The sequence below is a fragment of the Amblyomma maculatum genome, chromosome 6 (genome assembly GCF_055883805.1).
Source record: "Amblyomma maculatum isolate TAMU_Amacu chromosome 6, ASM5588380v1, whole genome shotgun sequence".
NCBI classification, from domain to species: domain Eukaryota; kingdom Metazoa; phylum Arthropoda; class Arachnida; order Ixodida; family Ixodidae; genus Amblyomma; species Amblyomma maculatum.
Window position 1 is genome coordinate 130,447,718 of NC_139349.1, and position 72,089 is coordinate 130,519,806.

The window sequence follows — 72,089 nt, forward strand, 5'->3', positions numbered from 1 at the left end:
ATTCAAAGTTTTAAAAGGCGGTATGTTCTAGCGTGGTGAAACCAGCTGACCGCCGTTGAGAGTCGCCTGGCCTAGTCTGTGGCAGTCTTGCGCTCGCCGTAGTTAACGAATCAGAAAAGGTTAGTTAGGTATCTGGATGCACAAAAAAAAAAAAAACATTTACGAAAATGAACAACGGACGAAAACCGCTTCCCCAATCCTTTGGCAATTTTTAACCTTTCTCGATAGCCCTTGGGAAGAGAAATCAAATAGAAAACTTTTTCTTTTGTATTATTATCAGCGAGCAGTTTTTTTCCTCGACCTTGCAATGCCGAAAAGCGCACGTCGGGTGCCGACCTTGAGAAGACATCGAAAGGCTATGAGTCGTAATCTTGAATCGGCTATGATTCGTAGTCTGTGGGTTTGAAAAAGGATGTGGTAAACTTGCTTTCACGCCAAATATTTGAGCACTGATGCAGAGGAGATTTTTATATGCTGTCTTCGTACGTTTGTAATCACTTGAACAATCTGCATTCGCATAAAATGAAGCGTTTTCCATCTTTTGGCGATGTTTATTGCCTCGGGACATAAAAAGAATGTTATGAAGGATGAAGTGTATGACCAAATAAATGAAAAATGCTGGCCTGATGAATGAAGTCGATGAGTGAACGATGACGCGGTCCCTGCGTCCAAGCGGCATATGACGACTGATTATGGGGGGAGAGGCCAGCTGCCACCAGATGTCGGATCCGCGTCGGCTTCAGCGTTGGACATTCCCACAGCAGGGAGTGAATATCGACTTCTGTATCTCTGGACTTGCAGATGGGACATCGAGGGTAGTGATACAAATCTCGAAATTGAGGCCACTTTCGAATCACTGCCGGGGCTAGGGCCACCCCAACTCGAATCCACCGAAGCGCCACCTCCTCTGAACGAACTAGAGCGCGGGGAGGCTTACCGTACACGGAGGTATGGGAACACGTGTACGACGTTGGAGGCGCACCTTTCTTGGTAAAAGTAGGGTAGCATTGTCCAATATTACCAGGTTTGACGATGACGAAGCTGAAGTAGAAAGGCAGGTCGCAGCATCCGCATGGCTTTGAGCACTTAAAATGTCACGCGGACTCTTTTCAATGCAAATTAGCTGCGGTATGCGTGTCGCTAGACTGTGTATTTTGGCAGATTGTGCTCCTACTGACGCATCTAAGTAGCCTTGTCACCTGGACGCCATTATTGCATTTGACAATGCGGCCGTGGGAAGCAGGGAAATGGCGGTCACGGAGCTAAGCACCTGTTGGACAGCAAGCAGTTCCGCTCAAAGAGAATATGGAGGTTCCAGTAATTTAAACGTTGATATCTTGTTCAGTGAAGACTTGCTAGGGCAGTAAACTGAAGTTGTTACTTCGCAGGCTTGGAGGCTGGCGTCGACATAAATTACGATGGAACCTGGCGGCAAGCGGGCGTCTAGTTCCATAATTCGATCGCGAAGTGACAACGCCGATTCCTGTATTCTCGGTTGTCGTAAATCAGTTTGCTCGTTATCACTCAGCCGTACAAAACGCCAAGGAGGAAGAACTGGCAGTGGCGATGGTAGGATTGAATGTGACGAATCATAAGCCCTCAGAGCGCACGTTGCGTGAGACAAGGTGGCTGTAAGCCGGCGAGTATCACATCGTTGCTGCACCAATTCATTGATTGTGTTCAGCTGTGCGTTTTCTTGAAACGTTATGATTAGTGTGATGCGAGGAAGGCAGAAGATGACCTTCATTGCTTCTCGATTTATAGCTTTAAGGCGATCTCATTATGCCGTTGTCAAATGCTGAAATTGGGCTTGATATGCAAGGCGCGGTTGCACAACTGCCCACATGAACTGATCGTACATCTGAGCGAGCACCACCCGTTTTCAGAGCAATGCGTCGAATCAGACCGAGAGTATGTGACGCCTGTTTTTTAGTGCGAGACTGCCATGAAGTTTCGGTTCCTGACTCATGAATTGTACAACCCCATATTTTTACTTTTGAACTTTCATAAAGTGTGGTTCCGGACAGATGTAGACGAATAGGTATTGCAGCTAGTTTACGGCGCCCCAGCGGTTGGCGACTGATATGAACGTAGTTTTACTGGCGGAAAGTTCAAGCCCAATGTAAGAAGCATATAAGTAGACGTAATATCTAAATCTTATTCCAGGGCAGCGGATTGAATCAGTAGGTCGCTGTGTGGGCTGTGTGGCTTTACACCGTGATATCATCAGCGTATATTAAGAATTTAACATCAGACATTTCATGTAACGGCCATGCAAGGAAGATAAATGCATATTAATAGGGTTATTCATTTTTTTTGGCAGATCGAACATGTTCCTAAAAAGTCGGGTAAAACCTCATTTTTCCCGGCTTCCGGAAGACCTGTGCCCACGAAACTTTTTAAAAACTCGTATGAAAGCACCAAAGCAAAAGCTATTCGAACGATACTTTCTGATAAAGAGGTTTTTTATGCGAAGGCAGTCTTACTGAGAGATGCACTCTAGTCACTTTTAGACATGCAAAAAACGCTTGAAAACGGAAAACTTCGGATGCCAACCATTGATCACATCCTATACGTCAAGCTACACCAGACTGTCATCGAGTTTTCTACGATGATAGTTAAACGCGATTGAGCAAAAGGTGTCACTTTTGAGGAGATGATGGTCACTTCCCTAGGAGTCCGGCTGCACGTGCGATGAGGGAGGGCTGGGTCCTGACCACTACGTAAGATCTGGAGCGTATGTTCCACTTCGAGTATGAAGAAGAGCCCTCGTCGATGTATCGGGATGGTCCAGGAGATTAAACAAAGTACCCGCAAAGGCGTCCCGCACTCGCCTGCCGCAAGGACTTAAAGTGGAGTACCCCCAGTCCGGGTGAAGTGCATTGAAGTCACCACTAAATAAAACTGGACATCCTGGGTATTGCTGCCTAACATTGAATAACGATCCTAGATTTATGCGGGAGGGAGAGCCACCACCAGATCTGAATTAGATTGACACAACTACAACAGGTGCCTTACTAAACCTGACTGCCACTTCAACTACCCCGATCCTGATACGGAGTACACCAGTTTTCCGGTGCAAAGCGAACTTGTGGAAACCGTTTGTCAACATACACAGCCACCTATCCCGGAGGGGTATCCGTGTGCACACGTCGATCTCTTATGGAAGGAGACGCGTATGTACTGAAACCAGGGATGGCTGGCAACACTTTGGTCTCCTTCAGTAGCAGGGCTCATACATGGAGCTTGTTCATGCGAAGACGAGATTTGAGCTCTTCGACCTTTGTGGAGAACCCTCTAAAGTCCCACTGAAGCACACCGCGATAACTTGTAGTTGAAATCTTGATTATGAGTCCAGGTGTCGCAAAGCACTTTTCAGGTTTGATAACTGAGCGACCATAAACCTCAGTAAGGACGTCGAAGAGTTATCAGGCAAGGCAGCAGAAGACTTGTGGTTATCACTGAACGACACAGAAGTATATGGGACATAATCGTTGGCGAGGCAGTATCGATAATGGCTGTCTGGGATTCCGTTACTCACCTACGACGAGCAAGCAGTTCACAATGTTCGCGGAGCTTGTAGACCATCGCTAAAGGCGTTCAATTTGATCGTCAACTGCCGTCACATCATCATGCCGAGATTCCAGCATGTTCTTCCCATTTGTACCATTTGTGATGACATTGTGCGCTCACTTTAGCGCTGTAATCATGTGGCGTAAAGATTACCGGTGGCTTGGTCTCAAATAGCTTGTGGCTATTCAAAGTCATCCTATTGGAAAGCCTCAATCTGTTGAATGTCTGAACCGGTGGTATAATAACATTTTGAGATTGTAGCGCCCCTCGATTCCGCGCTCTTACGGCAATCCACGGTACGGCGCTGGACAAAAAAGAAGAGGTTGGCACTAAGCGCCTCAGCGCGAGCAGCGCAATGAAGAAAAAACAGTTCGAGCCCGAACGCTGTCGGAGCTGGTTATTCCTCGTCTTAGCTCCGACATATATGATGCATCGGCATCGACCACGCAACTCCGCCCTCCTACATGGATTCCGCTGGCTCTTCCACTCCTCCTAAAGCCAGCGACCCGCCCCCGGACGCTCGGCATAATAGCGCTTCGTTGCCCGCGTTTCAATCAGTCAACCTGCCACAGTTTTGGTCCAACAGCCCTCGTGCCTGGTTACTCCAGGTTGTGGCGCACTTCGACTTGCAGCGTATCACCAGCCAGGAGACCAAGTTCCTCCATATTGTGTTCTCCCTGCCTCCTGACGTCACCGAGGAAATAGCGGACGTTATCGTCCAACCAGACTCGGCCCGACCTTTTGACACGTTAAAGGCGGCTACCGTTATCGCAAATCAGCGTCCGAGCTCAGTCGACTCCAGCAGCTCCTCAACGCTACAGAACTCGGTGATAGCCATCCTTCGCAGCTCCTTCGTTGTATGTGACAGCTGCTAGGAGACTCCCCCTCGAGGCCGGTCAGTTTACTGAGTGAGTTGTTTCTCCATTGCCTCTGCATCCCACAACGGATCTTTTTAGTTGCTTTCTGTTTCGTTAGAGAAGTTGGAGATGTGATCTCATGGTCATTAAACTTGTAAAGTCCGTACAAATAAGATACTGCTTCTTCTGGCATAGCTTCATCTGGTGTTGTAAAAGGACAGGGCCTATGCATATAGCCAGGCCGGAAACAGCTATAACAGTAGACAACACACGGTTTATATGGTCGATTGTGTATAATGCAGCCATAGTAGAATAGGCGAATTGGGGGAGTCAGAGGGCCTTGCAAGGTGACGATGCAAGAGTGCCCCTTTCCTATGCGATCGGCTTGGAGCACACAATACGTAGGGCAGTAAAGCTCACCCTGGAGTGCAGTCTGGTCCTCGTCAACGTCTACGTTGTAGACAATACGGTGTTGTAGGTCAGATCCATCAACAAGATAGACCTGTACCAGAACTGAGACTTCGCTTGTTACTGAAATACACTTGTGTTTGCAGACACTCAACAGCCGCCAAACTCCTGAACCACACAGCAATTGTATTCGACTTCTTCCTGGCCGTGAAGCAACAGAAATCCTTGGCTCCAAGACATGCGTCCAGAATCGCCCGAATAACTCTATTCGGAATCTCCGCAAGGCACTTGGTTGTCAGAGCCTTAATGGGCATTTTATTGTATGCCGATCCTGGTGTCAAAAATACTGGGTGATCAGTCGTTGTACAAGAACGCTTGCTTTGTGAACTGTTGTTTGGGGAGGAACATCCCAGGGCACTGTCTTCTGACGGACGCTTCTGAGCCCTGTGCTGTGCCGCCCGTCCAGATGGTAGCGCTGAAGACATGTCCACTGGCGTGCTCTGCTCCTCACGCACACTGGTGGGAGCTCATCACCAGGTGGAGGCTGGTTAGCCATTCCCGGCCTCCGCCCTGAAAAGAGATCACTCACTGCCTTATGTGCATTTTGAGACTGCAGGGTGCATGCTGCAACCTGTGGACGAGAAGCAGGAACCAGGAGTTGGATCCAGGCTAGGATATAAATAGTTGTGCGGTCGGTAATGCCGCCGTGATAGGCGGCGCCGACCAAGGCACCTCCATCAGCGTGCCACCGAAAGCACTAGGCCTAGTCTGGGAGAACAGTTTAGCTGCAGGAAGTATTTGATGAATTTCACAAAATGCTGTATACTCACATCAGAATGTGAAGTCTCTGTACACCACTGACAGATATTATATAGAGTTAATATTTCTTCTTTCGTGCTCCCTCGAATACCACTACCTTCTTTCGGATGTTTTTGTATTCTTAATCTGCGCTGTAAGCAGCTTTTTGCGTTTTTTAATTCGTATTCTCAACTGTTTGAATTTTTACGCTTTTCCATTTGCGCTCCAGTGCTGTTGTACAGTACTTCTTAAATGGTGTTTGTATTTTGTTTCAATCTTTTCTGTTCCTTTGATTTTGAACTAAGTATTATCAAAGTGCTTCATGTGTTCCCTCTATGTAATACCCTCCCCGGAGGGCTTTTAGCGTATTTGAACAAATAAATAAATAAATTCCACACAATCAGACGATCATGAGCGTTGGGAATTTTCTCGGGCCCCGAGAAGTCAGTTGTCTTGATGTAAGGATCGTATTTACGCGAATGGGAAGATTTTCACTCAAACATGAGCTGTCATATCAGCGAGGACCTGTTTTCCTTTTTAAAGCGGAAGCCCTTCTAGGTTCATGGTAATGTTCGTGCCGTTCGCTGGATGTGTTCGCCGGTAGCGCCCGCTCGTCAGGCGTATTCGCCGCATGATCATATGAAGCAAAAATTTGTCTCCACAGCATATCGAACCACAATCTCACCTATCCTCAGCCGTGCACAACCACTACTCGACGCTGTACTTATTTTTGTGTTAATATTGTGATTAAACAAACACCTTTATTTACATACATATGTACAAGACTACTACTAAACCAAAGCTTAAAACACAGATTGCTCAGCCTGTTAACATCGCATTGAAAACCCTGGAAAAGGAGTTCATTGAATGTGCTTAAGAATTGTATAAAGAATTCTGGCAAAAAGACGGCAGAGGAAGTTATATAGATATGTTAGCCTGAGATTTACGCCGCAAAGCATTTATGGGAGGAAGCCGGAAAGGAGGGAGTGGAAACTTTGCGAGGCTGCCGCCAATAGCACGTGCCCACATGAGTGCCATCCAAACCGATTGTCTCGAAGTTAATCGCAGCGCGGCAGCCTGTCACCACCGGCACAAGATCGTGGTGCTGAGCGGCAGCCCCACTGCAGTTCCTCCTGTAAGCTGTCGTCGGAGCCGAACAACTTGAGTGCGCTCGCGGTACACTCTGTTTTGCCCACAAGATGCCGCCACGCCAGTCTCTAGCCACGCCCGCAGTCCACCACATTCACACGCGCACGCCGGAGCGCACATAAGGCGGGTACTAGCACGGTCATCTCTGAGCCCTCGACACTCACAAGGAGCGTCCAGACACAAGAGACCTGACCACATAACGTCCAGACTCATGCAAAAAAATAAAACTGTGTACTTCTTCCCAGAAAATCAGCCCCATGTTACATTCCATGCAGACGTGTTCGGCGGTCTCCCACTTGCCACACAGAAGGCAGTTCGTTCCCCATGGTAGGAAGAAACCGCGATCTTCCTGACGAGCTTTCACTGACAGAACTCCTGTGTGGAAACGGAAGAAGTCCTTGCAGCCCGTTGGAAAAAACAGCCTGTTGATGCGCTTGAAAATACCAGTCTTGTCCAGCTCGTTTGGTCGTTTATACTGGCGTTTGAAGAAAGTGTGCCAGTAGGTCGCAGTAAATCTTGTTTCGATTTTATTGAAAGCAGGCATTCCCAACAGAAGAGTTTTGCAGCAGCGCCAGAGATTGTGCAACTTCTTTGTAGATTGCCGTGACTCTCATGCGTCAAAAAATTCCGAGATTACTGCTGAATCGGCAGTGGAGCAGTGCGAAATGCTGAGCGTTACTGCTGCACACGGTAGTACATCGCGCGCCCTTTATTGAACGAAACCTGCCTTCCGTTGAACGCATCAAAGCTCCCCGGCGTCTATAATTGGTTTACAGGAAAGGGAAGACGCAGTATATGTCACTCGTTCTACTATCTCCCTCACGGTAGACAGGCAGAATTATGATGTGCGCTTCATGACACCGAATACTGATAGCTAGCGGTTTTCGTCTGGGGTTCGGTTTGGGAGAAAGCAAGTTGTACAAATTTGTTTCGCTCGGTAAAAAAAAGGAGGACTTGGTTTGGCCCATTTATTTTTACTACAAATAGTATCCAGGTCCGTGTCCTTACGTAGCCAAACCGACCATTTTCTGCATACAGTTTTTCAAGATGGACTGAGCCAAGACTTAGCAGAATTTTTGGTGTCCTCTAGCAACTGTAAACACAGAAGACTGTGTTTTTTTGCGCGAGGTTGTGGCTTCCTTTAACATTTTAAAAATAAGATTCTCAGTGGAATAGCCAAGCGCTGTAACCCAAAAGCAACTGTATAAGGACCAGCTTGATGCAATGATGCCAGTGCCTTTGTTTGGTTTGTGGGGTTTAACGTCCCAGAGCAACTCAGGCTATGAGAGACGCCGTAGTGGAGGACTCCAAAACTTTCGACCACCTGGGGTTCTTTAACCTGCACTGACATCGCACAGCACACGGGCGCCTTGCTTTTCGCCTCCATCAAAAAGCGGCCGCCGATTCCGGGATTCGATCTCGCGTCCTTGGGAACAGTAGTCAAGCGCCGTAGCCACTGCGCCACCCAGTGGGGTCCAGTGCCTTTGTATCGATCCTTACATCTTTCACTGTGGAGGGGGAGGTAAGGATGTTTTAAAAAGAGTTAAAAAGATGCCAGTACAATCGTCAGCAAAACGTTTTTTCTTCCTATTACACGGTGGTACATTATCCGTTAAATGGTGGTTGATGGAAAAAGGTGTCTTTTTCCTGTGGTCGGTGGACTGCTTGATTTGCCATAAGCCGGAAACCATAGACCATATTTTTCCTGACTGCTGGGATGCAGTCTTTCTGTGGGATATCCTGCAGAGGACTTTAAAAAAGGACTTGCCAATTTCACCATATGGTATACGGTTCCTACCGGTCCATAATGAGGGGGGTGTGCCACACGACGTATTCATATTGTTCTGCCTCCAAAAAACGAGAATGGCTTTGAGACACGCAGATGTGGATGCTCGCTTTGTGAGGGACTATTTCATTCAAAGTGTCAACAACCTGTTTGCCATCTATAATGCCCAAAATGAGAAACCTGAATGGATGCCAGTTTTGAGCGAACTGGCTAACCTAAGGCGTCTTTGAAACTTTGTGAACCCTTACTTTTGCTAGAGCTCTTCGTGGTATTATACTTTAACTTTGCCCCACTGCAAATTTCACTGTTGACCGGAAATTATGAAAAAAAGCAGGCTTGGAGCAGTTGGTTAAAGCGCTCGGCTGGCGATCTGAAAGATAGAGGTTCGATTCCTGGTGGAGAAATGATATTTGTTTTCATGATGTTGCCATCAGGATGATTCAAAATAGAATCCCGCAGTATCCCTCGGAATATTGCCAAGAAGAGGAATACTTCTCGCGGACGCATGGACGGACACACTGTCCATTCATGAGCCACAAAAGGCTTGCTTGTGGCCAGCCACGGGGCCATGTGCGTTGAGCCAAAACGTTGAGTGGCCGCCCGATGGAAATTCCTTTCGGTCCCCGAAGAAAATAAAGCTTTGGACGAAAAGCTCAAGTTCTAAGTCCACTAGGCCCATTCTGTCTCCCTCGATGTACCAGAACAGGTTTTATTGCGAAAGCAATACTACTCTAGGTTTCGAGCCTTCAGCGTGGCGTGGCTGCACCCACGTGACGCTGTAACGTCACACCACGCGTGACACTAGGGTGAGGGCTGGGCTACCAACTCAAGTGGTCGGCGTAGCGCGGCCGCACTCCCGTGACGGTGTGACGTCCCACCCCACGTGACACTAGGGTGAGAGCCGGACTACCAACTCAAGCGTTCAGCGTAGCGCGTGACGTCACACCCCACGTGACACAAAAGAGAGAGATGGAATGGCAGGAGCTGCCAACTTGGGTCTCTCGTTTCACATGGGACGGTTATGTAAGAATCAGCCTGCTAGGACCCTGGCATTCACGTTACTCCTAGAGCCCAATAAGGCACGTTCATACGGCTTAGTTAAAGCGGGGCTTTATATGTGGGCTGAGGAAGAAGGAAAAAAAGAAGAACGCTCGGTGACCCGCCGCTAATGCTTTAGCTTTTTGTTCAACATAGCAAGGAGAGGACTTCCTTCTATATTAAACCGAATCCAAGACGTAAACTGTAGCATGTACGCGGACGACATAAATCTCTGGATAAATAGGGGAAGTGACGCAGATATAGAGTGGAAGCTGCAGACTGCCGCAGATGCGGTAGGCAAATACGCAGCCAACAGCGGCCTATATCATGCTCTCCGCAGAACTTAGAGCTCTTTATCTACAACCTAAAAAGCAAGAAAGAGAAAGAGGCAGACATAAAACTCAAAGTCGAAGATTCTCTTGTCCCCCAAGTAGATGAAATCAGCAAACCCTATTGATCGAAGAATGTCCATTATTTGGATACCTGCACACGAATCTGCCCCTGGCAACGAGGCTGCAAATAGCTCGCCCGAGCTCTTTACCACCTGGCGGCTGTGGAACAGCCCCACTGCAAGAGAATAAAAGATTGCATCGCAACATATCATGAAATTACCGATCACTATAAGCTAAATATAATGAGCTATCCCCCCCCCCCCCCCCATCGGACTCTCCAACAATGAGGCACGCATCTGGAGGCGTTTACAAGCTGCAAACTACATCTGTCCAGTTTGGGTCTTCCTGACACAGACGGGAGATGAAAACAATTCGAAATGCAAAAAATGTGGTCAAAAAGGCACTCTCAATCACATAATTTGGGAATGCGCTGATTCCTCAGGCGCCCCCTTAAACATAGATAGTAGAGAAGCGTGGGAAACTTGGCTTCGGAGCGGAAATCCCGACCATCCAGTAGCTAGCCATCCGCCTGGCGGCTGAGACCGTGAAAAAACGATGTAACTTCACTAGTCCTTAGTCCGCGGGATATTTCATGACCCGCGCCTCCGGCCTACGTGCCGGGACCAGCGAATAGGAGGCCCCTTTTCGATGGAACAATAAAGTTTTCATACATACATATCTCGATTTTGGAGGCAGCTGAGCGACGTCATAGCTGGCACGTGATTTCTGCTCAGTTAAAGGACAAACCCGCGCATACGGCGCACACGGGGAAGAAGCTATAGAGGGAAGTGTTTAAGAATGAGATTAACCTGACCGCCAGAGCAGCGGCTGTGTTTTGATGCTGACATGTCCACAGAAACACGTGCGGAAGATACTGCTTCTTTCCCTTCCTGTGAACCAATTTTTATTATTTAAACGAACGTCTGTGTGCTGTACGATGTCAGTGCACATTAAAAAAACCCACGTGGTCAAAATTACTCCGGAGTCCTTCAATACGGCACCCCTTTCCCTCTTTCCGCTTTTATTCCCACCTTCCTCCCTTCTTTTACAATGCGGTTCAGGTGTCCACAGAAAAAGTGCGACAGATGCTGCGTCTTGTCCTTCCTTCACGTTTATGACGTATGCCTCTGCAGCAGTCCTTCAGAGGGGTCAGGTTGACACTGTGTACTGTGATATGAGCAAAGCTTTCGACGTTGTTACTCACTCACTACTTCTTGAAAAACTTCTACTCTCTGGCGTTGAAGTCTCACTCGTAGCCCTCCTACGCAACTATCTCCTTGATCGCTTCTGCTTTGTCAGTGTCAATGGACAGACTTCTTTCGTTTACCCTGCAACGAGTGGAGTTCCTCAAGGTTCAGTACTAGGCCCGCTTCTCTTCTCCGTTTTTATTAATGATGTTTCCTCGGCGATAAAGAACTCCTCGTTTCTTCTTTATGCTGATGATATAAAAATATTCAAGGTAATACATTCTTTTCAAGATTGCGTGTTGTTGCAATCGGACATATCTGCTTTTTCTGATTGGTGTGCGATGAATCGACTTACCCTCAATTCTTCCAAAACTAGGGTTGTGTCCTTTACTCGTAAAACACATAGCTTTCTCTACCATTATTCTGTCAATTCTGTGCTGTTGGATAGGGTTGATGAAATTAATGACCTTGGTGTACTTTTTGACTGCACCCTCAGCTTCTCCTCTCACACTAAACGCATTGCTCAGCGGGCTATGCGCACACTCGGATTCGTTTGCAGACTTTCGAGAGAGTTCCATACTCCACTTCCGTTCCTAAAACTGTACCTGTCCATATGCCTCCCGGTCTCGGAGTATGCGTCGGTTGTTTGGAATGGCACTTGCAAATCGAACTTGGAAAAGGTTGACAGAGTACAAAAAAAATTTTTACGGATATTTCATTATCGCTTTCCTTTTGTAACTTCCCCCTCTCGCTCCACCAGGAGCGCCCAACTGAATCTTCCTTCCCTTCACTGCCGTCGTATCAGACTTGATATCATATTTCTGTACAAACTCCTTCATGGCCACATTATGTGCCCTCAGCTCTTAGAGTACATCCTACTGCGTGTTCCGCGAAAGAGCATGAGGGAATTCAGACCATTTCAGGTTTCTCCTCTTCATTCCCACTCCCCTCTGGACAGGATGCAGTGGTTATTTAACTCTTTTTGTCCTCACCTTGACATCTTCCAAAACTCGCTCTGTTCATTTACATTGGATGTTCGTAGCGTTGTATTCTAAATAGTACTTTATCACATATAACTCCCACTTTCTAGCCTTAAATTGTATTTACTTCACTTTTTGCTTTTTCTCCTGTTCAATGCTGTCTGTATCTTGAACTACTTTTTATCCGTTTCTTGCTTATATTTCAACTTTAAACTTTATATTCGAATCTTACTGTCCCTTGTTCAATTTTACTTCTTTATTGTATTATTCTGTATTTCTAGCCTGTGTTTTAAGTACCATGCACTTGTTGCGCCTGGAATGGTTGTTTATTTTATGTATATTTCTATATTACTATAATCAATGTCAGTCATCTGTTGTTTTTTTTTCCTCTTCTACCTACCGTTCTTTTTTTTTTTTTTTTCTTTATTTACTGGTGTGCTAAAAAATTCTCTCACTGTGTATATAAGTGATGATACTCATTGTTTGCTTAATTTCCGTGATACTTTTCGTCTCAGTTTCATTTCATGTATTATTTATTTCTTTTTTTTGTGTTCTCTCTGTGTGTGTAAACATGTTTGTGCTTTTTCAGTTTTTTTTTTTTTTTGTGCTGCAGCACAAAGACCACATGGTTGTTCCTGCGCACATTAAATAAAGATTGATTGATTGATTGATTGATTGATTGATTGATTATTATTATTATTATTAGTTTTTTTTTTTCTCGTGCTGTGCTCTACAATTCTCTGACTCTGTATATAAGACATGCTACTCATTGTTTTCTTTCTTTCCGTGACAGTGGCGTCCGTGTGCTGTGCGATGTCAGCGCACGTTAAAGATCCCCAGGTGGTCGAAATTTCCGGAGTCCTCCACTACGGCGTCTCTCATAGCCTCAGTCGCTTTGGGACGTTAAACCCCACAAACCAACCAACCACTTTTCGTCTGTTTCATTTCATGTGTTATTTGTTTCTTCTTTTGTGTTCTGTGTGTGTAAAACTTGTGTTTCATTTTTTTTTTGTGTGTGTGCTGCAACACGAAGACCACATGGTTGTTCCTGCGCACATTAAATAAAACTTGATTATTATTATTATTATTATTGTTATTATTATTAATCTCCTTGATCGCTCCTGCTTTGTCAGTGTCAATGAACAGACTTCCTTCGTTTATCCTACAACCAGTGGAGTTCCTCAAGGTTCTGTATTAGGCCCAATTCTCTTCTCCGTTTTTATTAATGAAGTTTCCTCCGTCATCACGTACTCCTCGTTTCTTCTTTATGCGGATGATATAAAAATATTCAAGGTTATACATTCTTTTCAAGATTGCTTGTTGTTGCAATCGAACATATCTGCTTTTTCTGATTGGTGCGCGAAAAATCGACTTACCCTCAATTCTTCCAAAACTAGGGTTGTCTCATTTACTCGTAAAACGCACAGCTTTCTCTACCATTATTCTGTGAATTCTGTGCTGTTGGACAAGGTTGATGAAGTTATTGACCTTGGTGTACTTTTTGACCGCACCATCAGCTTCTCCTCTCATACTAAACGCATTGCTCAACGGGCTATGCGGACACTCGGATTCGTCTGCAGACTTTCGAGAGAGTTCCGTGCTCCACTTCCATTCCTAAAGCTGTACCTGTCCATATGCTTGCTGCTTTTGGAGTACGCGTCGGTTGTTTGGAATGGCACTTGTAAAGCGAACTGGAACACGGTTGACAGAGTACAGCAAAAAAAGTTTACGGATATTTTGATATCGCTTTCCTTGCTCAGCTTCCTCCTCTCGCTTCACCAAGAGCACCCGACTGAATTTTTCTTGCCTTAACTGCTGTCATGTCAGAGTAGATATACTTTTTCTGTGCAAGCTCCTTCATGGCCACATTATGTGCCCTCAGCTCTTAGAGTGCACTTGTTGTGCCTGGAACGGTTGTTTATTTTATGTTTGTTTCTAATACTATAATTAATATCAGTTATTTGTTGGTGTTTTTCTCTCTCTATTGTTTCTTTTTTCTTCGTGATGCGCTCTACAATTCTCTGACTGTGTATATAAATGACGCTACTCATTGATTTCTTTCGTTTCGTGACATTTTCGTCTCAGTTTCATTTCATGTGTTATTTGTTTCTTCTTTTGTGTTCTATCTGTGTGAGTGTAAAACTTGTGTGTGCATTCTCATTTTTTGTGTATGTGTGTGCTGCAGCACGAAGACCACATGGTTGTTCCTGCGCACATTAAATAAAGATTGATTGACTGACTGATTATTAAAATTAGAGCGCACCGCCGTGTGAACCACCTGATCAGGGTGACATCTGTTTCCCTCGTAGGGCGCGCTACAGAAGTTTTGGAGGACAAGCTTCAAATCTACAAAAACAGAATTTCCTCAATAAGAAAAGTAAGAAATTTTATTAACCCGTTTAGTCAACGAGCGTTATAAATGGAGAACCATTATATCGCAAGTTTGTTTTCTTGCTTTAAAGAACATGAGCTTTGAAAGGCAGTTATTACAATTCTCCTTCTTCCTAAAAGATGCACAATTCATATCACATTGTCGGAGGTATGTTGTGCCAATGTATGATGTCGTAATCTTAGATGTATCAGTGCCATAGTACTATTTTATTGTCACAAGTTTTCTGTAAATGATCTTGTCTACTGCTGACCTTAAATATGTACGACTTTCTATCACGAACCTAATTCTAAACGATAACATAAAATGGCTTATACTATTTGAGGAGTTTTTATCGGAGTCCTTCAGTTGTACTCAAGCCAACTCAAGCCTGAGAGATTTCAGCCGTGTAAGAAAGAGGTTGGCACTAAATTCCTTTAATAATGTGTTTTATTGACATCCTTTTACTGTTAGCAAAGCATCTGTAAACAATGGGGGCTGCAAGAAGAGGCCACAAAAAGAATATGAGCACGGGAACGTGTTATCCAAACTTTCTGAAGAAACCTATAATAATTCGGCAGCGTCGTGAACACCTGACCACAAGAGCATTCAATCAATACTATTTACAAGGCGGGCCCTCTTCGTCAGATGTTCAATCGCACCGAATCAGTTCTCTGCTTGTAGCACATAGACTAAACATTACGGTACATTTTCTCGCCAAAGGCATTGTGCCCAACTAGCAACAGTTCGACTCGCAGAGCATTGGCTCACAACAAACGCGCGAAAAAATAAATTGATCTTTCTGAGTGTACATCACAAAGCGAAGCTTCAGTATTAAAATCAGCGTCCTAATAGCTAGTATGGGGGGACAAGAAGTTAGGCATGCTTCACAATGTGAAGATACACGTCTTATAATTACATATGCACATTCCGGTTAAAGGATATGATACAATGAAACAAAGCAATGATAGTATATATTATGTACAAGCGCTCACTGACCAAAAGAAAAACAGCAGATGAGCACACGCAAGAGAATTTTATGGCAACATAAAATTTTGGCCGATTGGAGCTGTGAGAGGAAGTTTTAGTTATGTATGCTCGCGGGAGTTCGTCAAAGGAGTAATTAGGAGAATGAGGCAAGCTGCTGCTTTCACTAGAGGACATATAACAGTGCAACATTTATTATAACTGTGGCGGCAAGTTATTTAAGAGCGGCTGGCGTCTGACGACTGTCACGTACCAAAGAAACGAACGAAGGTAACAAACGCAATGAAAGGGTGGCAGCTAGCCAAAAGGTGTATGAGTACGGGACACCCTATTGTCTCAACGGGCTCACGTTAAAAAGACATAGACAGTCCTACTAAAACAGGGCTAACGGTGCCCCTGCTTAACTCTGTCGTTAATTTATCTGATTAAGATTAATGCGTCAAGCGTCATTCTCTGGTGTATTCGCTGAACGTCGAGGGTTTCTTGGCCCGAGGCGTCTAGAAAGGTCGCGTAACAATATCCGAGTCTCCGGTCGACGATCCCGACTTGGAAGCCTGCGAGTACAACAGACAAGTGCAAGTGACAGTAAATAACGGTTTCAGAATACTATTGGAAACGCTTAAATGATATGTTTCCCTAGATTCGCCATGTACTCCACAAGTTGGAATCGCTATTACATGACACAATTATTACCCCCCCCCCTCCTCCTTCCTATTATCTTACCGCTAAGGAAGCCAACAATAACATGTACCTTTGGCACAGACTGATCGCTATTATTGCCCGCCATACTGGTGGCATTTCGCTGTTTTTGTTGTGACAATGGAACTCGTACATTAAAAAAAAAAATAATTCCATATTGTCACTGTGTCTGTCCTATATGTGCGCCTTTGACCGATTATTATTTAGCATGAATTACAATGCCACGCAACATCCATTGAGATTTTTTGCAGATTTGAGTGGTGCCTTATTGCTGGATATTTATTACGCTGCGCGTATTTTTTCTCCTCGTGCAAATAAAATAAAAGTCATATCCGGCGCTAAAATACGTTAACGTGAAGCCCAGGGAAAGAAGCATTCAGGAATGAGACGAGACTAGATTGCACTTTAAAGAACCTCTGGTGCTTGACATTTCCGGAGCCCTCCACTATGGCCTCCCTCGTAGCCTGAGTCGCTTTGGGTCGTTAAACACACACAAAAAAATGACAGAATTCGGCATTGCAGACCAATACGTTTTCACTTAATTAAAGCCAGACACCAAACTAAGATGCCGTTATGCTATGAACTCTTGTGTACCGCGAGGTTGAATAAGGTAAGATAGCAAAACTTGCTTTTAAGCAAACCACGCATAGACGCTATATCTGTATAGATACACATACACATACACATACACATGTATGTGTATACATGTTACACTAATCAAACCGCACGTGCATACAAAAGCTTTGAAAGAAGCGCAGCGCGGCGGCAAGTGGTAAGAAAGGAGGCAGTTGCTTGTTGGTCCCTTATCCCTTTTTGGTGCGCTGTTTGTTTTCATCAAGAATGTAGTACGTAACTCATTCCTTCATATTAATGTAGGTCCGATTGAGCTAATGGATTTTTATTATTGTATCTGAGTAGGATTAGGCTCTGTACTGAGATATTTAAATCCTGGAAGTGGCACTGTTCAATGTCAATGCGGATGCTGCAATGTTGCACTGATGTCGAGATATAGCTCACCAGCTAACACGCTCGGCTGTTCAAACCGTACTGTGATGATCGCGTTAAAATATAGGCGAAATGCAAATGTATCCGTTTACTGCACTGCGCGATCTCAGTGTACGTTATAGATCCTCAGGCAGTCGAAATTGTTCAGCAGCCCTCCACTACGGCACCTCTCCTCCTATCTCTCTTTCTTTCTTTTTTTTCTTTCTCTCTCTTTTTATTGCCACTTTTCCCCTTCCCTCACAGCCGGTTCAAATGTCCATGGAGATGTGTGCAGAAGCCGCGCCTTTCCTCACCTTTAAACCAATTTACATTTACGATTGACATCATAGATATATCAAGTCCTTTTAAATGATCACTTGAATTGTATGGTTTTATACCCCAGAACTCGAGGAAAAACTGCAAGGAGACTTATGTTTTATCTAGTGTTCCAAAGAAAAACTTAGAAGCTGCATATTCCTTCTTGCAAGCGGATAAAATGTCCGGCGCCCTTTTTCTAAGAACTGGGATAACTCGGTCTGTCCTGAAACACAATCTTCCCGATTGAATGGCCGCTCGACTCGCTCCCGCATTTCGTGCGATTGTAGGGCACGAAAGAAGCAGTTAAAGGCGAAATCGAAACGGTGCCTCAGGTTTGATAGGCCTCCTCTCAATGCACAAATGGAAAACAAGTGATTTACCCTCCGCCCTCTCGAGGCGTCGGCACGAAGACCCTGGATTGGACTAGCTGAAGGGGCGATGTCATTTCCGGAGTCATCAAAGCGGCTGTTTTCCTGAAACGAGAGATTGAGGCATCCTGCTTTGAAGAAAATGCGGCTCGCCGTTGCAAAGTAAACAAAGAGTGAGATGAAGGGATGTCAAAAAAAAAAAATCAAACCATAAAACATTATAGCGTTGGGATCTGAGGCGTTTGCGGCTGGCAGAGCGCTGGATTCTGTTTCAAGGTTTCTTGAAATGAAGAAAGATACGCAAGAAGCGCTATTCAGAATAGAACGGCAGTGCGAGTATCAGCCGGGGTCTCAATCTGCAGTCTCAAAACATAGCACTTTTTTGGCAAAGTAAGTTTTTGTAATCGCTTTGTGGGAACCTTATTTCAACGATGATAGCCGTTCAAGATAGCTTGCAACAGTGCAAGTTTGCAAGTTTTTTTTTGTGTGTGTAATAAATGAGGCACGATTTTCAGTGTAACTACCGCTCACAAAAATTGGCCGGTAATGCGAACCGCGTGTAATGCCCCAACTTTATATTAGCGTAGTAAAACCCAGCCTCTTTGTTCTGGTAAAAACTGAATTCCTAATAAAAGAACGACAGATATCCAGTTGAGGCAGGTATTTATGTAGAGCCGGCAATTTCTTTATTCCTGGTAAAACTCTGCTCCTAATAAAACGATTACAGGTATTCTAGTTATCGAGGCAGGTATTTCGTTACTATACGTAGATTTAGAAGTTTTAGTACAACCGCTAAGATAGGTTTCAAGAATTGCCTGTTTAAATACACACAATCGAGTATTTCTCTATTTTTAGCTCCTCCATTCAATTTCAAATTCAAATGCAAACCTTTATTTAGATCATCCAGATGTTAGGGGCGCAAAGCTCACATTGGAGCTTTCTTCATTAAAGTCCACACATTGCTAAAGAATAGAGTGTAGCGCAGCCAGTTCTCATTTCAGAGTCTCGAGATGGTGCCTCACCTCTTTTTCAATTATCGGCCTCCTTTTCTTAAAGTGTACTGTGTGCAGGTCATTGAAACCTGCCATAAGCTCTCGTGTATTGAATTACTGGGAACATCAGTTTATCTCCAAATGTCAACTAACCTTTCTCAAATGCGTATGATGTGAGCTTACTGCGTTTAGAAAAGGCTTACAGGTATCGGAATAAGCTGATGAGCAAGCTGATGCACCTTTTACAGACTTCTTAAACGGATTTGACTGTGCCACACCGCGAACAACACTAAATGACAAACCTGCACTTTCAGCTTGTGATTTTGTGATTTAAAGAATTCAGTTTGCTTATATCAATCAGTAAACGCGAATATACAAACTCTGCATAGTAGATGTGCTTCAAAGCGGCATGCTCACCGCTTCGCTTTTGTTTGTTGGCATTAAAGCCTTCCTTAGCCACGTATTGTATGTCATAATACACCTCGCTAATGGCTTTTCATTATATTGTAACTAGCTGGCAATGATGACCGAACCCAGAGCAACACTGATGCTGTGAAGACAACTAAATAAAAGTTTATTTTTTATTTTACCCCGCCGAGCATAGAATCACACATTACGAAGCTCTGTCTAATATTATTATGTCACATTTGAGGTACTTTGTAATCTACCTATTAATCAGGCAAGAAACTGACTATGCACCTGTCATTTATGACCTCAGTCCCATCTAAACCATGCATGTCATTGCAGTCCTATAAAGTTCTTTTTTTGTTCTTTTGTTATTGTTGTTGTCTTTATTGCTAAGAGAATTCCATAAATACAAGTACTCCCCCATCATAGAGTAGTAAGTACATCCTTAACATGCATCCTAAACGAGCTCATTTGTCCCTCGCAACGTTTAAAGACTGCATATACCTCCTTGGAGCGATCAGCGATACAAGGTGTTGGACCTTACATGTAATTGAAATTTGTTTTACCCTTTTGAATACCGGGCACTATTGGCGAGTGAAATAACCTGATGTGAACACCTATTTCTCAACAAACACGTGGGAACGTCGGAGAGGAAAGGCCAGTACCCGACAGACACAATATCGCTCGTGCGTCATTGTTTACTATTCAACGTCCCTTCGTGTTTGTTACGCTTTGAATGTTCGCGCTAACTACCTACTACACCGAACTCATTCGCGGAATAAATTAATAAATTACCCTTGCGCATCTGCAAGAAACCCCAAATAAGCACATTCCGCAAGCCCTTGATCAACAATGTCGACCGGCAGCATTTAACACCGTCAGCAATGTTTATCTCCGTACACGCTGGCTGTCTACTGTGTTCGCCTGCATGCACTAGTATTGTACTAAATCACTGGAACCTCAGCGTTTTAGTTAATTTTACGCACACCCGCTTATTCTCAGTCACTTGATGCATTTTTGTTTCTTCTGTTCAAGCGCTCATCTTTCCCAACAAAAAGCCCCCTTCTGGTGGACCCGCAAGGAGGATTATATGAAGCACCGTGATTTCTAACGCCTTTCTTTGGTTGACTTGTTTGCATTGTAGCGCAGATTACTTAGCAAAAAGCTTCGTCTCATGTCGTTTGTGCCTGCAATATACCAGGGAGGCACAGACACAGCTTTAGTGACAACGTGAGAAATTCCTCTCACATTTCTGCATTCTGGCATTATGCGTGCAAGTTACAAGCAGTACGCACACGTTAGGCTAACTTCCTATCCACGCAAACCAAAAAGAATGTAAAAGACGAAGTAGAGCCTGAAACGAAATCAGTTTTGTCAAAATCGGACATTTCTTTCTTTTTGTTTTCCTGCGAAATGAAGGTTTCGAGAGCATGCGTTCAGTTAGCATCGTTTGATATGGTAACTTTCTTCGCTCGTTTTGATATACCCCTTCTTCCGAATTTCTTTTCGAATGCTTCGAGCCTCAGACCCGTAAGCTCTGAAGTCGATTCCCAACTCCAGATGCTCTGCGAGTCAACAGATGACGTCAACAGAGGATTACCATAGATAGATATACAGCAAAAATACTAAATGGCAACGTGTTCTCGCGCCATCTGCTGCTCATCTTATCGTCATTTGCAGCAAGCAACTCCCCACACCAAGCATTCGCAATCCCTACGCTAGCAAAGCCGCCACTCCCTCCTCGACTTGTGCACCGTCTTCGTACCTACGTGACTCCGCACGCTGACAGAACACTAATGACATCTACAAGATTGAGAGCGACGAAGAAGAAGATTGAGGCGAAGAAGAAGAAGAAAGCACCAACTTCTGACGAGAACTCAGAGTTCGGCTTGGACGATTGCCAGGATGGCCCACGACCGGGCGAGGAGATCTAATTACCACCCAAATGGCTCAGTTTAGAGTTATAAAAGTATGTTGTTTGCCAAACAAACGAGTGACGTCCGCGGCCGAGATATCATGCATGTTCCATCGCAAATACGTTGTACTAATAACGATTTCCGATGAAAACACTTTTGGGGGACATTTAAGGTCCGACTTTAACGGTGTAACCCTGCAGTGTTAATGATACCCGTCAGAGGCACCTCTTGCTGATCCTCGTTCGCGCACAAGGACTTTCACTCACCTTCACCGACATTATTTATTTTATTCTTTATTCAATGACATACACTTTGTTACCAACTTGATAATTTGATCGCTACTCCATTGATAAGTTATGACAACGATAGCTTTTGTCACATACACTTGACCCATATGCGGCATTATTCTTCGTCTATACTGTGAGTGAAGTGGGTGTGCGAGCATTAAAACGCAGTTCTCTTTGCCTACTTTGCAAGACTCTCTCGCCATTCCTTATTTGCTTCGTTACAGTATTCTCCATTATGGAACGACTCTTGAAATGTTATTCTGAAGGATTCATGCGACAATCCCGCACAGCTCAAGGTATCATTTCGCCTAAAACAACTTTCCCACTCGGCGGAGCGGCCAACTTGGTATGGACGCATTTACAAAGTAGTCAGTCCTAAGAAACCGTTTCTCTGTTTCCTTTCGGTCATGCTCCCTCCTTGCAATTTATGTGAAAAGATATTTTCAAAAGATGCTCGAATGCCGTACTTCCCTATGACAGCCTGTCAAGTCCTCATTTTCTTGTACGCGATGGACGCAGTGCGCTCTGGAAGCCTGCATGCTGCATTTCAGGTGACATAGCGGCCTGAACATGTAAATCGAACACAAAAAACTAATCTCTTGCTGGAGTCTACAGTGCGAAGCGCGTAAAACGAAGCACATCTAAATCATTTTCAAAGAAAAAGCATTTTTTCGCCTCTCCTGTCTAAGTGGACTATAAGTTTGGCCTAATTACCTACCATTCGGAGCAACGCAGTTCGTATCCCCAAGAGTGACTGACCTAGATAGGTCACAAGCTTTCCGTGCCGCCACCCTCTTTCCTGCCGCTGCCTTTTTCCGAGTTTTCTTATTGTGTGACCCCGATTCGCAGGTCGAATAGTGTCCCTGTCATGCGGTCAGCTACCGGATCATTTAATAGTGCGATCTAAGATTATGGAAACTCGAATGCGCAGAAAAGATATGTCACTCGAATCAGAATATTTTCTTCTTCTGCCTAAACGTATAAGTCAGCCTGTACTCATAAGAGGTAATTGGACATGAACAACCCCATCGGTGAGGCACTGCCGACACTGCCTAAGGATCAGGCTAGGAATGAGCGCGGTGACTTTTCAGCGTCACCGCAAAGGATCACGAAAACGTCTAATACCGCTACTTCTTATCCCAGCTTTCTCCTCCGGCTTGCTTGCTAGCGCATGGCAACTCCGTTTATATCGCTTATTTTACTTATTTATGCTTAAACATCGCTTATGTTATTGTACTACTGGAAGACCAGCACGACACCTGACATTAATCTGCTTCCCAACGCCTTTTCGCAAAAAAAAAAAAAAAAAAAAAAAACGACCACATGATGCAAAATAGCCCGATGTTTTTTATGAGCATGCAGTAGAATGTGTTGAGATGCACTTGTGCCTGCAGCCCAGTGGCATGTATGTGTAATTTGCCAGTCAACTGGTAGAGTTTACATCACGTGAAGAAATTGCATTTATCGTCTGCTCAACCACACATTTCTGTACTTCACAGAGAGCAATGCGTTAAAATAGTGCAAACGCCCGTTAGACCGACTACCGCGATTATGCACAACAGCCAGCGCCCGTCAGCATATTAACCACGATAGAACGCTGTCAGCTTTAGAAACTGCCAATTTTTGCGCTCACGTCACGCACGCACAGATCTTACAATGACGCTACAGAATGAGCGATGTCATATCATACATGCATTAATGAATAAACGGTGAGAAAAAGATGTCAGTACACATGACTACTGCAATGCAGCAGACAGGCGCCTGAAGAAAATCGCAACTGGAAGCAAGCAGCTTGCAATTTTCGCGTGATTATTTCCATTGACTTAAGAAACGCACCTCCTCGATTGCAGCGGCGTCAATATTCCAAAATTACGCACGTGACCGAAACACAAGATTCTGCAGCAAATAATCCTAAAACAGAATGCTATTTTCAAACTAATATATATATTATGTGCTCATATCAGGATTATAGCCTCGTTAGTCAAATCTAGACATGGAAATACAGTGTTTTTTATCCGTGGGAAAGCAGAAAAGGCAGGCAACTAACAGACTCATCCTCACATAATTCAATCAATTCATTCAACTATTGAGCAAAAAAAACAACGTAAAAAAATTTCGCAGTTTGCCCTCTATTTATCTAAATGGTATTACATCTATATATAACATTTTTATTTTATAAACTTCCCGGCTTCTAAGTTGTTGTTTTTTTTTTCCTTTTAAGCTCTCCCCTTTTTGTTTTTGAAAAATATTCTTGATTTCCAATGCTGGTGAAGCAATGAGCACAAAATTTCAGATGGTGGATCACTAGCCCATTGCGCGTCGAGTGCATGACAATATTTTGGAGGAATAATCATTAACTTCCAGAGAACCCGGCCACTTTACTTGTTCCCAAATTCCCTCTAGCCAAAATATCAGCCTCTATTTTCGATATATCCGTTTTGCAGAACATATCTAGGATACCGATGTATTCGCTCGAGCCCGTCCCTTCTACAACTGCGATACATGTCGTCTTTTCTTGTGGCGGCATCGGAAATGTTTTTAAGCAAAAAATGCTTTTAGCGCGCACTGTTGGCGCGGCGGGGGGAGAACACGGCGCCGGACCAGAGAACATGAAGTCGAACCTAAACGGACTCTTGTTTTCGTGAGTCAGTGGGATCCCTAGTACTAGTATGTTGAGCGGCCGCTGAAGCAGCGCACTTGTCTAAAAGTGTCTTCCTAACCACGTGGCGGGCGAATCCAGCGCGCGGCGCGAAGGAGTCTGCGCTCTGTCCTGTGCCCTGAACGGCACGGCACACACGCATTCTTGGCGGATACAGGAGATCGAGGCGACAACGTTGCGTCACTTGCGGTCGTCTTAGTGGTAATCGACAAAGAATGCGCGTGCCAACCAAAACTACCGCATACATGGATGGGATGGATGGAATATAGGAGCGTCCCCTTTGAAACGGGGTGGTAGCAGTAGCTATCATGCTCATTTTTCTCCATATATCTTAATTATTGATTTAGAATTGTTAACTAAACCATCATTCTATTCATTAAATTTTGCTCCTACATTACTAACATTATGTCACTTCTCTGCTTTTAAGCCACCAATCTTCCAGCCGTTTTTTGCTAGTTTCCACCGCCGGTTTATTCACCCGGCCACTGTTATCTCTAAACCCCAGAGCTTCAGGAACAGTGATTGCGCCTGCATCAACTTCCGGATGGATACCATTGCATTCGAGTATAATATGGTCAATTGTTTCACTGGAGTTTCCACATACAGCACATGCGTCATCTCCATTGTTAAACTTCTTTTTGTAGCTGCGTGTTCTAAGGCACCCTGATCTAGCTTCAAAAAGTAGGGCACTGCCTCTTGAGTTAACAATTCCGATCTCGTGGCGCCATCTATCGGCCTGACTAATAACGACTCTAACCCGTGCCACCGCTTAACAGCGTTAGAAGAAAACAGCAAGGAATGTTCAGTGCGCCGTCCAACCCTCTATGCCGGTATAAACCACTTTCATCCTTGCATGTGCCGCCAGTTACAGGACAGACAGTAATCTCCATCTTTTAAATCGAAAGCCTTTATTGCCTCATCGTTGTCGTCAGCAAAAGTGTCACGCATTTGCGCTGGCTCTGATTGGTCGAGACGCGATGACGTCATGGAGGTCTCGAACAATCACAGAGCACCACCCCAGTATGCGTGAATGCGTGCCTTATATGGGCATATGACAAGCAATGCTCAATTACTAATAAAGACTAATAATTAATTATATATTAATGATTAATTTTCGTTATGTCGTTGTGGACGCGCTCACCTCGGCCAAGCCGCGCGAGGTACTGGGCACGGCGTCGTCCGGGGCGTCCGGCGGCCTTAGCCTCTTCACCGCAGGCCGGATGGTTGTCTCGTCGTACGACCGGCCTGCCTCCGAGATGGTGCTGCAAAATGAGATCATTATTACGTCAGTTTCATCGATGAGCTGTCCACCCGCCCGCTGCGGAATACTGTACGCAAGTCGTTTCTGAGGTTTATTGATAAAGAAGTGAGCCATATAGGAAAATGTCAAGTGCTCATCTTCATACCAGATTTTATCGGCTGAATTATGGTTGCGCAGCCTCCTGTATCTCTGGCACACAAATACAAGAACTTTGAAGGCGGGAACAAGGCAGAGCAAGCGACAATCGTACAAATATACTGTGCACTTAAAGATTACGCTGAAATATTGCAATCACGTTATTGGGGCTAATAGGAACTGGAGCTATTCGTTTTCTACGGAGAAACTGATAGCCAGACAGAAGGCAGTCGATGTGAAGTACTGTCTAGAATGTTTTTCCAAAATGGCCTTTGAATTTTTTTGTTCACGATTTTTATCGAGACTAATTCTTAGTCTTCCGAGTGATACCACTTAATAAGGAAGTGTCACTGACTGCGATACTCAAGGATTCGTGATTTCGACCTAGAGGTAGGATGAACAGTTGGGCGAGTTGGTACAATTGCATAGTGGGTGGAACAGCGTCTCTTCTTGTGTGTTTCGTCTCTTCGCGCTGTTCCACCCACTATGCAATTTCGACATAAATTTAAAATACTTCGAGAAATAAACACGGTATGTTGTGATTGATATGCAAGCCTGGAAGATAGATGCCTAAAATCTGGTTCGCTGATCTTGGTACTTCCAGCACTGCCGGGTTATCGCCTAAAGGTATGAAACATATAGTCTCATACAGTGATCTAAGAACTGTAGTTCAGAGAGCCTATAGACTTCATTCTGGGGTTTTCGAAAGCGTAGGCCTAGAGCTTACGGACGCTGTGCAATGTACCATAAATTGTCTAAATGGTTCCTCTTGGTCATGTTAGCTTAGTTAATAGTATCAATGGCTTTATAATCCCACTCAAATAAGTGGCGCATGTGTTTTGTCGCGCGCTGTAGGTCCCGCAGCTAGTGACACAGTAACCAGGCATTTTCTCTGATTTCGCGATTAGCAAAGAGACAAACACTCCTTTGTGCAGCTAGTCGACATGCAGATATGTTCTGGGAACTTTTCCTAATCACTGAGCCGTAAGTAAAACTGGGATTTGAGCGAAAATTGCTCCACCGCGATGGCCCAGTGATTAGTGAGCTCAGCTATTAATACCGAGTGTTTGCGTTAGAAGCCAGTCGCGGCGGTAGCGTTAGGGTGGAGACTAAACTCAAGGCGTCCGTATACTGTGCGATGCCAGTGCCCTCTAGAGAACAACTTGGTGGTCGTAATTATTTGGGGCGCTCCATTGCGGCGTGTCTCTTAGCCTGAGTCGGTTTGGCACGTTAAAATCCATACAAACTTAAACTGAACCGCATGAATGTTCATTTCCCCTGCGCTAATTTAGAGAAAACAAAGGAGACAATGAAAGCATACACCCACGAAAACTACCCACAGTGACCGCGCAATGACAAATGGATATGACGGTGATGCTGTTTCGTCTGTTCACTGTGACGAAGCGAATAAGTCTCATATTCGTCGTGTTTAGCTGATCATGCTCGGTACGAACCTGGCAAACGTCTCGATCAAAGAGGCAAAAATAAAACCAAAGAAATGAAGAACAGGGAGCAACGCTCGAGCTTCACCTCTTCTTGGTGAAAGTGTTTGTGCCGTAGGCGTCCTCGTTCTGCTGCGACTCCTGCGAGTCAGCGTCTGGCGAGGCCACCGAGCTCCGGAACTTGTCCACATCGCGGGAGAACGTGGACGGCTGCGAAGTGTCTTCGCCGTGTGCCCGCTGCTGTTGCTGTTGCTGCTTCTGCTGCAGCAGGTGCTGGCGCTCGGCGGCCCGCTTGGAGCTGTCCAGCCAGCGCGAGGTGCCGGGAGTGATGGGCGCCGGAGGCGGAGGTGGAGGGGGAGCCGGGGCGTCAGGCCGACGCTGCGCAGTCGTCGTAGCAGGTGGGCTGGCCTGTCGGCAGGTTAAAAAGCAATCAGCACCTCGTACTGGATCTCGATTGAAGCAGTTTTGACTTCGACAGCAAAACTCTACACTCGTTTTGAGATTTGCCCAGACGAAAACGATACCAGCAGTGGGTTTCACTACAAAGTTCAACTTGATAAAAATAATTTCCTACGCTAGCTGGCATTCTGCAGACACTCACAAGTACACGGCATTGTCGAATTGACTGCCAGTCATTGGACACTTACGTGGATTCACTAAGTCAAAATATATGAACCCAAAATTTTTCATAATGGCGCTCATGGACTGCCTGCGGTTTTCGTGTCCGCAGGTGTCAGATGTCGCACCTTTAGCAGTCTAAAATGAAAACATCTGTGTCTCAACTCCTGCCCTGCTAGACCTGTGTCCAACAATGTGGAACCAATGAATGAACAGGCCTAGCCTTGTGCAACAATCATTTTATTTTTCACTGGTCAGCGATCGAGCGAATTCGTTTATTTCCGGCTTCTCATAGCTGGTCGTTTTACTTAAGTTATTTGCATTTTTCGTGAGCATTAGTATACACTGGCACTAATATCTAAGAATTCACACTTCGCGGCTGCGTTTCGATGGAGGCGAAACGAAGTGGCGTCCGTGTGCTGTGCGATGTCAGCGCATGTTTAAAGATCCCCAGGTGGTCGAAATTACTCCGTAGCCCTCCACTACGGCTCCGCTTTCTCTCTTTCCACCTTCACTCACACCTTCATCCCTTTCCTTACGGCGTGGTTCAGCGGTCCACAGAGTAAGTGTGACAGATACAGCGCCTTTCCCTTTCTGTGAACCAATTATCATTATCATTATCACACTTTGAGTTGAATTGTTCAAGTGCTAGAAACACTGCCGCGGCGTTCCTGAATCTCCTTACAGTAGGCAGTAGTATCTGACACTGATCGTGTTTTGATAAGGCTATCGCATTTATCAAAGAAAATAAGGCTGTGCAAGCAAATGTTCCCGTAACGTGGAAATGAGAAGAAGGAAAATGTTCAAAAGAATTTACAGCCACTACTGATGTCATAACACGGATAACTATACTCAATGGCTTCGGTAACAGTCGACGTGGTGGATTTGTCAAGAACTGAATTGAATAGACACAGCAACTAGATGTGGTCCACATTTACCTCGTGCAGCACACACCAATGCCAGAAGGATATGCGCACATACCTTTTCTTGAACCACATAAAGAGAAAGGAACAAAATCTGTTTGGGCAGCTTGAGAGCGGAGCTGTGATATATGTATGCCTGCTATGCACCAACTGTACCCTTGTACATTTGGTGCATAGCATTTGGTGCATTCTATTAAGAAACTACGCCCTGAGAGAGGATGACAGTGACTTCATTAATTTATTGCAACGCTAACTTTTTGAGACAGTTAAAGTGCATCTCCTTCAGATTCTCGTAGTTGTTGCTGTTGGAAGGCCTCATCTCACCGCTATAGTTAGTGATACATTTTATCGGCAACGCGCAAGAATTTCAGACTTTTAATGTTTGCAGATCTCTACTTACCAATCTAACGTTAGATTTGTAAGTTAACGGTAAAAAAAAAAAAAAAGAAAACCGGCGTGAATTCGAGCTATAACGTGGCATACAGATGGTTCTCAAGTGCGAGCTTCCAGTTGTTCTTGATTAAAGCGAGATTCATTAAAAACTTGTTGCACGAGAAAATAGTAAGACGAAACAAAACCCATAAGAAAACAGAAACACAAAATGAGCTCACGCTTTGTGTTACGTCATAGTTCCTGTTCTTCTTCGTCAAACGGTACAATCGTTATATCACCATGAACCGTCAAATAGGCCCCACACTATCACTTCTAGCGTATGGAGAAAGGATACCTTCTTCTCGCTGGAGGCCGGACTAGACTTCTTGGAGCCTTTCTTTCTGGCTCCTAAGGATTCCTCTTTGGCGTGGCCACCCTTCCAGCGGTTGAACGTGTTGGTGTCGGGAAGAGAGGCGAAGCGACCTTCATCCGCGCTGTTATCCGCTTGCTGCCGCACCTGATTGAAGAAGAGACAATGAAAAAAAAAATGAAAGTAAGAAGGAAGGAGCGCTAGAAGGAAAGAAGCATGCGGAGGCAAAAAGAACGAATAGGCATTAGCACTAGAGTCGCTCGATGCAACTGTTGTACGTTTGCATGCAAGCGCACTTATGCTGATGTTACCACTGTCGGAAGACGGAAAAGAAAGGGCACGGGCCTTCTACTGGCGCTGTAGCTGAGCCCCCTCCGCTGCCTCGTGCGGATAGGAGAACATAGGAAGGAAGGAAGAAAGAAAGAAAGAAAGAAAGAAAGAAAGAAAGAAAGAAAGAAAGAAAGAAAGAAAGAAAGAAAGAAAGAAAGAAAGAAAGAAAGAAAGAAAGAAAGAAAGAAAGAAAGAAAGAAAGAAAGAAAGAAAGAAAGAAAGAAAGAAAGAAAGACGCAGACGCGCGTGGCAACAGCCGTTGTCCGCCACCGAAGCGGTGGTGGGTGCAATGACGGCTTACAACAAGTAGAACCACTGGTGGCAGGCTAGCCCCCGCCTCAAACGGCGACCTACCAGTCCCAGCCCCGTAGTGCCAGGAGAAACCACCCTCCTCTTGTAAGCGCATTTATTTGGTTTGGTTTGTGGCGTTTAACGTCCCAAAGCAACTCAGGCCATGAGTGACCCCGTGGTTGGAGAGCTGCGGAAATTTTCGGCCACCTGGGGCTTTTTAACATGCGCTGACATCGCACAGCACACGAGCGCCTTGCTTTTAGCCTCCATCAAAAAGCGGTCGTCGAAGCCGGGATTCGACCCCGCATCCTTGGGCACAGTAATAGAGGGCGCTAACCACTGCTCTACCACTGCGTGGCGCAAGCGCACTAAATATAGATCCAAAATTTTATATTCTTGTTCACCATTGCGCATCTTCCATTTCATCAAAGCTCACAAGGTTAACAAGGATAGCCTTTCCTCCTAACGAAGCGCTCATACATTGCGTCGCTACAACTATACAGTGCTGTCGTTTAAAGGAATGGCCAGTCCATATTTTCATCCAAAGGCTCTTGGACGTTTATTGCTTTCTAGATGAGGTCCCGCAGTGCAGCCATGAATGTGTTGCCGCATGTGTGAGGGAAAAACCTGGGGGAAGAGTTTGGCTGAAATCTGTCGTTTACTACCGCAGGAATGCTATGCCGTTTTTCAGGCAATATTCTAATTTTACTACTCGGGATTAGACGTACGCTCAATGATGACGGTACTATGTTTCTCTCGGAATGCTCAATACAAAGCGGGACAAATTCAAAGTGTCTAGCTATTGGTACTGTAACGCCTATCAAAATAATTCCTTCTCGAAATGAAAGACATGTCTTCTCGAAGCCTTGTGAGACGGAATGTTATCAGAATTTGCTGAACGGTGTAGGCGACTTATTGTGTTACCAACCACAACCGCCGTTATCAGCCATTAAGCCACTTCAAATGCATAAGCTGAAATCGGCACTTTGTTTTACTGCAAAAAAAAAAAATGTAAGGGTCTATCGAAAACATTTTTGCAATTCACAGAGAAATTCGCCAAAAAACAGCTGGACACCGCAGTTTTTTTTTTTTTTTCTTTGTCGACTGTGCCCTAAGACTTCATTTTGTGCATAAATACGCGGCGCTGTTTTTTAATTTTTTCTGGATATTAACCAAAAAGGGAAGGCAAGGATATTCTTTTCGACAATGTAAGTTCCTCGGCTACGTAACGAAAGGAAATATTCATAATCATTATTAAGCAGGTGTTTTTTTTTTTTCTTTTCTTACAGTCTTCAAACTTGTATTTCTAGAGTTGAGAAATGTAGTTACGTGCATTCTGAGCAGGCGCGTTTTAAAGCGAACGGATATGATGTACTTGAAAGAGCTTAGTGATTAGACGATCAAATAAATGAAGTCAAATGATTAGCTTCTATCTTTATTTTAAGGGGAATAAACACATTGCGAAATTGAAGTACGTCAGCACCAAAAAACAGCCTCGTTTTTAAATTTAAATTGCCAGTGTGTCTCAAGTATCCGGGTTTGAAATTTCAGTCGGTTTTAATGACATCCTTGAGGTAGAAATGAATCCAAATTCATGCCAAAATATACGTCATAAATTACGCAAACGGCAATTGTGTCTAGTACATCATAAATGTGATATACGTCCTTTTCTGGACACGAATTGCCGGAGAGCCAACTCAAGAAACCTTCAGACGTGTATGTTTGAAGTTCTATATTTCGAACCACATGTTAAAAGAATTTGTCTTTTAACATGGACCTTCGATTTCGCTCTAATATTGCCCCTTAACACTGAAAAAAATTTTGAAGCTAATTTTTTATTCTAATTTTTCAAGCTTTATCAAGTATCCTTGCTGAAGTAGCTGTCATAGTATTTAAATAGCAATTATTGAACAGCAAATAAATCACCGTGTCTAAACCCACTGCCTTACGTGTTGTAGTTATACAATTTGACAGATACCTGTTCCGTGGCAGATTACTCGTTCGAAAAAAATGAGTAGAAGTCATGACTTACACCAGTAAGTCAGCCGACTTACTGGTGTAATTTATTTCGCGTTTCCGTCTTTACGCACACGGCGATAGACCGTCATCGCATTTGACTGACTTGTTTTACTGCAGGAGAGACAGATGGCGAACGAAACCGGTGCAGCTCACAAAAACTCAATGTCGTGAAGGGCAAGTGTCAACATTCTCACGCTTTACCGTTGATGCAGGAGCGCGAACTACACGCATAAGCGGCTGGTCTGCCATGCCCCTGTAGCCAGCGGTCTGCGAAAGCGATGTTTGCCATTCCGATAAGCACAGATTGCTCTCATTAAATGTCCCCGTGCACGGTGTCTCGTCCGCAAAGGAAGTGTCCTGCGTCCATAGCGAGGCATACCAAGCACTTGGATCGCAATAATGTCAGCTCGCCCGGTAGCCCTCGCTCCCCACCTCTCTACTTGCGTCCTCACTCAGTGTTTGCAGAAGCCCTGTCCTCTCTCCCCCCATTCTTTCGCGGAGAATCTCGCACAGCGTTTACCTTCGCCCATCCATCGTAGATCATTGCCCCAGCCGGAACAATAGTGCGGATTGTTTTCGCTCTGGGCTGCTAGAGGCAGATAAATGAAACAGGCCGACAGGCATGCCCCTTACGTTTCCCGTGGATCCGTCGAGGACATAGAGGAGCTTGCTCTGCATGTTGCTCATGTCCGCCTGGTCCCGGCCAAGCGTGTCGATGGCTCCAGAACTGAGAGGCCTCCCCTGCAGTTCGCATATAGCACAGTTACAATTCGGGACCTGAATTCAACCCTTTAGCGCATAATTTGAGCCTGTGATAAGAAGCACAGAGTTATCATTGCAAATTTAACATAATGAATCAGCGAAACATACAGGAACACAAGAAAAGAAGTACACAGACAGCGCTGTTTCGTGTACTTCTCTTCTTGTGTTTCTGTGTCTTTCACTGTTTCAATATGTTAGATTCGCACTAAGTAGCCCAAATGGCGACCACTATCTTTGCGCACAATTTGAAGAATCGCTGTGAAGAAAATCGTGAAATAATGTTGCAAAGGCACTTTTAAGGGCTTCACACAACGTGTCATCTTAAGGTATACTACGGTGCGCCCAGCTTAACCTCGCTATGAAATGGATAGAATACTGCCCGCACCGGATATAACTTATACTAACGCACTATTAATATAAGGAATTAGTCGTTATAACACTCACACCGCTCCGTGTAAGAAATTTTTATTTCTCGAGAGCCTATGCTTTCATTTAGCTACACCACACATTTGCTTTTCTGACAACAGCTCCAAATCCAAAATCGCCGAACTATGCCTCATGGTGGCTACTAATCATTGCTTATATAGCGAAGGCTAACTTAAAATGTTAGAAACAAAAACCAAAGTTTCAATGATCTTCATTAACGACAAATGCAGCGTTGTTACTGAAAACATTAATGAAATTTTAGTAACATTTAGTCGTTATGCAGCCAATATAACGCGCTCAAACAGGAGCTGTTATTTTTTTACATTTCCAGGCAATTTGTAAGATGACAACACAGGTTATCTGGGGTAAGAAATCAATAAGTATAAAATGTCCTGTTATTCAGAAAGATGCACGATTATTCCGTTATGTAACCATGTAAATGGGAAGGAAAGGGTTAACTCACAGTTCACCAGCTTGCATGTTTTTGTGAGAGTTGGTTGGAAGAAGAGGGTCCGGATACCGGGTCCACGTAGGGGGTTAGGAGCCGCACACCAGCCAAAGATTGGGGTTCATGGTGGACTGGTCACTTACTGACGTCACACGCTCGTATTACACAGGCATGGTCAAAAGGAAAAGCAAGTGCCGAATAATCTGGTAAACCGCCGAGTTTCATAGGCTGTGCCACGCCCTAGATTAATGTTTAGGATTTCCTCCTACTGGCAGTGTTAAAAGCTCGTAAAACACATCTAACAGCTATCTGCAATTAACTCGATCACATATGCATTTGGAATGACGGGAACATTAGATCTAGAGGGTGCAGTGTGTCATATTATTTACAGCCAACACACATATTAAGCGTCTTTTCTGATCAAGCAAGCAGATTTCGGAATTTCGGATTCGTAAATTTGGCTTCTGACCTAAGTTTCGGTTAGTAAAGCCGGAGCGGAGCGCTGGGGATTCACACAGATCTCACAAAACTCGGCATCATTCCTAGCAATGAAGAGCGTAAAAAGAAAAAAAAAAAGAAGATCATTCAGCACTCGGCACTTGCGTTTCGTCTGACCAATGTCACACCTAAACCTAGATCACAATCCATCCCTGAACCAACGAAGACCAATACAGCTTGCTATTCAAGAACCGCACTGTGATTTGGCCAAGCCTATGCACCAAAAAAAGGTGCAGCTTATTAAAGACAAAAGGCAGCCCTTGTCACAGTCCAAATGCCCCAACCGGAAAACATTCCAGCATAAAAATGAAAAGGAGTTTTTATCCCAAAACTCTTGGCAGCAAGATTATTATATATTTTCGGCAATACAAAGCTTTACCTGCCCTGATAGAGCATATCCCAAAAGAACACCTCGTTGAAAGCTTTCGGGTTTGCGTGCTCGGTTTAAATGAGCCATTCAAAATGCCACCAGAAGGATAAAGACTCCTTATCCGTCCCCTTCCATACAACTCAATTAGTCCAAAAACCAAAAGTTAACCCAACACTTGCAGCCCCGCATGCAAAATGAAGCACTCTCCACCACTGACACCAGAAGAAAAGGATTAGGCATTGTCTCCTTTTATTTTCACAACAATAATATAAACATTGCAGAAAACAACACAAACTGTTAATAGACATCTATACAAGCATATCAAGTCACTCTTCATAACTTGCCATCATCGTATATTTAGTATCACTATGTCTGATCTGTTCCATCGTAAGCGCTGTCCACGACGAACCAAGTGGCGGAGATTGAAGGCATAGCTCATTACCAGCGATGGTGTTTGACCGTCTCAACGTTACCGACGAAAAAAAAGCGTGTTTGGTGACAAAAAAAGGAAAGCTGATTTGCAACCGCGTCTTTGCAGCTAATATAGCACGCTCGTCGTTTATTCTGCAATCAGGAAGATGACGATTGTGTTGTTTCCTTTTGGCAGCCAGGAAATAAATCAGACAAGAGTAGCCGAGTAAAGAAAGAGGGTCTAGAGGAAAAACTAGGAGAGACCAGAGCGGAAACAGAAAAAAACTTTGAGGTACAATGGCACGTAACATCAATTGTTGTTTTCAATCATTCCGAAAAAAAAAGTAGAGCATACAGGCTCAGTCACACCCTTCTCGAACACAGGTGCTTAAAAGAAGGTCTCCGAGTTTTCCCTGATGAGGTGCGCCACAGATGACAGGAAAAGCGCACGATATCTCTAAAAACGCTCGAGTTGTTCTTACTACCCCCTCTGCTGTGCCATTAAATGAGGCCCTGCAGAGGGACGCCCTGTGCACTTGGCAGGTGAAACCGACCCCGTACTATCGGTACTCGCCGAGAGCAGCATTAAAAGAAGCACAAACAAACAAGACGTAGTCTGCAGTGATGATTTCTCAACAACGAACAATCCAGCCGTCGCCCGCTGATTCGTGCCCTGCTGCAGGTAACAGGCCGCCGTCTGTCGGCGTCGTCGCACTTGGTGAGTCTGTTTCATATATATATATATTTTTTTTTTGCACAAGAAGTGTCCAGGATCGCGACAGACGCACAGCCAGACACACAGCACAAGTGCATTTCGGAGCGACGCAATGTCTCTCATCTCGATCTTACGCGTCAACACCGGGGCGATGTCACGCAGAACGAAGGCAGTCGGGTCCAAGCCGGGGCATGCCAGAAAGGGGACACTCCATCCTGATTTCAATTACCTGAAATCGTCCCAGCCTGCAGTGGCCTGGTCAAACCTGTACCGCCGCGCACAGCCTGAGCATTGAGAAGAGTCCTCGGTGCCGAGGAGCAGAGCACAGCGCAACGTCCTCGCTTTGCGCGACGCCATTTTGGGTCGGGTGAGGGGAGGTCACGTGGCATTTCGCGCACAGCGTGTGTGTGGCAGGTGGAAAAGGTGGAAAAGGGCGGCTGTACAAGTTCCGACCGGAGTTGTTTTGGGTTTAGTCTAGGCTTGAATAAGGTTAGGTTGTGATTGCGTTGTTAGGACGCTCGTCACCACATCACCATGGGACCTTTGGACGAGTTGTGGTTTACCTGTTTCGGAGGACTATGTCTAGCTCGCGGAATGACGACGTGCGGCACGCTGAATCCGGTCGAGAGGCTGCGGTTAAGGCTCATGTCGCTCTTTCGGCTTGACTTCTTTGATTGCATGGTGTGGTCCTACGGGGTTTAGGGGGGCAAAAAGAATGGCAAATGCAACACAGTTAGAGCGGAGCGGTGAGCATGGTTATGCAGTAGTCATGAATGAGCAGGCAAGCGGTCACAAGGCTGGCAAGCTCGCACGTTCGCGATGGTGCACCAAGCAGAGTCAGGAAACGAGGAAGCAATTGTTCGACTCAGTGTTCGGAACCTTTCGAACAGTGAGTCGTGAGCAAATTACTAATCTCGCCTCGTTTCTCCTCGTCTTGCCTTGCAAAGTTTGCCATCACAAACGGTTAACAGAAAAGCCTAGCTATGGCTTAATTATTGCAGTTTAACATGGTAATGCCTAGTTGTCATTATTCGAGGTATATAAGCAACTGCTGCAGTCGACCAGTTTTCGATGGCTGGCACCGCTAATAAGCTTCTGTACCTGTCGTGGATTCTATTGGATAAAGTCTACTGTTTGAGCAGAGCTTTTAAAAACAAGAGAAAACCAGGCTAAAATTGTTTTAACAGTATGCGCGAGACGACATGGTAATGCTGAACGGTGTTTCTGCAAACAAGTGTAGTATCCATCTTCTAGTGATAACACATATGCGTTAGCTGCGTACTTAATCAGTATCTTTTCTTTTTTTTTTTCGGTATGATTTCCTCCTTTTCTTCAGTGCCGTAAAAAACGTTATTTCTTTTAATATTTTCGGCTATCTTAAACAATTGCTGAAGCCTCAATGCGGACCTAGCTTTTCATCCGGTTTAGTCAAAGTGAAGATGAGCACGCCTCATTCTGCCATAAAAGTTCTGCAGCGTTGGGGGTGTGAAAAGTACTCTACCACGCAGCTGGTTACCTGTTAATCTTTTTTTAGAAGTCTCCTACGCACTTTAGAATGTGGCTGCATTTCAGACAGTAAGAGCTTGAAATCAAGCCGCTGTAATAGCAGTGGGAAGTTTAAAGATGCCTACTAATAGCGACAAAAAAAAAAAGAAAAAGACATCAAGGTATTGGGGAGTCTAGAGGGAGGTTATTCTCTTCTGTGTTTTTAAATGGGCAACTGCAACAAAATCGAACAGTGTTTTGCGCTGACAAGAAGCTACATAAAATTGACAGGCAATACTAAATACAAAGACAGGAATGAAACTAGATTTTAAAAAATAACATGGTTGTGACAAAGCAACCAGGCAGAGGCGGTGTCAACGTACGGGTCCGGGTCCGACCATGAATCCATCAAAGGCGTAGGAATGCTTGAGAGCGTGTTCTCCGCTGCTCTCACTCGAGGTGTCGGTGATCATGGCCTTCTTGTCCAGAGTGCCACCGAGCGGGCTCACGGCACCCAAGCGGAAGGGGCCCTTAGCCCGCTGAGCCCGTCGCTTCCAGCGGCGGCAAAGACAAACCAGGCAGCAGAGCATCATCACCAGGAGCGCCAGCGCGATCGGCAGCGCGATCGCCAGCACTGCGCGGAACCGGAGGCAAAGCAGGAAGTTATAAAGTTTGTACCGAGTACAGGCACTATGCTCTTCGCAATATGCAAAGTTGTGTCGCAATATAAGCCGTCCTGTCACATACCGGCGAATTGTACAGAATGTCTTTTCTCTATATTCTAAGACAATCAATATTTATCCGCTGTTCTCCTCTAGGAAGGCTTACGGTTTTTTTTTGTGTGTGTATGTTAACGTCACCACTGTCGTCAAAAACGTTCTCCAACATTTCTTTTTTTTTTTTTTTCTAATGCAATCTCAACCAGTCGACTGGATCGAAGGACAAACCTTAAACGCAAGATTTCGCTGTACAGCGGAAGATAGGACCATGCCTATCAATATTTTCGTATTGTTTCCTGAAAATATTCTGAAGTTGTGTCACGGGAGCGAAATTGATGACAACAAGCTGGGATTGACCAACATCACTACCAGAATAAATTAACTGCACCGTTTTCAGACGTTACGTCGCGAAACAAAATATGTTTAATGCTTATTATTTCACTGAATTCAGGTAATAAAATAGACACACAAAACCTACAATCAAGATTTTCAAACATATAGGTGCAAAATTTCAGCAAGGAGTTAATTTAGAGACATCGACCAATAATCAATGATACTATGGATGCCGGAAGATTCAGCGCCACGATACCGTCAATAAGTTCATGCTGCCTACCTCCCGTCCATCGCTAGTAACGTTAACGAGGAACGGAATGCCCCCATCGACTATCAGGCGTGGGCTTAAGGTATTTTCTTTCTATTTAAGATTTTCAGAAGATAGAAACGGTAAAATATAGCTGTTTGAATGCATAACTGCACTGCAAAATGGCCAACAATATTATGAATCCTGATGCCCGAACGCCTATAGGTTACGCAAAACTTATGGGCATGAACACACTCAACAAAACAGGCCCTCATTAGCACATCACCAAACGAAAAAAAAAATGTATGAAGACATTTGCGAACAGCCATTATTTTTGTCCGAGTATAAATTTACAAAAGCGCCGAAAACAATTCTTTGCTCTCTGACGATGCTGCTTGCTTTCAAACCTACGTAAAGCGCGCATATATTCAGCTCTACCGTTTTAAAGCAAAGGAGTTGAAGCTTTTCGAGAAAGCCCATCGCATAGAGCGGTGCTAGAGCGACAGTTAGTCCTTAAACCGTGCTACACAACGCCGAAATCATGCGTGGGCCCACGAAGCTAAAAGGCGGCCTTACGAATGAATGGAACTCTGCACTAACTCAACAAGCTCTTCGTTTACGTGTGTAATATGAGGCCCGCGCTATTCAGTAAAACTCCAAGTTGCTAAACAGGCTCTTTTCATCTGATTATCATCGTCCGCTTAAAATTCTTCTAAGAAAGTGAAAATATTTTCATGTTCCTTTTATTCTGGGCAGCGCTCGAGTAAATTGGTTCGGGGAACATCTTAAGTTCGCGTAGCTTCCGCTTCTCCCTTTTTGCTAAAGACACAGCGATTTCCCCGAATATAATGCGTCATTTGGAAATAATCCGGCGGAATCGGTAATATAATGCCTTCGAGTCGCAAGCGGAAACACTGCACGCTCCGGTGACTTGCGCAAGATGTTTAGAGAGCGAGCGGGTCTTAAGCAGCCCTTTCCTGCGGTCATTAAGCGAGCGTTGCTTGCGAGACCGTTTGTTAGAGAGGCGGCCTCTTATTGCATTAGCGCCGCATTCGGAAGCGCTCTTAAATGCACTGCCAGAACGCACTCAGTGAACTGTGGCTAAATATAGGGCGCAGCCCCCGTTTAAAATAAAGAGCGGGCGATGGCGAAGCCTATTTAGGCCGCTCTCTTTGCGCAAGTGCCACTTATAGAACCGCGAGCATCGGTAATCAGGCATTCGTGAGAGAACAATGACGGCTCGTCGCGCACTGCCACCTTCCCTCTTTTCATGGGCCGGTACTCGGCGACCTCTGGCGTCACAGTCGGTGGACGCTCTCACGACGAACGAGAACGCCGCCGTTTTCTTCTCCTAATCACTTCCTTAAAATGAAAAGCGCGAGACTTAAGCTTCCCTATCGAGTACGTCTCAGTTGCAGCCCTATACTGAATATGCGTTGCGGCCGCTAAAAGAAGAATACAGCGCTAAACAATCGGCACATGAGCATCTTTTTAAACCTGTATTAGTTTCAAACGCAAAGCCCGCCTTCTTATTCAGCTGCACCTTTTTACTGCACTTATTTGCATAACCCACGAATTATACCACTCTGACTTTCAAAGCGAAAGCTTCCTCTGAAGTTTTCGAGCACCACGTAGCCTCGAGCACAGTTTAACACCAGGCGAAGTGCTGTTATGCAAAACAGTTGACGCATTCATACAACACTATCGCTTACCTGCCCGCATTTCAAATGATTTGACCTATTCGTGTACCTCAGACGAAATCAATCTCACTGCGCATAGTAAAGTGGATCGCACATAAAAGTAGCGCAATTCCTGTTAACAAACCACCTGGACGCCATAACAGCACGCAGTATAACGGCGTCAGTGAGAAGCGAAACGCACTAATCCGTAACCGAGAGTGGTGTAACCACTGTTTTAGTTAGACGAGGCTTTTTTTTTTTTTTTTTCTGCCATATCTAGCCTTCATTTCAACTCGCCCAACTAAACGTTCTACTAGCCTTAATTACCGCAGAAGCGGGAGCAAGACAACTAGCTTCCGGAACTTAGTTCCGGCAAGTTTAATTTCCGCCGTATCACACAGATGATTGTGCCCCGGAAATTACTCTGCGCCTAATAACAAATTTCCGCCTGAATTTGTGCGATATTTGAAGCTCACGGCAGAAAGTTTGAACACATCTAACTCTGGCTCCTTGGACACGCATTCCGTGAAAAGAACAGACTTTGTATCAAAGGCATCAATCGGCAGCGACAGCAGCGATATCAGCGAGAACCCTTTTGGGTGCGCCCGAATGAGAGACGATTCGATATCAGAACGCCGCCGCTCTTCTGCAGATTTAATTTTTCTTTTCTTTTTTTTTCCCCTCATTATATCATAGATGAAGCTTGCTTCCGTAACTCTGCGGGAAGCTTTCCGTGTATGGCATCTGCTGTAGGTCAAATTCTAGCCTTGATGATGCAGACAAAGCTTATATCAAGAAACTTGACAACCCTCGCCTGCACTCCTCCCTCCCCTCCTCCTCTAAAAAAGAAATAAAAACGAGCACTTTATTTCATCGTTCCCAAACAGGAGCATTTCTAACGAAGGTTGCAATGGTACCGAGGTACTGGAAACAGAGCATTCCCGAAGTAAAACGAAATTTCTGCCTGAAAGAAACTTCAGTCTTTGAGGGAATAAAAAATGATAAGAGCCCGAAAATAGAACGTACAAAATTGAAGCCAACCACCAATATTATTTTTGTCTAAACTGACGACACAAAGTTCGATATGAGTTTGAAAGATCCAGCTTCGAAAACTCCCCTTCCGACTTCGTGCAGGCCATTCCTGCGACAATTCCCCTCTAACCTCTACTAATATTCTTCTTTAAATATATGCACAGTAATATGCCTGCATGTGCACTACGAGAAAAAAAAAAGAGTGATATTCACCAGGTATCACTTGTGAAACGTGTGAAACGTGAAAGCGTGAAGATCGTGAAACCACTTATGTTGTTATTCGAGCCGAAGTCGAATGTGTACTGTGCGATGTCAGTGCACGTTAGAGAACATGTCCTGGGTCCTTGGTGCGACGGATCGTCTGCTGCGCGAGCTACCAAGGCCTTACTAACTTTTCTGAAGGACACAGGGTTGATTAATACCCTTTAAAACTCATCTGTGTGTGATTATGTGCGTATGAAACTTAACTTTTCTTAAGGACACAGGGTTGATCAATACCCTTTAAAACTCATCTGTGTGTGCTTATGTGCGTGTGAAAGTGTGCGACACCGATTCTCTTTTTTTTTTCTCATTTATTTCCCCTTCCCCTCCCACAATCTGTCACCCTCATCCTTCAACCCTCATCAGGAGTAGCATGCTAGGCTTACCACCAGGCAGACATCTCCTGTTGCCATTAAAATATATCTCTGTCTCTGTTAGAGATTCACATGTGGTCTAAATTATTCCGGAGCCCTCCACTACAACACCTCTCTCTCTTTCTTGTTTCCTTTCCACCTACGTCCCTTCACTTATAGCCTGGTTTAGGTGTCTACGGTTTAGGTGTGTGTAAAATGTTTTACACACACTGCGCCTTGCCATTCCTTCAAGCCAATTTACACTTAAATTTACAATCTGCAGCGAGACTCTCGTTAAGAAGGACAGGTGACGTTCGTAAGCAGAGCAATTATTGCATTGCTTAAGTGTTGGCCCCTTACCGAGTCCGTTGATCTCGCAGCGACGTCCCAGGAACATGCGGTTGCAGCTGGGAGTAAAAAAGAGAAAAAGGTTGGGGAACATCAGGGACTGGCAGAAATTTCTGGGAAAGAACAAGCATCTGTGCAAATAAATTAACCTTCCATTTTCTGATATCCTTGAACTAACCCAATGTGGTTCCTAAACATTACTATGAAATCAAGAAAACGAGGCACTCTTAAGTAACCTAGGATTATTTGCATTCCATACAATGTGACGTCATCATTGCGATGACGACGTCCACAAGAAATGAAAGCTTGCCAGTTCGCGTCTCCCCCCCCCCCTCCCTCCCCCTAAACAGATCAGCTTGCTCACTTACCGGCAGCTCTTCTTGCCTTCATCATTAACCAGGCATGTTCCACGGTTGTTGCAGTGGTCACAGTTCTTTATTTCTCCTAGAAAATAAAACAAAGAAATATTTAGCTACACAGTCACGTACCTAGATCACAGAAAGCAACCAGCCTAAGAGACGCCGCCGCCTAGGATCAGTTAACACCAGTATAGTAAAACAATTGAGTATACTATAATGGCATTACTAGATGAAGTTGTTTAACGCCACGAAGCAGCACGTGGGCCCTTACAGATATAACACTACAGTGCAGGACTCCGAGTTGATTCAGACCTCCCGCGAACCGCTTCGTCGTTTGTGTGGCGCCTTAAACTGTTCGATCGCTTACAAAGTTTCCCACGGTTGGAAATTAAAAGAAAATAACTTTTTAACAAATGGTTACAAGGTCCTATTGCACGCAAACAAATGTACCCAAATAACCACAGTGATGACCCGATGGCGCCACTGCCACATGACCGGAACAGACTACGAAAGGCGTTAAGTTTTTCATGTCCTCTGTTTTCTTTTTCTTTTTTTTTTTGTGCAACGACGCATGGTAGACACACTGACCTGAGCAAACACGGCCCGGTCGCAGCGGGTCGAGGTCTTCGAAGCCACTCTTGCAGTAACAAGTGTACGTCCCGGGTAGGTTGACACAGACAGCGAACCGGCCGCAGTCGTTGGCGTCCAAGTCACCGCATTCATCGTAGTCTGAGACACGGAAACACGAAAGGAAAAAGAAAGAAGTAACCAATGAAACCAGACCTCGAAGCTACTCTTTGGAAGAGTGCAAACAGGCTTGCATATGCCTGAAGACCTCGTTAGCGTTGGGTTGCTCTTAATTTTACATCATGTCCCCATTCCTGAGGGGTGCATCACGGAAAGCGTTGGACACTGGCCTCCTATGAAGGAGCGCTTAATAAAACGGTCGATATGTATTTTGATAACAGGCAGCCCCCCCCTTCCTTTGTTTTGAAGCGCTAGCGCCTGATACCGGTTCCATTAACGCAAGCTTATGTTCTATTCGGGCTCTGGTTCTCCACGAAAAGTGCAAAATCAATGACATATATTTCGTTCTTTCACAAATCTTAACACGCGGCTACAAAATAATAATGAAATCAAATCAATCCAATACTTTATTCAGCTTAATATAGACGGAAACTGTGACAAATAAGGTTTAATAAATATGTACCTGCTCTATTGTTTAATGCAGCTTGCGATGAGCTCTCCAACCGGATTCGATGCGCGCAAAATCGTCACATTCAACCTAATGGGCCTGGTGGTCAGTTACTATGGTTACCTGTTTCATGGCCTCATTTTATGTTAGTTGGTTAGTTAATTATATGTGGTTTTATGGCACATAAGGAACAGTGGCTATCATGCGCCAAACACAAGGTTAGATGATCTATCAGACGTCTAGGGTCATGATACTTATATTTGATCTAAAACATTGGCTTTCTTCATAAATGCGCGAACAAAAGAAAAATTGACGAGTGCTTTTTCTCCTAAAACAATGCAGGGTAAAATGAAATGTGTTCCTTGTAAAATACAGTAAAATATTTTTCCTGCGTTCTTCAAGTTCTGAGCATGAGATTTAAATATGATTAACTGCGAGCTCCTGTTCACGCATTTCACACACAGGTTTGTCTTTTTTGTTAGTAGACAGTTATCGGTGATGTGTGCGTGACGTATGCGCAGTAGACAAAAAATTAACTCGATGAATCGTTTCTGATGCTGACATGATTGATTTTATGTGCGCGCCAGATATTTAAGCAATAAAGAGTCCTCGGTCGAGGAAGGGCAATTGCAGATGAAGACATTATTTTCGATTTCCGTTATTCACTTTCATGTTGCATAAGGCTGGCTACCGAGGGTTAACCCAATGGACAGTATTTTGGAAGGTGGCTCTTTGGCACGTCAGAGAAAAGGAAACAGTGCGCGTAGAAAGGAAATTCGTCCATGAACCGTTCTCGGCGAAATAGAAGCGAATGCGAAATTTTTTTACCTAATAATCACGTGACAGGAAATTCTGCACTCCGTAGATTTCCCGAGCCTGGCCCCCACCTCTCTTCTTATAAAGGCCACTTCACCAACAGTATCGAAGCGCATCCACTAACCACGAGGACGTTTAGTCCGTAGAGACACCTGGTTGGAAATGCATCGCTTGAAAGGAAAATCGGTAGGTACAGCCAAGCTGCGAGAACGGCAAATCAAGCCTTTCGCAGCCCCCGCAAAACCATGCATGTTTCGTGCCGTTTGCTTCCCTCCTGCCGAAATTTACTTTTCAGCCAACAAGCCACTCATGGCCACACCTGAAAGAACCGCTAAAGTTGCTGTAACGCCATTTACTACACGTACCACTTATCGCTCGGGATATAGATGTGCTTGGCAGTTTTGTGTACTGCATCTTTTAACAACAAAAACACTAAGCATGGGGGCTTGCTACTGAGCCAAGTGGTAGAACTACCTGGCTTCCCCAAGGTATTACACATTAGTTTTAGAAAACGAACGTCCTCAGATGTTTATTTCCGAGTATGTGAGGACCGCGGTGGGCGCCTACCTTGAACAGCGGCGACGGCGTGAACGTTGGGGCTGACGAAGAGAGGGCTTCTTCCGATGCTGTAGTTTGACTGGCGCAGCGATCGGCTCAGCTGATCGCGGATCACCTCGGAAGTGATGGCCTCCGACTTGGCCATGGCTACGGTGAAGTTTAGCAGGATACCCTGCGGCGCGCTGTCTGCTGTGTCCAAGTCGTCGGCCTCCGAGATGCTGTTCAGGCTCGATGACACAAACTGGCCTTCCACGTCCGTCTTCTTGTATGCGTCGCCCATCTGGAGATAATGTGGAGATTCGCTTTTATTTATCTCTGCTCAACAGTGCCAGTAAAAGAGACAGCTCCTGTAGAGCGAAACGTGGTGATGTTCGTCCCCATCAGACGTAAAATTTTTGCTTGGGCTTTTTTTTTTTTTTATTCACGTGTTTCGTCTAGACTGCACCAACTGTTACCACCATGCTTCAGGGACAAGTTCGGTGCGTGTACAAGCTTTGGGAATGTCGGGTTTTACCGCGAGCCGTGTGTAAAGGAGTACTTACAATATCTATTTTATGTGCTATATACGCATATTTATACGCCGCTATATATGAAGGGCGATAAAGACTTATCCTTTACGAAAGTTAATCGACCGGGAAATTCACATGCAAACACGCAAAATAACTACTACCAGAAAATGCAAGTAAATCTCAAAACTATTTTTGTTCTATTACAGCTAGACTCGTACACGTAGCACATGTATCTAATTGTCGCGGTCGAGTAAATAAATGGTTTTAAGTAGGCGCTAGATGTTCTAATAAATAGATGGGATATTGTCATAACGTTGATCCAGATGTACCATTTTTCCCATTGTTACTTCAGGTATTAAAGACTGATTTTTATTTTTTTTAGGCATGAAATTAAACCCAACGATCAGACATGTATGATCGGACATGTGAAATTTACGGATAAACAGTGTTTTTGCGTATGAAAAAGAGCTTAGCTTCAAAAGTCGCTCCAGGAGTACGGAGACACCTTGGTAGAGTTTTTTTTTATATTATTATTTAAGAACCGTAAAACTAAGATGTAAATTATTCATGAGCAACCTACCGCCTTCTTAGCTGTATCGGCAATTCTCTGGAATTCGGTGGAGAGGCTGTTGGAGAACTCGGTACGATACGACACGGCCGACTCTCCCATCTTCACCACTCGCAGGACAACCACATACGTCTCGACCTCTGCAAGAACCAAGCACATTTTGATCATCACGTTCTTAATAAAACACGACGTGTTGAATGCCCGGCAAACTGGTCACGTTGCACATGAAGCTAAATTGTCATTACTGAATTCAGTCGCTGCAATTTACCGGCCACCTTTATTCTGTAGTTTCGGCTACTTTGTGAACTGGCGCCATTTTAGTTCTTAACGTAAGATGATTCAGTTGACGGCTTTCGAACGAGTTTAGCGGTCCACTGTTTCTAATTATTCGTAAGAAAAGGTAAATGAGGCATAAAAAGACCAGCGTCTGAAGTGCGCCTGCGAATGCTTCACTACTGAATAACTTTTGTGGCGTAGCGGTTCATGCTAAACAAGAGGTTCATTTTACGCAAAAAAAAAATGAAAGGGCAGTTAGAGGTAGACATCTTTTGGTGCGAAGGTACACCTCATTGAATATTCTGTCATTGTAATAAAATGAAAGGTGAGTCAAATTTTTCACATTTGAACGCGTGTTGCTAATATCGCAAGTAATAAAAGCCACGGCTTGCGTTAACTGGGGGCAACTTGCCTGTGCACGTCTTGTTGCCGTCCTGTCTTCCGTAGCCAGGCTTGCACATGCACTGCCACGTGCCGTCCAGCGCCTCGCGGCAGACCTCGTAGTTTGCAATACTGCAGCCGGGCAGGCACACAGGCGGATAACCGTCGACAGGCGTTGCTTTTCCCGGCTTTACCCTTGGCGGCTTGGTTGGCTTGGGTGTGGTCGTCGTCGTCGTCGTAGGCGGCTTCGGGAACGGGATCTTGAACTTCGGTCCCGTCGGCATCGGCTTGGTGCTCGCCGTATCCGGCGTCCTCGAAGGAGCCCTGAATGCAATCACCGGTCGCTTACCGTGCACTGCAGTCGTCGGGCGAGGCGTCGTGATGCGTCGTGGAGGGGGCCGCAGCGTTGGAGGAGACTTGCTGTCGGCAGATTCGGGCGTTCTTCCTCGGACTTCGGGCGTGACTTGAATGGACGTCGTCGGGAGGTTGCCGAGCGAGGACGAACGAGTCGGTTCCGGTCTTTCCGTTGGAAGCACCAACGTCCGAACCACGGTAGTTGTGATGGAGTTGAAGATGAGGGTCGTCGTGGTGACCGTCGTGGTGGCTTCGCTTGGAAGAGGCGTCGTCACTTGAGCGTCGACGGAAGCAGATGGTTCGGACAGGGTTCCCAGTATGGTGCGGCTTCCGATGATTGTTGACACAAAAGTCCTGGGAGCGATTGTCGTTGTAAAGACAGACGTTATCGTCAGTGGGCTGTCTCTCGTGTAATACACCTTTGTTGTCGTGAGCGTCAGCGTTCGAGTCACGGATTCCACGCTTGTGACGTACTGGGTCACAGTGGAGACGCTTGTGGATACGGATGGAAGGATCGGAGCTGTGTCCCCGTCGAGCTGGAAGAAGATGGTGGTAGCGCCACTGACTGATTTTGCACCGCCGACGACACTGGGTTGAATGGACGAGGCGAGCGTTTCCGAGGAATCTTGCGCGCTCGGAAGGATGGGTGTGAAGCCCTCCCCAAAGATGGTAGTTGCTCCTGTGATCTGAACTTCGCTTGGGAGAGAAGATTGGAGCACGTTTGTGTCCGGGAAGAAGATGGTCTGGACGCCGACAATTTTTGAAAGCTCTTTAGGGTCCGATATTGTGACATCTCCCTTATTGTCCTCAGCCCTCTGCGTGAGCTCGGCCAGTTTGTCGAAGTCATCGAAGAAAATTGTCTTGTCTCCTGTGATTACGCCTGTGCTACCGTCCAACGCTGGGGTAGCGTCTGTAGAAGGCAGCGACGACTTCTGCACGCTTCCCACCAAATGCACGGATGTGTCCTTATCAACGCGTTCCGGAACACCATCTCCCTCACCTGTGTCATCGTCATAGTGAGCGTCCGTAGGAAGAATGAACACCGTTTCCGCTCCGGTGAGCACGTCGGTATGGACGCCCTCGCCCATAATAGACGGCTTTCCGTGCCATACAGAACTAAGCAGTATGCCGTCCCTATCGAATTGCATCGATTCAGTGGCCTGACTTCTTTCGGCTGCAGACATGTCGGATGCAATAGCGCCCACTGGGATGTAAACGGGCTCTTCAATGTTGCTCACAGTCACCCCATCGCTTGGTGGAAGTGGCACATCTTCCTTCACTTGGCTGGGCTGCAAGTCACCTGCGCTATCGGTTCCATTCTTCTTACCGTTGGACAAGAGGTGAACAATACCCTTAATGGCTTCCCCAATGTTTCCGCCAATATTCGCGTTACCTCCAAGAACGTCAGCGAGGTCTATTATCGAGCCTGGTTTTATTGGCTTGGACGGTGAGCCTGTTCCGACAGCGCTGCCAGCAGCGCTAGACTCGGGAGAAGATGGTGGCGGGGCTTGCAAGAACGGTATCTCCGTGGAAATAATGTCAGCAATAGCTGGGCCTTCTGCTTTGCTAGGAGCAACTTCCTGCGTCCTTGACGTGAAAGTTGCCTCTGTTAGCCTTGTCAGAGAGCCGTCGGATCCGGTTACCATGAACAGCGTAACTTTTGGAGACAATGTAGTTGTTTCATTGTCGGGGCCGACGTACTTCGTGCTGCTTTCCAGAACGGTAGTGGACGTCACGGCTGAAGAAGGTGACGGCGATGTAAAGAAGGAGCTTTCAAGTATTTCCGGTGATGGTGAGGCTGAGGGCACAAATACTGGAGATAGCATTGAAGATGTGAAGAGCGACGATAGCGACTCGGAGCTGATAGCTTCGGCTTCTTCTTCTTGGCTGGCAGCAATATCAGTAAAGAATATTACAGTAGAACCATCAATAACTGTTGTAGATACTCCCATCGACGGCCTCGTGCTTTCTTCTTCAACAGATGGCGATTCCAAGATGGTGAAGCTAGGTGTCACAGTTGTTATTCTCGGAGAAGAGCTGGTCGGAATAAAACTGGAAGAAGCAAACAAGGTGACAGAAGATTTGAGGTATGTGCCAGTTGACGGGCGCTTGTAGCTGCTGCCGAATGATGGTTTCTTTGTGTCTGTTGTTCCGGTCTTTCTGGTCACCTCGACAACTGCGCCTTCTTTAACAGGTTTATACAACGAGGAGGTGATGATATTCACTTCCGGTACGAAGCTGGTTGACGAAGAAGGCGATATAGTTGTCGATACCAACTGCGTTATCACTTCTTCTGACGACGATACAATTGTCTCCGAGTCGCTGACGAGAGTAGTGAAGTAAGTGTATGTAGTCATGTGCGTCAGCACTGTTGGCGTGGGCCTCAGCCGCGAAGATGTAGTGGACGGCTTGGAGCCTATCCTCGTGGTCACAATCTGAGGCACAACTTGTTCGCTGGATATCACTATCTTGTCTTGGCCACCAAATAGAGTCGTGTAGAAAGTATAAGTAGTATAAGTTGTTCCAGTTGTGTACAACTTGGTGTCATACGGAGGTGTTGTTGGTGTTGGCCTTGTGTACCGAGATGTAGAGGTACTTGTGGGCCTCGAAGAAGTACTTGAAGTCAGAGCCGTTGTGGACGTAGTCAAAGTCGGTATTCTTGTGGGCCCGGTCGTTCTCACGGAAGACGTCAGGGACGCCCGAGGCACAAACAAGGTGACGTGCGAGGTGACAACATTTTCTCTGCTCGCGATAATCGAGCTCGAGTCGGTGTAGAATGTCGTGAAATAAGTATACGTCGTGTAGTACGTCCTGACGGAAGGAACCAAATCTGCCGGAGCTCCTGTGTGAGATGGTAGCACATAGGTCGGCGTGCTTGACTTGTACGGCACAACGGAAGACAAAGCAGGTGTTGATAATGGTCTGGAGTATACTGATGGTCTGGAACCGGCCCTCTCTGTTACAACTGTCGTACCAATTTCTTCGATCGAAGAAAGTATAGTTTCCGTTCCCCTGAAGAAGGTAACATACTGTGTCTGAGTGGTAAGATAAGTCCTGGTGCTAAATTCTGGAATAGACGTAGTTGTTGGAGAAGGCAACTGGGGAGACGACAGGACAGGAGTAGCCAGACCCTGAGGAATGGTAATAGTAACCACATCCGAAAGAACCTCCTCTATAGAAGTAACAATCGTGCTTGCACCCTGGAAGAACGTGATGAAGTTTGTCTGCGTGGAATACAACGTGCTCAAAACAGTAGTCGGCCTAAGCTGTTGGGACTTCAAGATGTCATTCACTCCGTACAGCTGCGGCTGCTGGCTGTCGTAGTGTTGCGACAAGTATTGATCGTGATCTGGATAGTGATAGCTCTGCTGTGGTTCAGGACGAGAGAAGACAGGTGTTGAGTGCGGTTGCACAGACAACGTCGGTTGCAATGTTCTGGTAATTGTGAATGACTCTGTGATGACAAAAACCTGCGACTGAACTTCCTCGAATGGTGTGACCACGGAGCTTGACCCGTTGAACAGAGTAGCGTAGAACGTGAACGTGTTGTAAGAAGTGCTTGTCACAACACGTTCGCTTGTCTCCAGAATAGTGCTTGGCTCTCTAGGCTCGGGCAGATATGGCGTTATGGTCGGGTACAAATTCTGCGTCACTGGAATGGTAACAGTGTTCGAAATAACTTGCTCAGAGCTTGCGATTGAAGAAGAGTCATCTGTAAAGAACGTTGTGAAGTACGTGTACGTTGTAAACAACGTCTTCGTGCTGTAAGAGACGGAGTATGGCTGAGGCGTTGCGCTGTGTCCGTCAAAGTGCTCCTTCATCAAGACTGCGTCCAGTAGCAAGGTCGGCTGTAGAGTGTAGGGCGTGGGCTGGTGTGGGAAGAGATGTGTAGTCGCCTCGCCATCACCACCACTGGCAACAATGAGGGTAACCCCGTCTGAGATGCGCGTCGATAGCCCTGGCCGGTGTTGGTAATGGGATGCCAGCAGATTCAACGAAGACTCGTGCTTGGCCGCCGCTCCTGCGAATTCGATATGTGAATCAAATCTCTCGGGTAGGCAAAATAAATTGCATATTATGAGCTCCACATACCGAATTCATTAATTTTTTTACTTTTATTTTAACTTACCTCTGCCGATGAGTTGAGCGTTCTGGTCTCCAATAATTTCCGGGAAGTGCGACGCGTGCAGCGCATCGACAACATGGCTTGCAGCTAAAAGAAAATTGAATTTATTTAATGATTTCGCTAAATAATTTCGAAAGGAAAATGATTGGTGCTGAATTTTCGACTCACCTACAGTCTCGGTGACGACCCTTGAGTTGGTCTCCAGAACAGTTGTATATAGAGTCTGATCCCCTAACGTGTACGGCACTGTGAAGGTAGTTGTGGTAAAGTAGGTCAGCATCACAGTCTGAGAAGGCTCGATCAAGTCGTGATCCTCCAACCCGTAGGTAGGCGATGCTGTCAATGTAACAGGTGTCGACGCCGTGATGACAACCTCTCTGTAGCTCGTCTGCAAACCGAATATTACCGGAACAGACGTAGTTGTGGTAAACGTCTCGTAGATAACGGACGGAGTTGCTCGAATTAGGTCTGTCGGCTTCAACCTCTTGCTCACTTTCACAGTGAATGGATTTTTCGTGGGCCTAGTAACGCCAGCAGCGTTCGTTCGCGTCACTACGTAGAAGCGAGGTTTCGTCGTAATTTCGAAACGAGACGGCCTTACAAACCTGGTGAAGGAATTTGTTCGAGCCAGTTTATCACCAGGGATTGGTCTTCGAAGTGTCACCTTCAACCTCTTCTTGCCCCTGTGACCTTCTTCTTCCTCGGGCGTTGTCAAGGGGAATATGGCTGAAGACAAAAGCGGCTCCTCTCCGGTCACCGCTGAACTCGGGTTTGGCGATGTTGTAAAGAATGAGCTGAATGGCTCATATACGTGACTTGACAAGTCTGGCGCTGCACTTGACAAGAATGAATCCTCAACGTGTTTTACAACAGGTTTGATGCGAACTCTCACACCAGGAGCTGCCTGGAACACGCCTGACTTCAATCCTCCAGCCGGCCTCACACGTGTTGTGACAACCCTAAGCTTTGCCCTTGGAGCGTTCGTTGATTCGTCCACTGGAAAGAGGATCACTGGGGTAGCGTGAATGTTATTCGTCGGCTGAACGTCACCGAGAGCGATAGAGTATGACGGCTGCAGGGCATCCGCAAGCAGGGAAGATCGTTCTTGGTTGGAGATGAAATCAATTTTATTGTCAACAGCGTCTGTAGCAAAGCTGGGGTAATACGATGCTGTCGGCGCAATGTCATCGTGTACTCGCGAGATATCAGCGTCCACAATTTTGTCAAATTTTATGACCGTACGCATTCCGAGGTTAACTTCTGTCGTCGTCCCAGCAACGTTCCTTGAACCCAAGTGGACAGTGGTCACATCGAGCCCAAGGGGTAAAAGTCCATTTCTTATCTTCGTTTGCGCGATGGGAGGCTGAAACGGACTGTTGTCATTCGCGATACTTGACGATATCTCAGATCGAACAGAATTTTTCGTTTCGGTTCCGTCGAACAGTGTGTAATAATAAGTATAGAGAGTATAGAAAGTCTTCTGGGCGTTAAACAAGTCACTTAGTTGAACGGTGCTCGTGTCTTCACCTGGTGCGCTGGGCTGAGGAGACTGAGGCTCTTGTATATGTGCAAGAACCGGTGATTCGGTGCTGAATGTAGCTACTGTATGAGCAGTTGGGGTGGGGTGTATAACTTTATAGATGTCACTGTTAAATATCTGCAACCGTGACTCAAGGTTCACGATAGTTGTTGCCGCTCCTTTTGTTCTAGAACCCAGGTTGACTGTAGAGACTCCGTCGGGTGCCGTCGTGAAACCACCATGGTTCTGAATAACATTCACTATATTAGAATCTAATGTTTCCGTCGTAACCGAGGAAAGAACGGCTTCCCTGCTGTTGTAGACAGTATCTGTGCCATGTAGGAAGGTGGTTAAGTATGTGAACGTCGTATAGTACGTAAGCGGCACAGTTGCCCCTATTTCCAATGACGCGCTAGGATTGATGTTTCCCTGACTTGGGGGCAATACATGGCTAGAAACAGGGAGAGTAACCTCCACGCTCTGTGCTACAAGTTCATTGTTAGCATTGTTCACGTTGTTCGCTGGTCCACGGGCTTGTAGGCTGTTGGCAGATGGCCTCCTGTTCAAAACTACTTTCCGTCTTTGACCACCCTTACCTTCACCAGGCTTCTTCACACGAATTATTCTTCTGAACTGGTGCGAGCTGGGTGTCGTGTCTTCGACAAGGTCAGCAGAATTTTCATGATTCTGTCCGCTAGGAGGAGCCGAAGGCTGGTCGAATGTAGGTTCCGTTGAGACAGGCGGTGGGGGTGGAGGTGGCTCGGGAAACCTGGATGCCGGAGAAAAGTACTGGTCTGATGCCGGAGCAAAGTACTGCTGAGACACTGGGTTCAATATTTCCTGCGACACTGGGGCAAAGTAGTCTTGAGAAGCTGGCCCGAAGTACTCCAAGGACTGCTGTGAAGAGCCCAAAACTCTGTTGAAATCTATCGAATCGGCCGAAACGAAGACGTGCGTTGGTTCGATGTTGACAGAACTCAGTTGCAACGCAGGTGTAGACACGATAGGGCGCGTTTTCCGCACGAGAGATGTTTTCCTTTCCCCATGATGGTTTGATTTCGTGGGACGAATTCGTCTAAACACCGTTCGGCGCGAGTTTCGTGTTGGGGACACGGGTGGAGGCGGTGGTGGAGGGGCAGCTTCCACGGGCAAGTTGTTGAGGTTGGACGCCGGTTGTGGAACGGGTGGTTGCTCGGCTACGGGAACGAAGTTTTGCACCGGCTGGAGCTGAGTGAAGTGATCGTGCTGCTCGGGCACGCGAGGCGAGTAGGGCTCTGCTTGCGCGAACTGCTGCGGCACGGCGGGCGAGTACTGATATGGCACGTTTGGACTGAATCCGGGAAAAGATTGTTGGTTGACGCCTGTGCCAAAATGATCGTACGGAGCTCCATGTCCCAATCCAGCCTGCTGCGTTACCTCAGCTGGAACCCTGAGGACGTCTTGAGGTTGCTGCGGGAGAGAGTGAGGGGGAGCAACGGGGACAACGTTGTGATGAGGGCCAAAATGGTTAAAGCCGCCGTCGTCCTGGTTGAAAGCGGTATCCACCTGGGGTCGGAAGTCCTCGTATCTTGTTGGTGCACCTGCCGGGGAGAATGTCCGAGTTACCGTGACGCGGCGAACCTTCTTTGAACCATCACCGAGGGATCCTTCACCATGAGGAGCAGGCCTGAGAACCTTGATCCGTCTCACTTTGCCTTGGGGTAGAGTGGAAGTTTCCAGTCCCGAAAGAGCAACCGTATCCGCCGTAAATTCGTGATTAGGTGGAGATGCCAGAGGGTCAGTAAGAGTAGCCACAACCTCCGGTGCTGAGAAAGAATATCCACCACCCACAAAGGAAGACGACAAGAAATTGTCCAAAGAAGAGGAAGGAAGAATGTGTTGAGAAGAGAAAGCAGGCAGAGGAGTTTCAAGAAGATTACCTGGACTGAAGGCTTGATGGTCGTCGCCATAATGAAAAGCTGAGCTTTGCTCTTGCACGGGATTTAGGTCGACGTGGTCTTGCACAATATGAGGCGGTCTTCTCCGAATGAAGCCACCATGGGGGCCCCTGAATTCGTTCGGCGAAGTGCCATCCAGGATCGCTCTGTTCCTGTGCACAGGTCTTCGAAACACTCGACCCCGACGCACTCCACTGCGCACTCCGCCATCGATGGGTTCGTCGTGACTTACGCCTGAGGGATCGAAGCCGCCTTGATGGGTGCCACTGTTATCGACGAGCGCTTCTGGGGTTGAAAGATGGAGTGGCTGAACCCGCGTAGCACGAACACGATTTCTTCCTCGTATACGCGTGAAGTCTGCGGCGGGTCTAACGCCTTCATCTTCTTGTTCTTCAAACTGCTGCAACTTGCGAGAGATGAACTTCCTGCCGATACCATACTTGTCTTCATCAGAGCTGATATCGGGTCCAGCAGTAGGCTTCTTTTCTGTCTTCCACTTTTTTGCAGAGCCCCCCTTGGCTGGCTTCGGCAGGACTGGTATGTCGGTGGCAGGCTGCTCGTAAACCTCGGTTAATGGTCCCATGGAAATGGTGGTTACTGCGTCCGCCTCTGAAATCCTTTCAGAAGCAACGTTTCCCGGGCTCCGAGACTGCGCCACCGACCAGGACGACGAACGGTCTAACGAGGGCTCGATGCCGGAGCTGAAAAGTGGAACCTCTTCCGAACGGTCACCTCCGGACACTTCGTCCTGTCTGGAGCCGTCGATGCCAACTCCTATGAATGCTGTGGAAGCCAAAGTAGCAAATTGAGAAGCCTTGTCCGGAACGCTTCTCGCTACTTTAGTGTGAAAGAAATGCTGAGGCTGTTGATAAAATGGGACAGTGACAGTGGTAACTACAGGAATGACGTCCCCCTGGTCCCCAGTGACATACAACGTCAGCATTGTTGTTATCTGCGGTACCGCAAAATAGGGCTGCGGTATAAAAGGAGCCGCTGTTGGAACTTGGGGAACAGGGACGGACGCAGTCTTCGTCACTGTCGACTCAGAAAATTTTGTTGTGGTTACGGTGCTAAGAACTGTCCTTCCACGAAGAACAATGGGCAACACTGTCGATGTCACAATTGTTTCCGTTGTTACGTAGGAAGAGGTGAGTAGGCTAAAATCTTGGTTAGGAATCTGTGGGTAAAAGGGGACTGGAAAGCCAGGAGGATTCGTGGCTGGAGTGGTTGGAATCACCTCTGGGGTTATGGTACTGTACAAAGTTGTAAGTTGGGTTAAGACTGTTGTCTCGGTTATTGTGTCAGTACGGGTGCTGAACCCTATCTTTATGGGAAGAAGCCTAAACTGCTGCAAGTCGCTGGTGGTAATGAGCACTTCTGTGAATGTCGTGTAAGGGCCGTTCGCGTCACTCCTGGAATTGAGGATAGTCTTTGTCCTGCCCGAATCGTCCACCGCTGTGGAGTACAGTGTGGGTTGAATGACACTGGAGGCAAGAGCGGTCGTAGTCAAAGTTGCGTATGAAGTCTTGAAACCGTGATAAATCGGAAGAGTTTTAACAGTCGTTATCACAGACGTCACAGTGATAGCGGGCTTTGTCGATGGGCGACCTGTTGACGTAAGAGAAGTTCTCCGAGCCCGGGGATTGTAAGAGGATCGCCTCCTGTTCCCACGGAGCCTGGCGAAAGGCAGATTTGGTGACTCCTCCTCGTCTTTTACTGTGTTGAATGAAGATTTCAGACTGGGTGTTCTTGCTCTGCTGGGATTACGGCGGCCTCCTTTTGCCAATGGGTTCTGTCGGCCACGATGCCTCGAATTGGAATGCGCGTCTTCATTGGAGTCTTCTTCATCTGTGTGCTGCTGAGGTCTCACGAACGGTCTTACCCCAGAATTCACTCTTCCTCGAACATTAGGTGGACCTCTTGAAGGTTGCTTGAGGCGACCTCGGCCACGTTGGTTTCTATCCGCTGCATAATCGCTGTCTTCGTCGTAGTCAGAGTACTCTTCTTCCGACTTGGTCCTGCTCGGAGAGATACCATAAGTCTTCTCCACGGCTGAAGGCCTCGTCCTTGTAAACGGAGCTCTTCCGGGGGGTACTTTACCAGCCAGGGGTCTCGCAGAACCCCTACGACGTCCCAAGTGCAACTGCGGTGTGGCCGCAGAACTGTGCACAGCTTCTTCGGCTTCGATCTCTTCTTCATCCGGCTTTTCTTCTTTTAGAGGGCGCCTTCCATTCAGCCTTTGTCGTCCGTGCGGTCTTCTTATTTGAAGTGTGAAGGATGGCTTGTTGACTGCTGCCCTTGATGGCACAACAAACGAAGCTCTGTCTCTTCTGAACGGTCTTATGTTCACTCCGGAAGAAGGTGGAGATTGCTTGGTGTCTTCGTTTCTGCCGCCTTGCGTTTTTGATCTCGCCGATATTTGCTCGTAGTCATCATCGTGATAAAGGTCATATTCTTCGTCTTCTGCCTGATGCTTTATTTGGTGAGTGGTCTGAGGCTGGCGAGGTCCTCTCGTGTAGCCAGCTCGAGTAGGTCGATGCCTCTTAGACGAACGGGGCTCAGGAGTCTGAACTTGCTTCTCTTCGTATTCGTTGTAATCTTCGTCTTCTTCATCTAAAAACTCGTTTCTTCCATAGTCTTCGGGCTCTTCTTCATCCCTGAAGTCGCCGGACCCACGATTAATCGGGCGCTTAGCTCCGTTAGGGCGCCTCCGTGTTGGAAAAATTGGCCTTATTCGAGTTGTCACTGTTTCTTGGAGTTCGGACGACCGCTTTTCGAGAATTTCGTTTGTTTGACTTGATTCGGTGACAGCAGTCGTTTCCAGGGGTGCCTCAGCCTCGACTGATTTACTGTCGGGTATTATCGTGATTACAGGAGTTGACTCCGAGACGAATGATTTCACTTCATCGGTATTGAGTGAAGAACTCAGCACTACTTCATCAATTGTGGGTACTATTGCTTTGTCATCGAGGGACGAATCAATGCGTAGCACTGTAGTAAGACCGAGCTCCTCAAGTATGTTGTCCGTGGTTGTATCTAATTCAACTATGTTCACATTGTTTTTCGTTGAAGATGATCCGAACAAATGGAGCGTGCTTATAGTTTCTACACTAGGTGACGGAGTCAATATAACGGTGAAGTCTTTCAGTGATTCGGCGGCGGTGATGACGGCAGATGAGTGCAGCACAATTACAGATGGTTCACTTGCGACGGTAGTTGTGATTTCCCAGTCAGGGCTCGAAATAGGAAACGAAGACAGCGTAATCAAGCTGGACAGGTCTGTTATTGTTAGTGTCGGTGCGCTCGAAGAAGCAAGGGCTGATAACGAGCTGTAGAAACTGGACAGGAGGTCTATGGACTCAGACTTGCTTGATGTGGGTTGAGGATACTTCGTTGTTGTGGTTCTTGCCAAGTGAGCATAAAAGCCATTGATGAAAGTTCCGTAAATATCCGTTGTATACTCGGTTATGAATCCATTGTTAATGTCGGAACGAACTGATCGAGAAACCAGCCCAGTCTTCAGCGTCTCTGAAGTTGAAGTGGGGGCCGCCGTGCGAGATATCACACTGGATGTGCTTCTGGCAACGTGAGCGTAGAATCCGTTAATATATGTACCGTAAACATTGGTCGTGTGAAGCGTTGTTGCCCCGTTTCTGATTTCTGTGCTGACCTCGCTAGAAACGAGAGTTTCCGAATTGGCTGGGGCTGCGGGAGCCTGTGTCGTTTGCAGCACCGCAGGCTGCAACACGCTGGACGTCTTCCTCGCAATGTGAGCGTAGAAGCCATTGATGTAAGTGCCGTGTATTTCGGTTGTATGTAGGGTCGTCCTTCCATTTTGTACCTCTGTACTAACAGTTGATGAAACGAGCCCAGTTTTCTGCGTATCCGTTTTCTGCGGTTCTTTGCTGGTCATTGTAGGCGTTATGATCTTGCGCGTCGACCTTCCAAACTGAGCGTAGGCGTCTCCTATGTAAGTACCGTAAACCTCAGACACATGCAGCGTGGTCGATCCGCCGTGAATTTCACTGCTGAAAACACTGCTCGAAAGCAGTCCCGTCTTCTGAACAAACGGTTGCTTGACAGCTTGCGTGCTGGTTGGTTTAATGGTTTCAGTTCGTGTCGAAGTCTTGGCGATCTGTGCATACAAACTGCCCACGCTAGTGCCGTGAATCTCCGTTGTGTAGTATGTGACAACGCTTCCGTGTGTTACACTCTGGATAGTTGACGATATTATTCCTACCAGCTTGGCTGCTGTCGTTGAGCGGGCGACGTCGGCCACAGTTTTGCTTGGTCTAGACTCGCTTAAGACCCGAGAGGTTGTGCGTGCCACCTGGGCGTACAAGTCGCCAACAAATGTTCCATAAATATTAGTGACCACTTCTGTCGAAGTCCCACCATTGACTACTACATTCGTTCGCGCCGACAGCAGCCCTGTCGTGTAGCTTTTTGTCTTCGTCTGCTGAACCACGGCACTTGAACGAGTGGGAATAGGGGTGCTGGTTACCTGAACAAAAGTGTTTTTGGTCGGTTTGAGCACCTCCGACGCTGTAGACGCTACGTGGGCGTAAAACCCGTTCACAAACGTCCCATAGACTTGCGTTTTCCAAAGTGTCGTCGTGGCGTCATGGATTTCTGTGTTGACTAGTGAAGAGATGAGGCCCGTTTTGTACTGTTGGCTCTTCGTAATACTAAACGCTGACTTAGAGGCTTGAGGTTTGATCACAGTAGACGTCGTCTGAGCGACATGGGCGTACATGCCCCGAATGTACGTGCCATAAATATTAGTTGTGTAGGCAGTGGTGGTGCTGTCGTGAATGACAGTATTAGCAATGGAAGATATCAGGCCCGTCGGGTGCACCTGTGAAGGCGACGGTGCGGACACCTCCTGTCTTGGCTGGGCACGCGAGCTGTGCTGGTCAGAGAACACCCGTACAGCTGTGGAGACCACTTGCGCGTATGCTCCATTGATGAACGTGCCGTAGACTTCAGTAGCGTAGACCGTTGTGGCCCCATCTCGTACAGCTCGTGCTTCGACAGACTGAATGAGCCCCACGGGGTGATCCTTCGCCTTTGCAGCGGAGCTACCCTCGGCTCCCGCAGAGCGGGCCACTAGACCGGGCTTGTGTCGATGAGCCGAGGCTGCTTCTTCATCGGTCACTACGAACTGATCCGGCAGCGGGAAATCGTTTTCCTTGCTGCTTAGGGAAAGCAACTTTCTTTGTTGCGGCATCCGCCTCTGGCTCAGCTCAATTGTATCTTCGACAGCCACGACATTACCTTCGGCTTTGCCCACGTCCCTGTCTCGCTTGCGCGCGGGAACCTCGGCCGTCGTTCGCGTCGGCAGAACGACGTCAGTGAACACGTTTGTTATGACTTCGAGCCTCGTGGACACACTTGGCTTGCCATCGGCCAGGACGGTGGTGAAGTGCGAGAAGGTTGTGTAGAATGTCTGAGGTGAAGGCGTCGCCAGCAGAGACGGTCTAGCAGTTCTGCGTAGCCCCTCGTAATCTTTCTCATTGCGCCTGGCCTCCCGGTAGTACACGGACGGTTTCAGATAGACGGGGGGTTCAGACAGAGCTTGCTTTGAAGGTGTTTGCGGATGCAGGGAAAGTCGTGTGTCGGACAGGGAGACAGAGGAGGCCGACGACTTTGGCAGAAACCGCTGAGGTGGGAGCCTCGAGCCTTTTAGTGAGTTTGCGTTATGGCGCAAGTGCGCGAAAGTAGTCGATGTGCCGTCCCTTAAGGGGCTTCTTGGGAACCTACCTGAAAAATCATGACAACCTCGCGTCAAACGAGCTTCGAAGCGCGCACTTACGGATTCTTTATAAACTCAAGCGTTTTGCTCCGCGAGAAGCGAGCACAACGAAATAGAAGGCCCGGGAAGCATAAGCGTGCTGCGGCGAAAGCAACATGCGCACACGAATGAATTTCTATTAATAAGTCAATCTGACTTGCTATGGCAGCCTGAATAAGAGTAGTTAGTGAAAGAATGTTTGATATACAATCTATTTTACGCTGTTTCGAATAGTACAGGTGTTACGCTAGGTAAACAAAATGTAATGAGCTTCTAGCTGAGTTAAATTTTAGAGTAAGCATCATGATTAGTTCCTACTTGTATAAACACTAGAGCACTTATGTAAGACCTATTTCAAACACATATCTACGACAGCCTACGTTAGAACACTCCTTGCGGCTACAGTACGGCAGCAAAGCGGCGTCGCGGACGCAGCAGAGCGCAAGCGTATTTGCATGCTGCAAGCCATGCCAGCAGCCGAAATACGCCGAGCGCAAAAGCTGTTCACGTGGAGTTAGAGCAAGCCAATTAGCGACGATCACTCGTAAAGAGGCTCGAGCAAGGCGGGTCTGCCAGCCGTGCGCGAAGTGCAAGCGCGGTCCGTTGCAAGCGGAACGGCCGGGGCACCAACTACTTTGGAAGAGGCCTCCCTGAGAGCAGTGTTTCTTCTACCGCAACATTAGTTGCAAATCGGTCTGTCTGCTCTGCCATTTTTCGTTAGCTTTTTTTTTAAAGGATAAGTACCTCATTTGTGTGCACGCTGGATCTGGTTCAAAGCTGTCGCCCGTCGGAGAGAGAGCGGGCAAAAAGGGGTAGAGGGGAATAGCGCGAGGGAGAAGGGATAGAAGAGGGGTCGGGGAATGGTTTCTGGCGATAACGGCCGCAGGTTGCGCGACCTCCGGTCGGCTCTCTAGACTGACATCTTGGATCTTCATAGTCGCTATCTTGCCGACGACGAATGAGGGGGCGTGCTTCATGCGTTGCGTCAGCGAGACACTGCGTAGAGAGTTCCCGCGCAAGCGTCCATCCGTCGAGTTCTCTGACCCACTCCAAGGAACGTTCCCGGAGGCGGCTGCTCGTCGAGAGGGCTCACTCATACACGGCGCTGCTTGCAGTTAGGAGGGTCCACTGTTTGTGAGGGAAGTCCGAGCTTCTTTCCGCCGAAATGAGCAGAAAGGAAAGGGCAAGTAGGGAAGGGGCACTCGAAGCTTACACCGTTTGTTCAAGGGTTGTGCGATTGTGTTCTCTCTCTCTTTCGCTCTCTCTGTTTTCTTTGTTTCTGTCATATTGTATCTTTAGATTGAGTTAATCTCGTCGTTGTTGTTAGGGGGTCATTGATTGTGCGACAGTGTCCCATTGTTCTTCGTCCGATTGTACACAGTCTTGAGATTACTCTCGCCTTACGGTAAAGAACGTGAGAGTTACAGCGACTATTGTCGCCCTAAGGATTGCAATATACACGTTCTTTTTTCGTGCTTTGCCAGTGAAGACACTAATCCAAATGTCAGCATGCACAACATTACCGCTTAGGGTTGAAAACGCACACATGGGTTACAAGCGTAAACAGTCAGACACTACCAACGGAGAAAAAATAGACAGTAACACTCTAAACCGGTTAGCATTAGTAAAACACACTAAAGCGTCAAAGAGAGGCCTCCCCAAAAGGTAACCAAACGGGCGATGACGACACGCCACACCGCTAGGCGCGATGAACACGTCCAACAGTTAAACGCCACAGGTTCTAGGTGCTGCGTGCGATTAGCAAGCTAAAAGAGGAAGCGGCTGAGCGGAGTTCTCCAAGGGTGGGTTTAGTGTTTTAGTAGATTAAGTGAGAGGGAGCGTAAAATAACTGTGTTTACCATGACTCAGCATCTTTCTGCCGGGCCGAGCTTGGGGAGCATTAACGTCATCGGAGAGCCCTCTTTGGGCTCGTGGGCGATGCACTCGGGACACAGTTTCTCCGCGTCCACCACCCAGTTCGTACTCGACTTGCGCCGACCCTGTGCCTTCACTGTTATGCGTGGTAGTGGCTGCCAAAACGGAGCGTCGACGTCTAGACGGCTCTATCTTCTGGAAGACTGGAAGCTGCTCTTGAACTCGCTCTTGCACATTGTCAAGCCGGGCTTGGACCTGGGCTTGCTGGTAGTCTTGCTTGCTGGCCTCTGGCGCAACAAGTGCCCTAGTCGGCAGCACAAGGCCCGAGACGATATCCGTGTATGTTTCGTAGCGGGTCTGGACGACAGGCTTCCCTGCTTCCAGGATGGTGGTGAAGTGGGTGTAGGTGGTGTAGTACGTGGTGGGCGTCGCTTCTATATGTGCTCCTGGCGCCAGAGTGCGAGTGATCGCCGCTGTCTGGTGGTGTGGACCAGCATCGTACGAACGGGCCTCCACGTATCCCGCCGGGCAAGTGCGGCAGAGGGCGCCAGGCACCGTGTTCGTCACCGTTTCCTTCCTGGTGTTTACGATGGCTGTACCGTCAACGTATCGAGTTGTGAAATATGTGTACGTCGTGTGGTATGTCCTGTACGGCCCCGCCTCTGCAGGCCTGATTCGTGGTCCGACTTCTTGGGGAGCGTGCTGGGTAAGAGTTACAGTGGCAACGTTGGTGACGGTTTCATAACGGGTGTTTACGACGGGTAGTCCCCCTATATAATGTGTGGTGTAATAGGTGTAAGTTGTGTAAGCCGTATGATGAGGCTCGTAACCAGGCTGAGTTGAGTAAATAGGTCTATAGACTTGCGTGGGTCGTATCCGGCCTTGCTCGGTTACTGTAACAGTCACGTAGTCCGTTACCGTCTCGTAGCGCGTCGCGACACTGGGCCGTCCATGAATGAGCCTTGTCGTGAAGTAGGTGTATGTGGTATAAACCGTATCTGTGACCGGCGTGGGCCGTATGATCACAGGTCGATAGGCGCCTGTCGGTTGAATTGCACGACCGGCTACTGCGTCGTCCCTTGCAGTGACCGTCACATAATTTGTTAGTGTCTCGTATCTAGAGAGTACAGTGGGCGTTCCGTGAATCACGCTAGTCGTAAAATAAGTATAAGTAGTGTAAACAGTATCAATCGCTGTCGCCGGCCGGTGAGGGACAATTGGCTGAACCACTGTTGGCCTTGACCTTTGATGAATAGGTTCTTCAGTGACTGTGATGGTGACGTAATTAGTCACGGTATCATAGCGCGTAGATGTCACTGGTCGACCTGCGACGAGGACAGTCGTATAGTACGTGTGAGTAGTATATTGCGGTTGCTGTCGGCAATGTCGGCATCCGGGAACGGCAACGATCTGTGAAGGCCTGTGCTCGTATACCGTTTGTCCTGGTGTGACGGTCACGTAATTTGTAAGGGTCACATAGCGCGTCGAAGTTACTGGCCTTCCTTGGACGAACTCGGTAATATAGTCCGTATGTGTTACATAGGCGGTCTGAATGTTAGATCTGCACCGGATACATGCAGTGACGCCTTGATGAGACGGATAGACGTGTACTGGCTCGGTACGATGGACCTGGTCATGGAAAATTGTTCTCGTAGGTGAAATTCGCTGAGTTGGATAATGAACTGAAGAAATTACTTGAAGATTGCTGGCAACTGATGTGCGTCCATCCGGCTTTAGGTACGTAGTAAAGTACGTGAAGGTCGTGTAGTAGGTGACAGGTGTCGCGTATATTTCATCTCCTCTTGCCTCCGCAACGTCGAGGTCGTCTTGCTTTACCTCCCTTTTATTTCTCACCACGATCAAAGGTGCACCCAACGCACTCGCGATGTGTGCACCTGACGGTGGAGGAGGCCTTGGCCGGCTTCTGAGTAGTGGGGTTCTGAGTCTGAACTTGAATGGTGTGGTCTGGGATTTTGAAGACAGTTTGTGAAAGCTCGATTCGAGTTTGGCTGTCACAGACGAGCTCAAAGGCGTGGTTGCAACGTGCTGAACGCTCAAGTCAGAAAACATTTGAGGCTGAAATTTAGACAGTGGCTCTTGAAGCACGCTGCTTGAACTTTCGGAATTGAGGTCTTGTGTTGAGACGCTTGATAACTCTTGTGGCTGTGAGCTGGCATCATCTACCTGGAGTCCAGCTGGTAGCGTGGCAACTGTAGCAGCAGTAGGGCTCACGACATTAGAAACAACTTCCGTCCTACTTGATAATACTGAGCTGCCGTCTGTGTAGAACGTGGTGTAGTAAGTGTACGTGGTGTAGTGAGTCACCGGTACGTTCCGAAGGAGCTCACGCAGGTCTATTCCTTCTGGAAGCGAACTAAGCAATGGAGGAGTCTCCTCCGTAGTTAACGTGTCCGTCGGCTCGGCCTCTAGAGAGACACTGGTCGGTGTCACGCCCGTTATAATGTCGTGAGGCGTCATTGTCACGTAGTTTGTCACGATTTCCTCTCTGCTGGATACAGTTGGACTTCCGTCAGTTTCAAATGTGGTAAAGTACGTGTATGTGGTGTAATAGGTTCGAACAATGGTGCTGCTTTCAAGATCCCGCTGCGTTTCTTCCAAGCGCGGAGTCTCCGCTGGCTGTGACATCGTGTGTGTAATTGTCTCTTCTCGACTTGATATCACTGGCGCCCCGTCTTCGTAGAAGGTCGTATAATATGTGTACGTCGTCAGCATCGACTCCATTGCAATCGTCGGGGTAGGTTGGATGACAGGTTCAGAGCTTTCCGCAGATGTCGAAGTGAAAGAGCCATCTAGAGTTTTCACTACAGCCGATGTCCTGGATATAAAGGAGACTCGGGGCGTTCCGTCACGGTAGACTGTAACAGGTGAAAAAATCGTAGTGTAAGTCGTTGTAATGGATGGCAGTTGCGTGGTTTCATGCGAATGCGTCTTGGGGTATTTCGTAACTATGTTCGTTTTCACGCTTTCTCGGCTTTTCACGGACTTCGTACCTCCTCTGTTGACCGTCGTGAAATAGGTGTACGTCGTGTAGTACGTGGAAACTACAGGAGTAGTGATGAGTTCAGTTGTACTTGGTTGGGAAACAGTCTTGACCTTTGACACGACCTGCGTTCTGTTTCGAATCGTAGTGCTTCCTCCACGAACGAATGTCGTGTAGTAGGTGTAGGTTGTGTAAACCGTCGACAATAAATCCGTTTTTGTCGGTTCTATGGAAACACTTGAATCTGCCGCCGTAACACTGTCCAGTCCGCGAACGGTATTCGACACGATCTCTTCTCGGCTGGAAACAGTCGACGTTCCATCTTTGAGGAGCGTCGTGAAATAGGTGTACGTCGTATAGTACGTTGTGACAGGGACCATAGGCGTCGGGGCAATGTTCGATAATCTGCCATGTTCCTCGCTTCCTGAAGCAGTTGAGGAGCCGTAAACAACGTTGGAAACCGTTTCCAAGCTGCTTGTTACGCTGGAAGTCCCATCCTTGAACAGTGTAGTAAGATATGTGTAAGTCGTGAAGTAGGTCGTAGGTGCAAATTCTGGGGACAATGGTGGCGTCGCTTTAGTCGAGCTGGTAGCATCAGGCTCAATGTCTTCACTCTGGTAATCTGCGTGTGTGTACGCAGTGCCTGCAGCATCGGAATGGTGACCAAGTGTTTTGTGGTTTGTCTGACTGACGGCTGAGGTTCTTACACTGGTTGGAGAAATCTCCACGCTGATAACACCCTGGTCAGAAGGTGCAATAAGATCAGACATTGTCTTCTCGCTGACGGCAACGACGGTTGAGCCATCGGACGTGTAGGTGCTGTGATAGGTATAGGTGGTCATTATTGTCGCTGTCTGTGAAGGATCCAGAGGGAGCATTGACTTCTCTGGAGCAATTGTCTCGAAGCCACGCTTTCGAGCCTCTTCGTATTCCTCACTGTTTTCGAACACTTGAGAGGTTGTAACTTCCCTGCTGTTCACGGTGCTGCCACTTGGTCCCGGGATAGTTGTGTAGTACGTGAATGTCGAGTAGTGCGTGATGGGATACGATGTCGCCGTCGTCACTTGCTGTTGCGTTGGCGCTGCGCTGTCAATAATCCTTCCTTGCAGCGTTGATTGAGTTTGATCATCTAACTGGGAAGGTAGATCTTGGCCAGGCAGCACAAATCCATCGGTTAGAAGTCTCACTTCTTCAGTATGGACGAGGTCATCCTCAAATTGCTTTGCTGGGTCGGCGCCCGGCAAAATAAAACCCATGGTAATGATTTTGGGCTTCTCTTCCGTGTTCGCAGACGACGTCTGCTGCTCATAGTCGTATTCTTTTGTACTATCTTGCGCACTGGGAAGAATGAACCCGTCTGTTAAAACTGCAATTTCGGACGTGGATGATGGCGATACATAAGATGGCTCGATAGACGGAACTAGGGTAGAAATGTGCAGGCCATCTGACAATTCAACTACTGACGGTTGATCTCGACCAGGCAATGCAGTTTCATCGCTGTCTTCTATTATCCGTGACTGGTTTATGAGTGGGATAGCGAAGTTAGATGTAATACTGTACACGTCCAAGGAATCATGAGCTCCTTCTGCACTTTCAACAGGAGGTGTCTCTTCCGTTACTGGAGATGGCGTCTCTGTATCCTGTTGCATGTCCTGTTCGGTTACGGCTCGGTCAGAAACTCCCTCAATTTGGATGTCACTGGGAAGCACGAGGCCAGGTGCTGGTGGCGGAGCCTTGGGTGTTGTAACCTGCTCCATTTCTTCCGTATTTGATTGCGTGTAAAATATACTCGATGTGCTCTGAATTACATGGGCGTACCTTCCGCTAATCACAGTGCCAATAATAAGAGTCGTCCATTCAGTGGTCATGTCCCCGTTGATATCTGTGCCTGTTATGGAGCTCACTAAACCTGTCTTGTACGTTTTCCTTCTTTTCGGTTTAGGCGTTGAGACGGACGATCTTGTAGGAGTGACTGGATACTTCTCCGTTTTCGTTCCTTCAATCATGGACACCATTACTGTTCCTGACGGATGAAAAGAGCTGCTCCCCTTCGGCGGTCCGAAGATTGGTGAGGCCAACGGGTGTACCTTTGACGATGGAGGCGCGTACGACGATAGGAAATTTGGTGTTTCTAAGTCTTCGGGACTGAAGCTGGATGAAGGCATGAGACTTTCAAGAACATTGGTGTCATAAAGGTAGTCCTCTGCATTTTCCGGAATGTTCATGTCAGGCTCTGGAGCAAAAGAGTGAAACTCTTTCTCTGACTCATCGTCATGGTATTTCGGCACGCGAGAATTGACTAGAATTGGGATTGTGGATGTGTACATTGTACTTTGCATTTCTACGCCACCTTTAAATGTAGAAGTCAACATAGAATGTTTAGAGACGAACTCTCTTGTTGCCGTCCCATACAGGCTATCTTTTCGCTTCGTTGAGGATGAAGTGGCCAGTGGCTTGCGGGTGGGGATGTTAAATGGGTTGTATATGTCATCGTCATGAGGGCGCTTTGTTTTCCCAAAGTCAAATGAAGTCCCAGTGGCTGCAGGTTGGAATACTACTTCTGTACCAGATATAGTGGTCGTAAAGTCAACGAAGCCAAATAATGTCACCCTATTCTTTTTTGTGGATGTACTTTCGTCGTCATGCTGGCCATGCTTGTAATGCCCATTTAAGGCATCTGTCGCAAATATGTCGCCGACATCATAAGCAAAGTCGTCATGATGAGCGTGCGAGCCGACTGTTTTTGTTGGTCTGATGTCCTTCAAAGGTGTGGGCGTCAGTAGTTCGTGTCTGAGAGCCTCTAGGTTAATGTGGTCCAGCTGTGGCCTCATCCTCACCATAACCACGGGCTCTTCTTCTTGTGTTGGCGTAGAGTCATAGTCATGGTCGACATCCTCTAGAAATTCGTCCGCTGTCCTGGACACTCCTGAAACCGGAGACGTGGTGTAAAGTCCCAAGTGCTGAGGGAGGAAGAATTTGTCTGTTATTATCGTTGCTCCGTCCATGGGGGTGATCCTTCGTCCAGTAGCTGTTGGCTCAAACTTCTTCCCATGCCTGTAGAGTGTCGGCGTAGGCTTTTTGTGAGTCGAAGAGCTGCCTCTCTCTCGTAAACTCTGAGACGGCATGGCACTTAATGTCACGTGCATAGTACTTGATGTCGACATCTGGGATCCCGTCATGCCTTCTATCGTGATTGGTTCGGAACCTTCTATCAGCATGCCTGTCATGGATTCGCCACCTTGTGCACTTCCCGAGCCGAAAAGGAGGTAATCCGAACGTGGTACCTCCGTCGGAGAGATGGAATGAACCGTCTGGGAAGGCAGTAGGACACCGATCTTGTGCGATATGTCCAAGACAACGCCCTTCTGGTTTCCCGACCGGATGTCGAATTCTGCTGACCTTGTGGCTGCTTCTGGGAGCGAAGGCGTAGCATCGACCGGCAATTGCCTATTGCCAAAAAAGAACATGTACGTCTTTGCGTCGTGGCCCTCTGTGTTGACATAGGTTCCCGTGAAAACTTTGTACGTTACGTGTTCGGAGCCTGTTCCCTGCACGAGCAGACCTTCAGTGCCTGTGACAGTTATAACTGGCACCTCGCTGTCCCTCTCTTCGCTAAGCTCTGATATCTGGCCGCTTTTAATGTTGAGACCTACGACGGTAGTCGACTTCGATCCTGGCACTGCGCTCAACAGGGAAGCCTGTGTCGTCTTGCTCGGTTGAACCTCTGTCGTCACTGTCGAAGACAGCTCGTTAACGGCCGTTTGAAATACTTTTCCGGAACTCAGGGAGCCAAAGCTCTGTACCCCATGCGTTGTCTGTGGTCGCTGCCTCCTGTCCTGGTGATGGGTAGAGTCGTCGACTTCATTCAGGGACGGCGCAAGCTCGAGTACAGTGGAGTGGGTGGACAAAATCTGCGTGTACGTGCCCTCGACGTACTCTCGTCGTATTTCGGTCGTGTGCAGTGTGGTTTGTTCGCCGTTGAGCTCGGTGCGCGTGAGAGTGGCCAGGGCGCCCGTGGGCTCGACCAGAGCCACACTCACTTCCGCTGCTTCTGCCTGCTGGTCCAGTCCCACGGTGTATGTCATTAGGCCCGAGTGCCGCGCACTCCTCCTCCGTTCAGAGTCTGGCCGGACAAACAGCACAGCACTAGTCAGTGCCCGCGATCTTCGTTGCCGACAGAGTTGAGCACAAGCGGCAAGTTCGTAAAACAAGCAACTAACTCGACAAACGAGGGCCGTCACGCGACCGTACCTTAACTGGCTCAATAGCAGCGACAAACACTCAGCTCTATACGCTGACCGCGACGTGCTCTCGGCAAGAAAGATCACTTGGTACAACTTCAAGGGCTGTGCGGTTAGTGTAACTATATATACCACATGTATAGGATGTATGGCATTTTTAACAAATACATGTTTACTACAACACGACTGCGCAGAAAGACACCTACATGTACGCCTTGTAAAATCATATAAATTAGCCGAATCAATGATTTCAATTCTTCGCAGCCTTCCTTATGAAAGCAATACGAAAGCGATGTATGTAACCTGTCAATTTTGTCAGAGTGCTCAAGCGGAGCTCCCCAAACCGCCCGCTCAACCAGCGCCAGTTGGTGCGGCTCATTTCAATACAAAAGTGAAGCCCTGGCAAAGTTGCCATCACTGGAAGGGAAAAGGCCTCTAGCCGGAAAAGCTGGCCATTTACTCGAATCTTGTATATATTATCGCATTCACCATATTATAGCTGCAGCAGCTTGGTCGTTTGACTAATAACTGTTCAGACGCCTTATAGCGACTCTTGCAGTCTTTTTTTGAAAGAAAGCTCTTTCTTTTTTTTAGTTTCGTAGGGTCGAATCTGCATCAAAGGGACAGAAAGCGAAACCTGACAAGCCCTAGGTGCGTGGCGTCAATATTTTCTGGTTCAACGACAGCACCGAAACCAAACGACTGCTTCTATGCCTCCTATTTTGCGAGTTCGGGTTGCGTCGCCGGTACAGTTGCCGTCTTCGAAGATGCGTGAAACAGGGCAGTCATTGGGTTAATGTCAGGGGCGCACACAGTGTGACCGTGGTAGTGTTATGGCGGTTAATTTCGGGGGCGTTGGTTTCAGTGGCCACGGGGTAAATGGGGGAACGGCATAGAGGGCAAACATGCCGAGTCTGCTTCCTTTGGGAGGGAGAGGTTGACCGTTAATGCAATCCGATCGATGAAGGGGGACCCTTCCGCTACCACGCAGACCGCAGCAATCCCTCAAGCAAACGCAGATGCCATCGAATCAATAGAAGAGGAGAAATGCGGATCAACAAAAGCGTCTCGCACTTGAACGCTGCAATGGTAAAACAAAGTCTCTTTATAAAACTTTGTGAGTATGCTTTTTGTGAAAGCAACCGTAAAGGGCTGCCCCTTATTCTAGGCACAAATGTTGGCATCGTTTAGTTCACCTCACAATTTGACCACGTTCAAAAGTAAAAAATTTGCCTGTTTTCAGCGGTGCCTCTTGCGGCAGTTGGCCAGAAAGTGAGATGATCCAACAAGTGCTTCAAGGTGCGAAAATTGCTCTATTTGTTTTTCTTTTTCTCCTCCCCTATTGCTCTATTGTAGCTCCCGAACGGTAGCTCCCTTTTTTATTCCGTCTTCGCTCGGTTTTACATCCTTATTTTAGTTTATTTCGCCCTAAGGCACCTGGAAATGGGACACGGCGACACAAGGCTGCATATGAAAGAGGGCACACGTACCTGAACGCCGGCGCCGCTCGACGGCCATCAGGTCCTGCAAGGAGCTGTCGCTGGGGCACTTGTAGGCATTGCCTTTCTCTTCGTCTGCCAACCAAAACGCGAACACGGGAGTGTGACTACATAGTCGCCTGAAACCTTTGTCATTTTAATCGCCGACATGCCACGACTCGCTTGGAACTCTGGCGCAAATGTGGCCGCACAGGTTTTTCCCATTTATGATGCAGTGACTGAGGCTCTTTTTTTTTTTTTTTTTGCGGAAAACTGCATTTGTTCATTTCTGTTAACGCACCGTGTCAGTTTTCTGCTTTGCGATACGAAGATATTACAAGTTTGTGGATCTCTCTAAGATTCCTCAAACATCGTAACTAATTTTACAGGGAAAGACTGCTGTGCTTAGGCCCCGAAAATCGCTAAGCTGTACGAGCAAATAAAACCATTCTTAAAGCAAGCGACCGTTGGAATCCGCTATGGCTTTCTGACGTGGCACTACAGATGTCAGTGGCTCTCCCAATGAAAGAAGCTGCCCCAATTCTGTCACAATGCAATCGTTTAGTGTTTTATATAGACTTATATATGTAATTGATAAGCGATTAAGTGTATCCTGTTAGTTTGTTATCTAACATATGACTGAGCCAAGAGGAATTTTATAACCAAGGCTTCAGAAAGTTTTCAAGGCTGTCTTTTTTACGTAAAAAAAAAGGTGCGATTGGCATGTTTGCGATTATTATTGCAGTTGCCAGTGTCACCCCAAGCTGACATCTCTGGTTAAGGTGCATCTAGATCAATTCACAATAATGGGATTAGTATAATATTCCTTGTCATTTGCCTTTCATCACTTTACGTAATTGCCTATGTATATGTCTTTCTTTTACACAATACATTGATCTGTATTCTACAGTTTTCTTCGGATAACGCAAAAGAGCAAGGGTACCACTGCAAAGGCAGATTGAAAAAGCTGGTAATAAAGTATCGGTAATACTACTGTACTTCTTACAGTGTTTCTGACGTCACAAACAGTATACCGGCGTTACTGTCCACTTCCCGCATGATTATGAAATTGTGAGACTTATATTGAACTACATCAGACA

The 72,089-nt window shown here is 46.7% G+C and overlaps 1 protein-coding gene across 1 annotated transcript; it reads right to left on the bottom strand.

Annotated features, from left to right (window-relative positions):
• Positions 1-14,977: 14,977 nt before the first annotated feature.
• Positions 14,978-55,379, bottom strand: LOC146186740 (uncharacterized). The gene is made up of 16 exons (XM_084607385.1): positions 51,313-55,379; positions 51,148-51,231; positions 46,696-51,039; positions 46,020-46,147; positions 44,940-45,210; positions 42,950-43,090; positions 42,371-42,446; positions 42,015-42,061; positions 37,414-37,664; positions 36,109-36,234; positions 32,549-32,656; positions 29,261-29,422; positions 27,081-27,400; positions 25,296-25,416; positions 17,905-17,997; positions 14,978-16,077 (listed from the first exon to the last, which is right to left on the bottom strand). Exons 1-16 carry the CDS (start codon positions 55,181-55,183, stop codon positions 16,021-16,023), a joined length of 10,200 nt encoding a protein of 3,399 aa, XP_084463511.1. The 5' UTR covers positions 55,184-55,379; the 3' UTR covers positions 14,978-16,020.
• Between the last annotated feature and the right edge of the window lie 16,710 nt (positions 55,380-72,089).

What these genes read in the sequence shown, in the direction of transcription:
- LOC146186740 (XM_084607385.1), bottom strand. Translation starts at nt 55,183, where the DNA reads ATGGGACCATTAACCGAGGTTTACGAGCAGCCTGCCACCGACATACCA. An exon ending in CCGATACAGCTAAGAAGGCG is followed by an intron (nt 45,211 to 46,019) that starts GTAGGTTGCTCA and finishes CATTATCTCCAG; the next exon opens with ATGGGCGACGCATACAAGAA. An exon ending in GACATAGTCCTCCGAAACAG is followed by an intron (nt 32,657 to 36,108) that starts GTAAACCACAAC and finishes TGCGAACTGCAG; the next exon opens with GGGAGGCCTCTCAGTTCTGG.